The following is a 72,089-nucleotide window of genomic DNA, read 5'->3' on the forward strand; positions in this document are numbered from 1 at the left end:
AACACAACACATATAATCTAATCCAATCCAATCATAATCCAGTGCCATTGTATCCTAAAATTTAATCTAATCCAATCATATCCTGTCCCCCAAACGGAACCCAAATTCCTTTGCCGTTATGATTAAAATTTCTTTTTTTTTTTTATATCCTTTCCCCAAGTTCTATTAACATAAGTAGATCACCAAAAAAAAAAGGCAGCCTCTTCCCAAGGAAAAATCGTACAAGTCAATTCCCCCACTTGTCAAAGCCCAAGTTGGCCCTAACTTTCTCTTCTTCACCCACACTTTCCGATTGGAAGTACTCCAATCTAGTAAAAGGACCTTTTAGAGGCAAAAAGACTTTTCCAAGCACCATCAATAAAAGCCTTCCTTGGCTCATCCTTTCCACTCTCGGGTCTCGGCCACCCCTTTATCATCCAACTCCGAATTATGCTTGCAAAGAAGGGAAGGAAAGTCAACACTAGTCAAACTCTTCTCTTCACTCAAACTCGAGCTCTCACCTGGTTCAAATACCCCCATTGAAGACAAGGAACAAGAGAAATTAAGAAAAAGGAGGGAAGCTAACGACTAGCCAAAAAAAACTCTCTCTCCTGGTGACGTCGCACCAAGAGTGATACACGTGGCAGGTGAATATTGACGTGGAGGTGAGATGGACAAGTGTAAGGAAGGGATGAGGTGATTTGGCATGGAGATAAGAAAAGGATAAGGCAATCTCAAATGACCAACAGGAAAGAAGTGACGTGGCAATGTCTTTATATATCTTGCAAATAAATTATTACAAAAATCCATTTTAAGTGAATTCAAGTGCTATTAAAGATCTCTTAATCATTCCATGAGGCATGCACTAGCTAATTCTTAATATTAAATAAGTCCATAACCATAAATGTACAGTACAACTACCTAGCAAATGCATTTGAGAGAAATTAAAAAAGCAAAAGTATCATGAATAAGACTTGTTTTTTCATAATTTTGTCGGTTTGAGGATGTGGATCAGGATTAATCAATTATCAAAACTTAGGTACGAGACGTGGACATTAACCAAACATAATTAATAATATTTATATCAAGTAATAATTCTCAACTCAACATGCTTAGTAATATTAATGGGATTTTTGTTTCATTGTTCAAACAAGCAATCACTCTTTCTCCATTAATCCCAAAAAACTATGAAGAAATACTGTTTCAATTCCAAATGGTTTTTGTTACATTTCCTCCGCCTGTGTCATCTTTTATGGATAATCACCTCAGCCTCATCTGGTTTTGAATCTGATGAATTGGCGTTACTTGATTTCAAGAAACAAATAACTCAAGATCCCCTTCAAATAATGAGATCCTGGAATGCCTCTATGCATTTCTGCAATTGGACCGGTGTTACATGCAGTCCAACTAATGGGAGGGTCACAATCTTGAACTTGGAATCGCAAAACTTGGTTGGCTCCCTCCCACCTTCTATAGGAAACCTTACATCTCTCACTGCTTTTAACCTTGGAAACAACAGCTTCCATGGCGAAGTTCCTCCTGAAATAGGCCGTTTACAGCACCTGCAGTATCTCAACATCACTGACAATTACTTTGGTGGGAGTATTCCAATGAATTTGTCCCTCTGTACAAAACTTAGAGTAATTGATGCTGCTGACAACCAGTTTATTGGGCAGATTCCGGACCAGATTGATTCATTGTTGAAACTGGTGACGCTACTCCTTCCAGTTAACAATCTTACAGGAAGAATTCCTGCTTCAATTGGGAATCTTTCTTCTCTTGCCATTCTATCACTTTCAAGGAACAATTTACAGGGCGGGATACCCAAGGAAGTAGGACAGCTATCAGGCATCCGATTTTTTCAACTTTCTCAAAATAATCTATCTGGTACAATCCCTTCCTCGATTTATAATCTCTCTTATATATACTATTTCTGTGTGACTCAAAACCAGCTGCATGGGCAACTACCCTCAGATGTTGGCCTTAATCTCCCTAAACTTGAAACATTTTATGCTGCTGTCAACTATTTTACTGGAAGTATTCCTGAATCATTGCCCAATGCTTCTAACCTTCAGGAGGTTGATTTTTCTCAAAATAGTGTCACTGGGACCATTCCTGAAAAGTTTGGCAGTTTGCGAGGTCTAATTTTGCTTAATGTTGAAGAGAATAGACTTGGAAATGGAGATATTGGTGATCTGAATTTTCTAACTTCCTTGGCTAATTGTACGAGCCTTATAGCTTTATCCCTATTAGGCAACCGTTTTGGGGGACAATTGCCTAACTCCATTGGCAACCTTTCAAGTCAGTTGCAAACGCTTTCACTGTCAAGGAATCTGATTCTTGGAGAGATCCCAGTTGAAATCGGAAACCTTGTTAACTTAAACCGTCTAGGATTGAGAGAAAATTATTTAAGTGGTGTTGTTCCTAATGTTATTGGGAGGCTCAATAATCTAGAAGTATTGACTTTGAATGCAAACAATTTTTCTGGTTCAATCCCACTATCCCTGGGTAATTTAACTAAATTAATTGCCCTTCTTATGGATAACAATAATTTGCAGGGAAGTATACCTCCGAGTCTTGGAAACTGCCAAAAGCTGCTAGTACTGAATTTATCTAGTAATATGCTAAATGGCACCATACCCAAACAAGTTATCGGTCTTTCCTCTGTTTCAATTTATTTTGGCTTGTCTAATAATTTTTTGACTGGTTCACTACCACTTGAAGTGGGTAACCTGAAAAATCTTGCAGAATTGGATATATCCAATAACAGATTATCAGGTGAAATTCCTCGTAGCCTTGAGAGTTGCACTAGTTTGGAACGTCTATACATGGGAAGTAACATGTTGAAAGGGACTATTCCTCAATCTTTGGAAAGTTTAAGAGGTTTAGAAGAATTAGATCTTTCTTGCAACAACTTATCTGGACAAATTCCTAAATTTTTTAGCCAACTTTCATCTCTCAAGTATCTCAATCTTTCATATAATAAACTTGAAGGTGAAGTACCCAAGGAAGGGATATTTGCAACTGCAAGTGCCAATATTTCACTTATTGGAAATGACAAGCTTTGTGGTGGTGTTCCAGAACTACTTTTACGTGTATGCTCGACAAAAGTTTCTGCAAAGCATATTAATCCAAAAGTAGTAATCTCAATAATTATTGGTGTCACGATTGCACTTCTCTTAGTGATTTCTTTTGTTTTATGTTACAAAATGAAATCTTCACGAACAAGTTCCACCACATCTTCGATTGATAACCAGTTACGTCTATCTTATTCTGATATATTAAAATCAACAAATAACTTTTCTGATGAAAATTTGATTGGTGCGGGTAGTTTTGGTTCTGTCTACAAAGGTAGTCTTTCTGGTGATCAAAATGTTGTTGCAGTTAAGGTGCTAAAAGTTCAACAAGAAGGAGCTTTAAAGAGTTTCATTGATGAATGCAATGCTTTGAAAAGCATACGACATCGGAACATCCTCAAGATCAGAACTGTTTGCTCCAGTGTTGATTTTGAAGGTAATGACTTTAAATGTCTTGTTTCTAAGTTCATGTCTAATGGAAGTCTAGACAAGTGGCTGCATCCGATTCCTGACAAGCAACTTGTTGGAATCAAGAAATTGACCCTTACGCAGAGATTGAATGTAGCAATAGATGTTGCTTCTGCTTTTGATTATCTCCACAGCCATTGTGAGACTCCAATTGTCCATTGTGACCTAAAGCCAAGCAATGTGCTACTTGACGAAGATATGGTAGCCCATGTTGGTGACTTTGGATTGGCGAAGTTCATTTTTGAATCATCAGATAATGCCTTGCAAAATCAAATAATATCAGACAGTCTACAAGGTTCTATCGGCTATATCCCTCCAGGTATTCAAAGTCATACTTAATTTTTAGTTCCTGATTACCATTTCTCTAACCAAGTCACCAATTTAGATTTTTTAATACTTTTATTATATGGCTATCTAAACAAATTATTTTGGTCGGTATCTGACATATATTCTTTATCTTAAAACTACAAATTTACTAAAGTATAGGAAGTATACATCATGTATACATGGCGCAAAGAAGGTTCAGGTCGAGCCCCCCCGGACTTTAATTTACTAAAGTATAGGAAGCATATTGGATTGAAGAAGTTGCATTTTCTTAAGACTCTTTTTGACCTTTCATTTTATTAAATTGCAAGTATAATACCAGATAGTTACTTTACCAGCAATTTCATTAAACTTTCTTCGTTTCTTACAATTCTATTAGATTTTAAAACTTCTATAGTGATTTAGTTCTATTTTTTCGTTTAAGATAAAAGGGTTCTAATCTCTTGAATTTATGCTTTTTTCTGTTATATTATTAATATAAGAGTAAACAATGTAAATTTGTTTTTGTTCGAAATTTTGTTTTTTAATTTTTAATTTTTTTGATATAGTTCAAGAGTATGGTATGTTTCGAGCTGACTTCGAGGTTGTTTGCACTTTTCAAGTTGATATCTTAATGACCAATTTTACAAATTGCAGAATATATTGATGGTCATGTTACCAAGCTCGGAGACATACAGTTATGGGATATTGTTGTTGGAGATGTTTACAGGTAAAAGACCAACAAATGATATGTTTAAAGATGACCTGAACATTCATCGGTTTGTTTCAATGGCTTTTCCAAACCAGATAATGGATATTGTTGACCCATCGTTACTGTTTGAAGAAGAAACTGAAGATAATGGAATAGAAGAATCCTTGAGAAGAAACTTTGAATTTCAATTGAATAACAAAAGGAAAATGGAAGATTTCTTGGTTCCAGTGATGAGAATTGGGCTCATGTGTTCAAAAACATATCCTAGAGAGCGGATGGCAATGAATGATGTGGTCAACGATCTAAAAGCCATTAGAGACTCTTTCCTCAAGTCTAATGATAGAAACAAACAAAGGAGGAGGTAAACTGATTACAATTCTCTCTTCATCAAAACGTTGGTGCACTTTTTAAATATCTTTAAGACATGTATGTGGAAATTAAGTGTGTGTCTATATATATATATATATATATATATATTCAACAATGCCCTCCAAAGTCCAAACGTTAATTACTCCTAATTCAAAGTGGGATTTTTGAGCTAACAACTAATATGATGAGATTCCCATTTTGGTAGGCCCGGCTATCCGACTTGCCTTAAAATCTTGCATTACTTTGCTAATTCATGTTTACCGTTATACATTTAATTATCTTTCCATTAAAGATCTCCGGAATAGCCTCAAGGGATTGGTCTTGTAGTTAAGGAAGTGTCCTCCCTTCCTTGACTTCCAAGGTTCAAATTTTGGGACCACCTATTTCAATATATAATTGTATCTTACTCGGTTTATTGGGTTTGTAAGATATTCAATAAATCTTAAGAATTAGTTGAAGTATGCATAAACTGATTCGGATATCCTGTTATCCAAAAAAAAAAAAAAAAAATCACTGTAATAATACATATTACAACTATTACAAAAGTCACTTGTATTCTGTGTTTCTCATATTTTATCTGTTTACTATGTATAGTTTAGGCGTTTTAGATAGTTTTTGCAACCCAAGCGAGGCTATAACTATAAGTAACAAATTTGAGTCCCCTGAGTTTTGGTCAACCGTCAAGGACATATTTTTTTAACTAACAAAAACGTCCTTCTACATAACAGAAGTTTTTGTAAAACTAATGAGCAAAGGGCATATTTGACTTTTTCGGTGATTCAAACTTTTAAAAATATAAAAAATCAGCAAATATGAGATTAAATTTATTTTTATTTTAAATATAAAAATTTAATAATGTTATACAAAAATATTACTGAATCTTTTCTTTGAAACTCTTCCTCACCAATAAACCAAATTCCTCCCACCCGCCGGCTAAACATCCCATTTCACCCATTGTCTTCTCTGCGAAACCATCTCCTTCACCCACTGCCATGCTGCCCACCCATTCGTGACAAACCAGCAGCAGTCTCTGTCATACCCTGTATTTTTTGAGAGTTTATTAAATTTTATTTTTGGGAGTAAAGTGCAANATTTGAACATTCATCGGTTTGTTTCAATGGCTTTTCCAAACCAGATAATGGATATTGTTGACCCATCGTTACTGTTTGAAGAAGAAACTAAAGATAATGGAATAGAAGAATCCTTGAGAAGAAACTTTGAATTTCAATTGAATAACAAAAGGAAAATGGAAGATTTCTTGGTTCTAGTGATGAGAATTGGGCTCATGTGTTCAAAAACATATCCTAGAGAGCGGATGGCAATGAATGATGTGGTCAACGATCTAAAAGCCATTAGAGACTCCTTCCTCAAGTCTAATGATAGAAACAAACGAAGGAGGAGGTAAACTGATTACAATTCTCTCTTCATCAAAACGTTGGTGCACTTTTTAAATATCTTTAAGACATGTATGTGGAAATTAAGTGTGTGTCTATATATATATATATATATATATATATTCAACAATGCCCTCCAAAGTCCAAACGTTAATTACTCCTAATTCAAAGTGGGATTTTTGAGCTAACAACTAATATGATGAGATTCCCATTTTGGTAGGCCCGGCTATCCGACTTGCCTTAAAATCTTGCATTACTTTGCTAATTCATGTTTACCGTTATACATTTAATTATCTTTCCATTAAAGATCTCCGGAATAGCCTCAAGGGATTGGTCTTGTAGTTAAGGAAGTGTCCTCCCTTCCTTGACTTCCAAGGTTCAAATTTTGGGACCACCTATTTCAATATATAATTGTATCTTACTCGGTTTATTGGGTTTGTAAGATATTCAATAAATCTTAAGAATTAGTTGAAGTATGCATAAACTGATTCGGATATCCTGTTATCCAAAAAAAAAAAAAAAAAATCACTGTAATAATACATATTACAACTATTACAAAAGTCACTTGTATTCTGTGTTTCTCATATTTTATCTGTTTACTATGTATAGTTTAGGCGTTTTAGATAGTTTTTGCAACCCAAGCGAGGCTATAACTATAAGTAACAAATTTGAGTCCCCTGAGTTTTGGTCAACCGTCAAGGACATATTTTTTTAACTAACAAAAACGTCCTTCTACATAACAGAAGTTTTTGTAAAACTAATGAGCAAAGGGCATATTTGACTTTTTCGGTGATTCAAACTTTTAAAAATATAAAAAATCAGCAAATATGAGATTAAATTTATTTTTATTTTAAATATAAAAATTTAATAATGTTATACAAAAATATTACTGAATCTTTTCTTTGAAACTCTTCCTCACCAATAAACCAAATTCCTCCCACCCGCCGGCTAAACATCCCATTTCACCCATTGTCTTCTCTGCGAAACCATCTCCTTCACCCACTGCCATGCTGCCCACCCATTCGTGACAAACCAGCAGCAGTCTCTGTCATACCCTGTATTTTTTGAGAGTTTATTAAATTTTATTTTTGGGAGTAAAGTGCAAGAATTTGAAACTTTTGAGGGAGTCAGTATGTCCGAAAACAATTGAGGACTACAATAGAGTTTGACAAGATATTTGATAAACAGTGATCGATCAAATAAAAGAAAAAGGAGGAAGAAGAAGAAGAAAAGAGAGGAGAGAAAGAAGAGAAGAGAGAGAAAGAGAGAAAAAGGAAGAAAAGAAAGAGAGAAAGGAAAGAAGGGAGATAAAGATGAACTCGAGAAGAGAGAGGGGGAAGAGCCGAGAGGATGCGATGGTGGTGGCTGGAAAAGAGTTCGCCGGCGAGCAAATTCCGGCGACCGGAAAGAGTAAAGGAAGAATGATCAAATGAAAGGTGAGTAAAGTTTAATATTTCCTGGTTTTGGTGATTTTGTGATTAATTGATTTAAAGAGCACTCTCCGCGTTGTGTTGTCCATGAATTGGTATGAATGTATGATGGTACACTGAAATTTGAAGATTTGTTGCAATGATTTTAGATGGGTGGAACATAGAGGTGGTTCCTAAACAGAAATTTGTTAAAAGCATGATGTTGATTTTAAAAGTTCACTTTTGAGGTCTGACCACCTGGATTTCCGAAATAGTTATCTAAACTTTAGGTTTCGATTGAAGTTCAAATCTGGATATGTTGCTTTAGACTTCTTGAGGATTGTTTAAAAATATATTTCACTAAAAAATTCGGAGTATTGAAATTTTTATTGATTTTTGAAGTTTGCTCTGCCAATTTTAAAATTTACGTTTTCTGCTTAACATGTATTTTTAGGAGATGAATTGGTGCACCTATACTTATCCAAATTTGATGATTTTAAATTCTGGTGACTCCATTGAGTGTCTAGTTTAATTCTGGAAGGTTTCATAAGGTTTCGATTAAAGGTTAAATTGATATGAATTTTCAAAGTCAGCAGCATCAATCCTGGAAACAGTTTGGCAGTTTTGAAAGGGTTGAAAGAAAATCATGTTTTAAGTAGTTTTTGACTCTGGAATGGCCTGAAAAATTTACTGGCACAACATGTGTGTCTAGAATGCCCCATTAACATTATAGATTGAATTGATGAGTGGAGTTTTTATGAAAAATCTGAGAGTGGCTAGTGGTTCTGTTATGAGACAGTTTTGTTAAAGAGGAAGTTAAGTTTATCATTTGATGTGTGAGGTGTCCAATATATTTAATACTGAGGGGTTGCAATAGGGGAACTTGTGTATGGAGAATTTATTGAATTTTGTATACAGGGAGGCAAGCAGGGGCACCATTAGAGGATTCTGATCCTTCTTCGGATCAAGGTTTTAGCTTCAAAAAGGTGAGTGGAATGGTAATTTACATTAAAATTCATGTTGGATTTGGGTTGATTAATTTGTATCGTGTATGTGTGCTTATATTAGTTATATTTTTGGCTTATGAAAAGAATTAGATATATTTTAGCATAATTGTTTGATATGCATAATGATGATTTGAAGATTGTAAGATTGTTAATTTTGGCTGAAGAGATGGTGTGTGGGTAACATGCATGTGAGAAATTATGTATATCTTTAATGTTTATGCCAAGAATGAAATTATGGATGGAATGAAATTATGGATGGATGTCATGTTGGAATGGGATGGTTGGTATAGTATAGAAAAATCCAGCCAATCTTGGTAGGGCTGGTTTGATTGAGTTTTGATTGGAGGAGATAATGAGTGGAGATGAAGTTGTGTGAGATGGGTTAATTGTTGATAGTAGAGAAAGGGCATTTTATCAAATTGGGGGGATTTTGAATTATTGTTGGTTTAATTTTATGTGAATTGTATGGTTGTAAATTGGGACAGTTGTTTTGTTAAAGTGAAAGTGGTTGATTGATGTTGGTAAAGATGTATGATTATGTGGTGTATGGGAGTAAATTTGGAATTGGTGGGAGAAAGGAAGTTTTGAAGGCCAAATAGAACTCTGCAGCGACAGAGATTTTTCTTTGCTGTGGCGAAATCAAACTTGAAAGCATCTCGCTGTGGCGGAGAAATAATACAAAATTTGATATTTTTATGTAAATATGCAACACATATTATGAAATAATTTGTAGCTCTTCCATTTGAACAATTTCATGTAATACTTTGTCACAAATTAATTTCGGTGTTCAAATGTCAAATCCTGAAATGTGATAATCTATTGAGATGTCAAATATTGAAATAACGTTGGGTGCGTTTGGATGGATATTTTTATCCATATTTTTAGACAGATTTTGGGGATAGTGTTTGGTTCATTATTTAGAGAATAGACTCTTGAAAAATATATTCCGACACTTTTCTGACAGCTTTATAACCGTTTGAATTTTTTTTGCAGTCTTCCTTTTTCACGCGTTCTCTTTTTTTCTTTCACGCTTCTTCACCTGTTTTTTTTTTTTTTTGCAGTCCTTTTTTACGGGTTCGTCATTTCTTTTTTCACGCTTCTTCACTTCACCTGTTCACCATTTCAGTTTACATTACGCACGGTTTCACTTTTCTTCTTCACTGCTTCTTCACTTCACCATTTCAGTTTACATTAGCGGCTTCTTCACTATTTCTTCACTTCAGCATTTCAGTTTGCATTAGCAGCTTCTTCACTTCACCATTTCAGTTTGCATTACCAGGTTCTTCACTGCTTCTTCATTTCACCATTTCAGTTTGCATAACAAGCTTCTTCACTGCTTCACCACCGTCAGNAAAAAAATTGCAACTAAATTTATTAGTCACTAAAGCAACCGGTTCTGTGACTAACAAAATAGTCGCAAAAAAATAACTTTAGATGCCAAATGTTGGAACATGTGGGCCCTAAAATGTTAATCCTCTTTGCTCGACTAATGTCAATTTAGTTGGTAAATGTAGCCTTTTTGCAACTAATTCTGGTTAGTTGCTAAAAAATTGGTTGCAAAATGTCATTTTTCTTGTAGTGTTCTTTTTTTTTCTTTTTTTTTGCAGGTTTATAAATCTGTTGTAAAGAGACCCGTTGGCTTTTGCAAATACAGTTAGCTTCTATGAAGACACCCAACGCAATTATACTTATTTCTATTTTAATTTTGCCATTGTTAGTACTTTTTTTCCTTTTAACACAAGCGTCAAAAAATTGTGCATTTTCATATGTTCTGTATGTAATGGATAAATTTTGGGCATAAAAAATTATTGGATAATTAGAAATATTTTTTCCAGATTTCACTAACTGATATATTTGTTCTGTAGATTCGACATTGTTCTTTAATCATAACAACAAATTACACTCATATGCACAGATGTCTGTATAACTTGTCTTGACGTCGTAGGGTTGATTACTACTTGAAGCAGAGGCGAAAGTTTCGATGTTTTTTCAGAATTAGAGTTTGTCATACACCCAGTTGGTCGACATTGTCTGTATCTACCCCTGCATTGACGTCATCAAGCAGTATCGGATCGAACGAGGTATAAGTTTATCTATGTTTACTTGATTACCACCACATATTAGTATTTTTTTTTTTAATGTAATTGGTGATTCGTATCGTGTCCCAATGTTTGTTGTCCCTTACCGTACTGTCCTTAGATGAGTGATTCTGTGGTCTGGTCTGTTGAGATGACCCACAAATTTCTAGTCCTGTTATCTAAGCGAGCCAAAACTTCGCACGGTATTGCAATAAAAAGAGCTGATTACCAAGAAATGTTGGACGACATATCATCACTGGCTGGCAAGAGACTCAACGTCATACAATTAACCTCTAAGTTCCTTCGCCTGCGAAAAGTTTATCAAACACGGCAGAAATTTCTGCAACACACGGGGTTCGGGTGGGATCACGAGTCACAAAGTCCAACGTGTCCCGTTGAGGTTTGGCAAGAATATGTCAAGGTAAATTTTCATATTTTTTAACTAATATTATTCAACGACATTGTAAATGTACGCATTTTTTTTGGACTGCTAAATATTAATATATTATTCTTTTAACTTACCAGCAAAACCCATTGGCGTAACAATTTTACCACAAGGGACTTCCTCACAAGGAGTTTTATAAAATAATATTTAAGAAGCAAACTGCCATTGGAAGATATGTGTACACATCTACGTCCCAACCGGTAGAGACCTCTAGTTATTCCAATCACGGCGCGGTTCCCATGGATGATAACAACTTTGAACCTGATCCTGATCGGACGACAGGGGAAAAACGGCCAAACACATCTGGCCATGGAAGAGCGAGAAATGAGAGGAACAGAAGCGGCTCAGGACAATCACTTGCGGATGCCATTTTTAGATTGACGGACGAGCTTGCGGAGAAGTGGACTATGGGATCGAAGGCTAGCAATCGTAGTGTAGATGAGAGGGGAGAAGAGAACATCAGTGCTCCATTTGATCTTTTTTCCATGAGCAATTGTATTGACATCATGACAGCCATGCAAGTACTAACACAGTTTTACTTGTCGGTTGTCACGTACTTATATGAAAATCCAGGGTGGCGGGAGATATTCGTGAAACTCCCACTAGAGGAAAAAGGCTAACTGGATTTATAACAACTTTCCTAATAAGTAGATGACACTATATTTCATAAGTATTTGGCAACAATTTTATATGCGTCAGTGGGTAGTTGTCATTACAATTACAATTTATAACGCTACTGTATGAACTTATTTATGTGATATTACATGTGTAAACACTGTTTTCGATTGTCATTACAATTAAATATTGACTGTTATATTTTGCTAAGTAGTACAACAACTGTTAATTGTTGATAAATGTTTTGCAAATGTCTAGGTTTAAATGGCGTCGTCTAGCCGTACAGGAGGAAGATGACGTGGTACAGATGAGAGGGACGAAAAAGAAATACTGACATATATAGTCATTGCACTCTGCGGTGTTGCCGCGTTAGAAGCAAGTGGGCGTGAACTACGACATACATCCGTATTAACTGGTCATCTGTACATGTTGAAAGTACTCAACGGTCATCCTGACAGAATCTATGACAAGTGTTGCATGGACAAAGACTGTTTTACATTGTTATGTGAAATTTTGTCTGATCAAGGCAAATTGCAACCAACTAGGAAGACGAGTTTGGAAGAACAAGTTATGATATTTCTAACAATCGTTGGAAAAAACGAGACAATCAGAACGATGATGGAGGATTTCCAACATTCGGGTGAGATGATCTCTAGACATGTTACCGCAGTTTGCGACGCTATATGTGAGTTGAAGACAGAGTTTATCAGACCACCTGACTTCAATGATGTTCCATAGGAAATATCAGCCAACAGAAAATATTACTCTTTCTTTAAGATACTGGTTCATTATGTTTGCTATTAGTAGATAGTTAAGTTCATTGTATTATTAATTTTTATAGTAGGTTAATATAAGTAAAATTCAATTTTCATGATAAGAATGTATTGGAGCCATGGATGGCACACATGTATATGCTTCGGTTCCACGTGAATTTGCCGATAGGTATCGAAATCACAAAGGAACGATGTCACAGAATGTAATGGTTGTATGTGATTTTAAGATGATGTTCACTTATGTCGTTACTGGATGAGAATGATCTATGCATGATTCAAGAGTTTTAAATTCAATTATTGATGATCCTAATTCTGGATTCCCACATCCTCCACCAAGTATAAGTATTTTCTTGACGTATTATAACGTATTACCTCCACTGTTGAGGCCCTGTAATTCAAATAAAATGTATGATATTATTACAGGGAAATACTATTTGGTTGATGCAGGTTATCCAAATAGAGATGGGTTCCTCGCCCCTCATAAGCAAGTGGCTTACTATATTTCTAATCACCGCCGTAACCAAAGGGGGCCACAAGAGTTGTTTAACTATAGATATGTTTCACTCCGCAATGTTGTCGAGAGAACCTTTGGTGTTTTGAAAAGATGGTTTCGTATTCTAAATGGAATGAACAATTACCCGTTGGACAAACAAGGGAAGATTGTTATGGTATGTTGTGTACTTCATAATTTTATCAGAATGTACAATATGGACGACCGTATCTTCGAACAAACCAATAATAGTACGGGTAATGAGCAATTATATTGTGATCGTCAAAACGGGGCAGAATATGGCCGAAATGGAGAAGGACCAAGTCAACCGCGACAACGTATTACAGACTAGGGGTGGGATAAAAAATCTGAAAACCGAACCGAACTGAAAATTAGGTTTTTTTTTTAAACCGGTTCGGTTTTCGGTTTGGGGATTTCAAAAAATCGGATAACCGGTTCGGTTTTCGATTTGAAAACAAATTCAAACCGGTTAACCGAAAACCGGTTTAACCCTAAATAAAAAAGCAAAAAAATTTTATCCTCACCCTCACGCAGACGCAGTCACGCACTTAGCCAGACAACCACTCACGCTTTCGTCTTTCTCTCGTTCTCTGCGTCCATTCTCCAAAGTTCAAATCTGAAAATTTCAAAACTTCCAAAGACCAAATTCCAGACTCAAGTTCGTCAGTTTCCCACCGTGACTCCATCCACAGACCACAGTCCACTCCATCCACAGTTCGTCAGTTTCCCACCATGAGCTACTGAGCAGAGCAGCTGAATCAATCCATTGTCCAGTCGCCGTGAGCTACTTCATCCACACCGTGAGCTTCGTTCGTCGTTCACCAGCACCCAACACTCCAGCAGACTCCACCGTGAGGCTTCAGTAAACCCATCGTGAGCTACTCCATCCACACCGTGAGCTACGTTCGTTTGAATGTGGGTATGCTTTGAAGCTGTTTAAATGTGGATTTCATTTAATGCCTTTAAATTTTGGTTGTCTGTTCTGGTGATTGAGTTATTCTGATTTGAGTTTGTTTGGACTGTTTGAATGCGGATTTTATTTGATAGGCATGAAATCATTTTTTTTTTTTCCTTTTGTGTTGAAATTGGTGTTGGTGGTGGTTGAAATTATCAGTGATCTTTCATGTTTTGAATTATTGCTTTTGATTTAGTGGGTTCTGGTGATTGGTATGTAGTGAGTTTCTCTTTTTGGTAGTAAAAATGGAAATTAATTTTGGTTGAATTTAAGTTTGTATGAATGCATTTTTGTTTTTAGTTCAATTTCTTAGAATTAGTTATAAGTTAAAAGTTAAATTTTTAGTGTAACAAGTTGTTAAACTAGTCATGTTTTTAGTGTCAAATTTGAAACCAGAAAACAGGAAAGTGATCATGAGAACACTGGAAATTGCCTTTTAAGTATTCATCAAATTAGAGAATTTGTTTGTGATTAATGAAACTTATTGATGGACTAGATTTTGAATTGATGTAGTCCTGACATTGGAGAAAGTGCAGCACAGATGTTTGATGTTATGCTGCAATAAAAGATGATTGAGATATATGCATACACAGTTTTAATTATCGTCAAGTGATAATGAATATCTCAGCTTGACCACTCTGAAATTTAGGAGGGAAAGGATGTGAAGAAATTTTGATTAATAGGAAGTTTTTGTAGACTTGTAGTTTAACATTGGATGCATTGGATGCATCAAGTTGTGTAATGTTAAGTGTAGAGTAGCTTTATTAATGATGATTGATTAGTGAATGAAAAAGTTGNAAAAAAAAAAAGAAAAAAAAAAGGGAAAATGCTAAGAGTCTTTAGACCAACAGTTGAATAATTTTTATTAAATTTTAATCATCATAATTAATAACTTTTATTCGATAATTAATGCATAATTGATGTCTCAACTGTTGCGGATCCAGATACATGGTAGGTGAGTTCCTAGAGGTATTGTCTGCTTTGAAACCTTGGATTCGCACGGTGTTATCCTGAAAAGGCGTATCTGGGTGGTCAGGGTTCATCCAATTAACAAGCTGCGTCCAGCAAAGTCAATATTATTAAAATACTGTCTCATCTCTCTCATTACAATGAATGTAATTAGTCATATGATTTGCTATCACAATTATATAAGAGAACAATAAGTTATATACTATGTTTAAAAAGTAAAATCTAATATTACAGGGATCTATTTTCTTAAGTTTAAACCTAATTAGGGATTAATTACTTAGAGAAATCCTTTAGCGAGACCCCCCGCCCATTGACTGGGGAGCAAAACCCACGAATGCATGAATGTTGATAAAGTGGTCAAGAACTTCAACAGAAATTTTATAAATTCTTAAATATTGATTGAACCTTTTATCTGATATACATGAATGTTGATATTCATATGTACAATTTATACATATATTGAAGATTAAAACACTGTTATATTTATTTTAAATAAGTCTCTCGTCGTTTTTCTGAAGTTAATAAGAGACTGATTTTCATGATTAAATCAATATTGTCCCATATTTTTATGCCTTGGTCTCCAATATGAAAAAAGATCATGCATTAATTAATTAGGGAATTTAGTAATGTAATCTGAGAGTTGGGCCTCATTGGGCTTTACTTGGGCTTGCGAAAGTGCCCAATGAAATTAATGGAACGTTTATTTAATTATATTTAACAAATTTAATTTAGAGTGATATTATTGACCCCCCACATTTTATCTTTTAAAGTTTAAACCCCATTTCCAGGTCGATCCCTTTAAATATTTTAGCATATGCAAATGCCTCATAAACACTATCTACTTTCGAAAATACTCTTTTATTTATATTTTCAATATTTTTTATGCTTCTTGTTTTGAATATAATATTAAAGATGAAATTCATTCACATGTGTTTCTTGTATGTTGAAAGAAGGAGAAGAAGAAAGAAAAGAGTGGGAATGTATGTTGAAACACACGGAAAATTTAATTAATAAAGTTGAATTGCATCAGCCAAACAGACGAAGAAAGATATGGAAATGATAAACAAGCAAGAAAATTGTGTTCTAGAATCAAACTACAGAACATTTAAAAGAAAGAAAAAAAAACCCACAAATCATAATGTATTGATATACACTTGAATCACTCTAAACCATGCTTACAATCCACTATGTAGTCATCTTGAGAAGTTCTAGTTATATCTTATGCAGCTTCAACACCTCAGGAGCTTCCTCTTTATAACAGTCCACAAACTTGTCCCAGAACAACTTCTCTGGAGTCTCAAACAATTTAGGCAAGTAAAGGTTTTCCTTTACCAAACCTTTTGACAACAGAAACTGAAAGACAGGTGCCCCTTGGAACAATTCGCTTTTCCAGGCTCAATGTAATAAATCCTGGGCGTTTGACAATAACCGAAGGATCTGAACCCATTTTACTGACAAAAAAATCCATTACTGCCATAATCTTATACTCAGATGCCATCATAAACCATGGATTCCTCCCAAATGCTTCAAAAATCTCTTCCTCAGACAAACTCCATTTCTTATAGAAAATTGCAATTTGGATTTTACAATGTAAGGATTCTACAAATAATGCAGCCATATTTCTACACAATGATCATTTTGCCTTCTCTGAAGAATTCAACTTCTCTTGGTACAGCTTCAATAATTGGGGAGCTTCATCATAAGAATTCACAGAATTCTGCAGGAACGTGTTTTCAGGGCACTCAAACATATAAGTCAAACTATTTATCTTCTTATTGATCAAACCTTTCGATGACAGAAACTGAATTACTGCAGCCCTAGGTAAAAGCCTCTTCTCCAAGCTCATTGTAATAAGTAATGGGTGTTCCGAGATAATGGAAGAATCCCAACCCATCTTGTTCACGAAAAAGTCCATTGCCGCCATAATCTTATCCACTGATGCAATCATACACCATGGATACTTTGAAAATGCCGCTAAAACCTCTTTGTCAGACCAACCCCATTTCTTATAAACATCGAGTTTCTTTTCCCAGTGCGACTTGCTCATTATTCTTTTCGCTACAATGGCTAGAACAAACTGTATCTTCAAAGGACTGATACCCATTTCCTTGACTTCCTTCACAATTTCTTTAAATTGATCCGATTTTGCTAAGAATGAGTGAGGCCAATGACACAAAAACGTGGAAATCTTGGCCTCAGGCACACCATAATATCGCAAAATGTCAATCTTAGGTCCTATATAAGTTTCAAGAATGCATGGAGAGTTTTTAATAACAGTAATAGCCTTTTCACTAGATTGAAGCAAGTTACTAAGGTAATGAAAGGAAGGGATTATTTGGTTTTTTAAGCTCCTTTGAATGACATTAGGTCGACGACATAAAAGTTTTGCAAGATCACGACTTGAAACGCCTTTGGAGAGAAAAAACTCAAGTTTTGGCAAAAGGGTTTTCTCAGGATTGCACAAAAGCAGTTTTGGGCTTTTTCTGATGAGGTCTGAGATTTGGGTTTCTGAGAAGCCACTGCTCTTGAAAATGTTTACCACTAAGTCCGGTTTTTCTGGAGTATCAAATTGAGCTATTTTGGATGCCTTTAGAGCAGATTCAGAAGACAACCCACATGAATTAATAAGGTATGAGACGGTAAAAGAATGTTCATTTGAGTTGGTTGAGATGTATTTCACAAAAATTGGACACGAAAAATCTTGAAATTTATTAGGGTTTAATAAAGCTAAGTTAGCGTATCTTCCATGAACATGAAGTAAATTTCTAAAGAGAAAATTAAACATCATAGTTGCAAAAGTGATTGAATAAACTCACCTATGCTTGAGATTGAGAGTTGAGAAAATTTCTTTAAAACCTTGCCATTGAACTTCAAATCTTCAACAGGTGAAAGTAAGATAAGTTAAGAACTGCAGGCGGACTTGACATATTTTTCGGCGGTCCCAATGATGCGCCACCGTATTGTTCAAATTAGGTAATGGTATTATTTTGGCAATGGACTTAAGATAATATTACACCCCCTGTAACTTTTAAATAACCTTTGTCACCCATAACTGCAAGAAATACCAAGTACACCCCCTACCCTTAGAATTTTCCGTTAAATATTAGACTTCAATCACCAATCAATATGTTGATTTCTAATCGTTATTAATTTTTAATTAAACGTATTTTGTTATTATAAAAGTAATATTATACTTACAAAGACTTTATTCAAAGTTATCTACACAAAGTTATATGACACCACTTATGTATTATTATATCATTCTCTATTATTTAATGTACATTTATAAATTGGTTTTTCATATTAATTCTTTCAATTATAATGTGAAAGGTTAATTATATTATTTAATGGTTAAAATTCATTAATTTAATTATTATACTTTTTCTTACCTCAAAAGACACAATTTTTTTTTCTAATAAATTAATTTAAAGATGCCAAGGTAACTAAGAGATTTTAATGAATAAAGCTGCTCACGAGCCAGCTCGACTCGGCTTGACTCTAGCTTGTTAACAGCTTGACTCGATTCGTGAGAGGAAACGAGTTGAGTTCAACCCTACCTCGGCTAGGCTCGACTCGTTATGCTCGCGAGCCAAATCAGGCTTGAACTCGTAGGGGCATTTTAGGGGTTTTTTAAAGTATGGGCGATTAAACTGAAATTTTCAAAGCAAAATGTTTGCAAAAGTGAAAAGATCCCCCCGATTTTAAAAGCCCTAAAAATGTGACTCCAACATTGTTTGCCATAAAACCTAAATTAGTAAAGAATTTCAACCAAGTTTTCAATCGCCTCTAGTGTCTTTCCTCGTCGCCGTTAAAGTTGGTGGAGAGAGCAGGAGAAACAAGGAGAAAGAATGAAAGAAATGAAGAATAAATAAGAGAATAAAACTCATTAAGCAAAGTAAGAATGACAATTTCCCACCCAAAGTTAGGAACTTAGGCGTAAGTGTTTTTTCCCGCCCGCAAGATTTAAAAAACAATTTCCTATTTTCCCATCCATCATTAAAATTCAGTTTATTTTTATTTTTTATTATAAAAGAAAAAAATTCCCTAACTCTCTTTTATCTTTCTTCTCCCACCTCACCGCCTCAAAGCGTCCATGTCTCCTCCCTTCAGCCTCCCCACCTCTACTACCCCCCACCACAATCGGTTCCTAACCTCACCCAATCTAAACCTGATCTCTCTCCCCCAGCCCTCACAACCCAGTCCCCCGCCTAATCACAGCATCGCGGCGGATTTGTTGCTTTAGATCCACCGCAACCTAGGGTGTCCGCCACGATCTGGGCTAGATCGTGGTGGATCGGGTGAGATCACAAAGCAGTCGCATTCTTCTGCCACGGTCTGGCCGATTCCGGTTTGTAGTTATTTTTTTTTTCTTCTCTCCCTCCTTAAATGGCGACCAAGCAGTAGGTGATTTTTCCTTTTTGGTTGTTAGATAAATAAGAAATTGGTGACAATCGATCACATTTGGTTTTATTTAGGTGTACTGATAGTTATGAAAAGGAGGGTGCCCGGATCTCATCGGAAATGTCACGGCCTCCACAAAATCAACCACCAGCACCTCCGCTACCGCATAAAACGCCACATCCTCACCAATTTCTTATTTCCTAACACCCAAATTTCATCGGTCGTCACCAATTTCTTATTCTCCTATGGTCAGCCAAGGTAAGACAAAGAACGATGCTTTAAGATCTTTACGTTTCTTGTTTTTCTAAATTTTTTATTTGATTGTTTGTTGTTTGGAATGGAATGGGTCTATTATTTCTTTGATTGGAAGTGTCGAATGAGCTTTTATGCCGTTTTATGGTGGTGGGATTGCTTTTCGTTTGAGTTGCTGGAGCCTGGACTCAAAATTTTCATTTGTTTTCTAGTTTATTCACATTGTTTTTAAATAATTATATTATTTTAAAAGATTTAATTTATAAAAAAAAGTTAAAAGAAACTAAATTGTTTTATGAAATAAAGAAATTAAGTTTGAAACGCAGTGCTATTTTTGAAATAGAAGTTAGTAATTCTACTTATGTCATTTTTAATGCTCTATATAATATCAAATACTGCGTGTTAATTTCAGAAGCTGTTTTAACTTTCACAGCAGAATCATCCGTGAGGTCTCCAATATTTCATGGCAAAAAGTATTTGTGCTTACAATTGTTATTATCAATAGCCATTAATTTTCCATTGTAATATTGTTTTACTTTTGAATAATGCTTACTTCTGAATTAATTTTGTGTAGGGACCGATTCAACCGGGCACTTTTGAACGTGGGTATTACCTCATGGGATACATGAAAGATATAGTTGAGAATGGGTTGACATTACTAAAAAACAATGTAAGTTTTCTTTTTTTCTTTGCATTTTTGAATTATAATAATATATAGTTGATATAGTTTGTTGATAAGACTTATTGTGTTTACTTCTATAGTTCATGGGAAAAGAAAGATACACACGAGCCGAGATGGATGAAATTAGAGGAGAATGGGCAATGTATGTATCAAAATTTTTTTACACTTTCTTGGACCTGGTCTGACCGGTTTGTACTAGAGTTTTAAGTTTTTACCAACCTTTCTCATCGGTCGTCACCAATTTCTTATTCTCCTATGGTCAGCCAAGGTAAGACAAAGAACAATGCTTTAAGATCTTTACGTTTCTTGTTTTTCTAAATTTTTTTATTTGATTGTTTGTTGTTTGGAATGCAATGGGTCTATTATTTCTTTGATCGGAGTCGAATGATCTTTTATGCCGTTTTATGGTGGTGGGATTGCTTTTCGTTTGAGTTGCTGGAGCCTGGACTCGAAATTTTCATTTGTTTTCTAGTTTATTTACATTGTTTTTAAATAATTATATCATTTTAAAAGATTTAATTTATAAAGAAAAAGTTAAAAGAAACTGAATTTTTTTATGAAATAAAGAAATTAAGTTTGAAACGCAATGCTATTTTTGAAATAAAAGTTTAATAACAAACTTAAAGAGGTGGAGGACTTTATAAAAAAAATACATTGTTTGTGTAATTTCCTGTTTAACTGTTAGTGAGAGTGAATAATAAAAGTTAAGAGTGTGGAATTGATTGGAAAAAGAGAAACAGGAAAATGGCAAGAAAATTTTTAGAGGCTTTGTTATCCTTGAACTTGAAGTGAATAGACTAAAACATGACTGATGTAGGTGTTAACAGCCTTTAGTATTAGGGAAGTGAGACACAAAATTTTCTAGGCCTTCTTCTCTTAATTATTAAGCAGATTTAAATTATTTCATTTATATTAATATAGTTTTTTATAATTATCATTAATTGTCTTTGATTTTGTGTTTCAGGATTGCGTAGGAGGGTAAGTTCACCCCTTTGGTTTTTAGAAGCTTCGTGTTGTCCTTGTTTCAATGATGTGATGATGAGGACGGCGACAATAATGATTATACTATATAGTATTTTTCTTGATATTAATTTTACGTTAATCCTTGTTTAAAAAATCAAAGAAGCACAAAAAGGTCAAATAATGATTCACAGGCCTTGTTTTACTACAGACATGTATCACTTCGCAATGTTGTTGAGAGAATTTTTGGTGTTCTAAAGAAAAGACTTCGGATTTTTCATGGAATGAATAATTATCTGTTGGAGAAACAAGCTCGGATTGTTATGGCATGTTATGTACTTCATAATTTTATCAGAAGGTAAAATATGCAAGATGAAATCTTCAAACAGTATACTGCGGAAGTATATTTGCATGACCAAAACAAGGCAGCTAATGAAGGAAATGGGGAGGGATTGAGTCAATTGCAGCAACGTATTATTGATGACATGGCGCATGTGCGAGATAACATAACAACTGAAATGTGGGAACAACATATGACCAATGTCGTAGTTGTTAATAGAGTATAGTTGTATAAACGATATGTAAGGGTTGACAATCAGTAATTTCGTCAGAGATGCATTAATGTAGTGTTTTTAAATGATGTATTAGTACTTGAAATTAATAGTTCCAAATTTGTTTTTAAGTTAGTGATTACGAAATTACCAATTAAATATTTAATAATATTAAAACGTTAATTGATAAGTGTTTACGGTATAATAATAAAAATTAATTTAACAAAAAGCAACAAAGAATTTTATTAAAAATTCCTTTATAACAAAATATACCAAACAATTTTTTTACAATTTATTCAACTCTATATATTATCTTAAATACTTTATCAAACGTTCAAATCATATTCTCGTAATAATAACCTAACTAAATATTTTACCAAACACTTTTTCAAATCATATTCTCAAAATAACCACCTAACTTAACTTTATAATAATATTTCAAAAATATTATTCAAAATAACTAAACAAACGCAAATTTTTTATGAAATAAAGAAATTAAGTTTGAAACGCAAATGCTATTTTTTAAATGAAAGTTTAATAACAAGCTTAAAGAGGTGGAGGACTTTATAAAAAAATACATTGTTTGTGTAATTTCCTATTTAACAGTTAGTGAGAGTGAATAACAAAAGTTAAGAGTGAGGAATTGATTGGAGAAAGAGAAATAGGAAAATGGTAAGAAAATTTGTAGAGGCTCTATTATCCTTAGTGTTTTAAAACCTGGCCCAGCCCGGTCGGTTGCACCGGTTGAACCAGGACCTAGAAGCTTCAACGGGTTGGGTTTATATTTTCCTATTCAGCCAAAAACCCTAGGATTTGGGAGGATGATCGGTAAACAATTGATGGCCGAAATGTTGGAGCTTTTGAAGAGAAAGTTCTAGTGAATGTAATGGTGGTGATGGAGTTGATTTCCGGTGAGTAAATCGACTGGAAATCAAACAAAACTGGCAGCGGTAACAATGAGATTTTACTGGCGAGGCTAATGGGGGTGGGGTGAGATGGGTTTTGGTCAGGAGGAAGAAGTGCTAATGGGGGTGGAAATTGTGTGAGTTGGTCTCGTGTCAAACTAAAACCGTAACGGCAACGTTTTTATTATAAAGTTTTCATTAGTTTTAATTTCACGCTTTTATTATTTGCATTTAGTTTGTTTAGTTTAATTAATCAAAATTGCCAATTTTATTTCCTCTACTCAAATATACATTAGGTTGTTAGTTTTACTCTCTGTGGATTCGACCCTGCTTACCGCTAACTACAATTTTTAGGTTTAATTTTGTGGTTGTGACGACCAGTTCGACAGTAATAAGTAACAAAAAGAGAAGAATCTGCTCTGAATTTTTAAAAAAAATTGCATTTTTTTTATTGGCTCACGAGCCAACTCAAACTTAGCTCATTAAGCTGGGTCGTGAGCCAGGCTCAAAATCTTCTCCTCTCTTCACGAATCGAGTCTAGTCTAGCCAAGCCAGGCCAGGAAATAAGCGGCTAGGCTCGACTTGGCTTGACTCGAATTTTACTCCCTTTTCACGAGCTTGTTAAGCCAAAAACTCGACTTTGCTCAACTCGAAAACAACCTAGAGTGTAATTATGTCATCTTAAATCAAGATACCCCAAGGAGGCGTTTGGTTCAAGGAATGTTAGATTACTGGGAATGTTGGATTATTGGAAAGTTAGATTATCATGAAGATTACTGAGAATCTTTAAGAAAATATGTTTTGTTAATTTGTGGGTATATTATATTAATATATTTTGTTGGGAGAAATAAATTGGTATGTATGTTATTTAAATTACTGAATTGTCCTCTAATTAAATATTATTATTATATTATTTTTTAATATTGATTATTATTTGGATTATTATAGCCCCCTTGCATTTAAAAACTTAGCAAAAACAACCCCATAATAAAAGTTTGGAAAATCAACAAAGCACCCCCACTAACCTAGCCCCCACCAACCCAGCAACTGTAGGCCGTTGGCAATGACTGCAGGCCGCCAATAGTCGGCAACCTAACTGTGCACGGAAGGTAGGAAATGCCCTTCGTGTGCTGCATGGCCATTTCCGGCCAAACGTGATAGATTTGGCCGTTGACGACCAGATCGATGGTGGATCTGGCTGTCAACGACTAGATCTAGCATGATCTGGCCATTTTCGGACAAATATGTGGTCGAAAATGGCCATAGTGGCGCACAGCGGCCATTTTTGGCCTTCCTTAAGCTGTTCCGGCAGCGGCCACGACTGGTCACGACGGTGGTTGCCGGCAGCAGGTGGGTGGGGATGGTGGCTTGGGTGGGCTGTAATTTGTTTTGAATTCAAGGGTAATTTTGTCCAAAAAGTTAATTAATTGGAGTGAAATAGTAAAAGCTATATTCATGTAAATAAATTTAAAAATAAGGGCATTATTGTTCTAAAATTTTATTAATAAGAGATAAAGTTGTAATAAAAAAAAAAAAATTATCGTGATAATGTTAGAATACATAAGAAAATGGAGGTAATAAGATTACCAACAATATTACCAACAGTAACTACTATTGGTATTTGAAAATTACTGAAATTTTATATTACTTGACAATCAAACATTATCATCAAGTAATATAAGATAACATAACTCCAGTAATCTCACATTACCCCCAACCAAACGCCTCTTAAGTTTTAAAAAGTATTAAAGCACCTCCTTAAACCTACATGCCAAAAATAAGAAAATAAAACTCATTAAACAAAGGAAGAATGACAATTTCCCACCTGAAGTTAGGCGCAATGGGGCGTTTGGTTCAAGGAATGTTAGATTACTGAGAATGTTAGATTACTGGAAAGATAGATTACTTTGAAGATTACTGGGAATCTTTAAGAAAATGTGTTAACCTGGTATATTATATTAATATGTTTGGTTATGGGGAATAAATTGATGGGTATGTTATTTAAATTACTAAATTGTCTCCTTTTTAAATATAAATATAATATTATTTTTATTATTAATGTTTGAATAAAATCTTTTAACCCCCAATATTTCATATTTAGCTAAAACACTCCGCTTATATAAAACTTTAATTTATGACTAAATCACCCCCACCTACCGCCACCGCAAACCACCTTCGAAAGTCCCTGTGAGTAGCTTACCATGACCAAGAGGCTCCGATATGGTCGTTTCTGGCCATATTGATGGCCGAAAACGACTATATCAGGCCAGATCTAGCTTGATATGGTCGTTTTCGGCCATGAATATGGCCGGAAACGGCCATATCGAAGCCTCCTGGTGCCTCCCTTTGAATCTCGTTCTTTTTTAGGGACTCCAATGAGTTTTCGACGGCAGTCCGTGGTGGTTAGCCCGCTGTCGGCTGTAATGGCTGGGTGGCAGTGGTGGTAGTGGTTGGGTGACAGTTGTGGTCTGTAAATTGTTTTAAATATAAGGGAATTATTGTCCAAAACTTTAATTAAACAAAGGTAAAATTGAAATAGGATATTAATGTAAATTTCTTTTAAAATAGGGCATTATTGTCCAAAACTTTTATTAATAAGGGATAAAATTGTAATATTAGAATACTTAAGAAAATAGAGATAATCAGATTACCTCCAATATTACTAATAGTAATCACTATTGGTATTTAAAGATTATCGATATCTTATATTACTCGATAAGTAAATATAGTAATCAAGTAATATAAAATCATTTAACCCCAATAATTGCAAATACCTCCTAGCCAAACGCCCACTAAGTGTTTTTCCCGCCCGCAAGATTTAAAAAAACAATTTCCTAATTTCCCATCCATCATTAAAATTCAGTTTTTTTTTTTTTTATTATAAAAGAAAAAAATTCCCTAACCCCCTTTTATCTTTCTTCTCCTACCTCACCGCTCCAGAGGCGTCCATGTCTCCTCCCTTCAACCTCCCCACCTCTCCTACCCCCCACCACAATCGGTTCCTAACCTCACCCAATCTAAACCTAATCTCTCTCCCCCAGCCCTCACAACCCAGTCCCCCACCTAATCACAGCATCGCGGCGGATTTGTTGCTTTAGATCCACCGCGACCTAGGGTGTCCGCCACGATCTGGGCTTGATCGTGGTGGATCGGGTGAGATCACAAAGCAGTCGCATTCTTCTGCCACGATCTGGCCGATTCCGCTTTGTAGTTAATTTTTTTCTTCCCTCCCTCCTTAAATGGCGACCAAGCAGTAGGTGATTTTTCTTTTTTGGTTATTAGGTAAATAAGAAATTGGTGACGATCGATCACATTTGGTTTTATTTATTTGTTTTTCTTAAAACCCAATATTCCTTGTCATCGATCTCACCAGTTTTTTATTCTCCTAACACCCAAATGTCATGGAAAGTTTCTTATGACGACGGTAAAGATGTTGTTGAAGCAAACGCCATTTGTTTTTCACTATCAGTATACCTATATAATTTTGTGTTTCATTTGAGTATTTCTTTTAATTAATTTTTTATTGATATGGTTTGTGTTTTACATGAGTATTTCTTTTAATGGGTTAATTTATGTACAACTCTCAACTGATTTTGTAGTATGTTTGTTGCTAAGTGTGTCTACAATCTAGGGAACTTTATGAGATGGAATCCTGTGCGAATAGGAGAAGGAAGTCCTCTTATAAGGATGAATCATGGTAATTCTTTCCAGCAACTGTTTTAATTGTTTTAGTTGGGCTTGGCCTAAGCTTCTCAAAACTATATGTTATTTGTCTTAGTTTTGCTACCTTTCACTTTTTATTTCAATAATGCTTCTTGGTTGCCTTACCATGAATTATTCTCTGAAGTATCAGAATGGTGGATAACATGTCAGCTTATTCTTCTGTCATTTGTTTTATTTTGGGAGTAATGTCTTAATTTTGTTTTAATTTTGTATGTAACTCAATATTCTTATTTGGTGTTAAAGTTCTGTTTCTTGATTGATCTGTTCTCGCAGCATGCTTAGATTTACAGTGGACTCCTGAAGGTGATTTGCATCAAATAAACAAGAGCAAAAGCCCGCAGTTTCAGTCAACTGAGTAACTATCACTAAAGCTTAACTTAAAGAGAAAAGATACTTGCCACTGTCCCCGACGAGAAGGAGCTTGATCAGGTAATCATAATTGGCGTGAGCTCTAGCTGGCGCAGATTTACTTTGAATAGCTCGAACCATAATCAAACAGTGCCTCCAACCATTAGAATGTGCAATATGAATTGCAAGAAAAACTGCCATTAACTCTGCATAATAGGCAGAGTGAGTGCCTAAACTAACCACGAAACCTCCAAGAAAATCACACGAATGGACTCTTCCCCACAAGCAGATGAACCAGGATTCCTTCTTGATAATCCTTCCGTGTTGACCTTAATCCACGATGGAAAAGGAGGGTGCCCAGATCCTCATTTCTTTCATTAGAAAAATGATCCACTATTAAATCTACAACTAAACCAAGCTCCTGTTATAATTTGTTCTCGTCATTTAGAAGTTACATCAGAATTCAGGGAAAGACTTCATCAATGCTCCTGTTATGTTATTTCTATTACTCTGAAGTAAGCAAGATCAAGTCACAATGTGTAATATCAACAGCTTCGAAAATTCTCCTCTTTCCTCACCTTTCCCACTCCACCTCTTCTCTATCTCCACTTCACCCTCATCACTGCCAAACAACTTCATCCACTACACCAGAAACAAAGTGCAAAACTAAAGTGACAGTCTTTTCATAAATGGCAGTGGCGAATGCTTTTGGAGCTACAACTCTGAGCTTGAAAACCTCTTCTTCTCATTTACCCGTCTCTTCATTTCCCAAATTAAAACCAGAGACTGCATTTTAACAAAATACACCATCCATACATACGAATTTTCATACATAAAATGTATGTGTTATATTTACCTATACAACTGATAATAAAATCTTAAAATACGACATACCAAAATATGGTTAAATAATAAAAAAATATATAAAACTTTACTTATGTTTTCAAGTAAAGTTCAGATCATTAGAAAATTCTGATCAAATAATACATTTGACCATCGAACTTGAATCCAAACTGGTTTACAAACAAATTTGATCAATTTTCAAACCCATGTATTTGCTCAAAACACGTTTATATAAAATAGTCTCCATATATAAGTGTTCATATGAAAACAAAGTAGTTGGAATTAATTTTCCAAGAAGCTGAGGGGTGCTTTGCCGTGTTCTTATAAAGGATTTGACATGAGAAAGTGCACCAGAAATTAACGAGAGCTTTGATTGAAATTGTTTTTATAGTTTAAAAATCATCTGTTGAAAGAAAAATAGGCCCACGGAGAAGGTTGGTGGTGAGGGGGAAAGCTGCTGACGCCAGAAAATGCGGGTGACGACGTTTGCTAACATGCGCCCCCTCCTGCTAAAATGGGTGGTTGTTTTGGTGAAAAGAAGGTTGGAGAGAATGGTGGGGATGTTTAAGAGGCTGGTGGTGAGGTGTTTGTTGTCGTGGCATTCTTCGCAAATTCAAATTGATATTTTTGCTGTTTAGGTACTTTTAGCTTAAAGATTTTGTTGAAGCAAATACTACTTCTATGAGTATACTTACAGCATTATTTGCATTGCAACAGATATTTAAGTCAATTCTGTATTATATTTCACATCCATTCAATACTCATCTGATTGTTGTAATTCTTTAGCTTTAAGTTGGGGGCATTTTATTTTGATTTTGGAGGAGCATGCTGTAAGATTTTAGTTGCTTCAATTTTCAGTTGATATCGTCTCTGTCAGCCTGCTTTGTGTAATTACGATTTTATTGAAACTTAGTTGAGTTGCAAATTTGATAGAACTTCTTTCACGAGATTTTACTTTTATAACTTTTTCTGCTTGCCCATTTGAATACTTAAAACCATTTTCCTATTTGCTTCATCACTGCTTGTTTTGTTTTATCTAGTGATATTTATATTTAGTTTCTTTGTGATTGTTATATCTCTGATTTATCTAGTATATTGGTATTACTTTTACTCTCGTTCAAAGGTGGTCTGATTATTCGTCTGATTATCTTGTTGTGGACATGCATGGCTCTAAAGATCTTCGTACATTTATTCAGGCAATTAACACAATTTTTGGTTATAGGTGACCTATAAGATCAGATTTTGTGAAGTTTAAAGTTTCAGGCAATTAAGACAATTTGTGGTTATGGGTGCCCTGTAAGATCAGATATTGTCAAGCCTAAATTTGATTAATAGCATTTTCTCTTTCTTCTTATTTGTTCATTTTTATTACTAATGTATGATATTCTACTTTGTTTGCTTGTTTGAAGGTTGGTTTGATTGGTTCTGAGGAAATTCTTCGAGCGACTGTAGATGGGTTATATTGATCATTGTTAATTTAGTTTTGAGTCTGTTAATCAAAATTTGTCTCCAGGAGGTGGTATAGACGGTCGCAACAACCAATCCAAGCTGTCAGATGATGCCAATGCTGGGCACAAGCAACTCAGTTTGATCTGCTTCATGAGGACGAGGACTCGTGCATTTGGATGTGGGTTCTTAGTTTTGCAATCTTTGCCTTGATCTGGCCCAGATGATCATTCCATAACAATTACAAAATCGAAAAACAAAACTTAACAATCACACAAAGGGAATCGCTATGATTAAATCCCAGTAATGTTATCCGACCAACATCACATTTGTAACACAGAACTTTTCTCTAATAAACAATACATCGGTGCCAAAGACATGAAATAACACCATTGCATGTTACTAATTTCGGTAACGTTATGCAAGTGATTGATTTACCTATGGCTTTATTTATTTGGATGCAAATCATCTCGGCTTTGATTTCTTTAATCTTTTTAATGATAACTATTTTGTTATTTCTTTAATTTAGCTAATACTCATAGTTAAATAAATAAAAATCAATAAATAAGCAAATTATTAGAAGCTAAGCAAGTGTTCATAAAGATAACATAAGCAGATTGGAGGATGTTAAAGGTACATGGAGAGAGACTGAAGTATGTTCATAAAGATAATTTATCCTAGTGTAATTTTTTTTATTTAAAATGATCATTTTTATTAGAGTGAATGACAATTCCTCACCCAAGGTTTACTGTAACTACATCTTTCCACCTATAAACTTTGAAAAATGCATTTTCCCACCAAGTATGGCACTATCAATCTCATTTTCATCAATGGAATTTGTAGAATAAAGTTACAAAATTCCCTTTATAATTTAACTGAAAAGGTATAGAATAATAAATTCAGTTTTTTTTTTTAAATTAAAAATCAGTTTAGTAAATAAAAGAAATTAAGTTTTTTAAACCCTAGACTCTAAAAGAATCCCAAGTCCCAACCAATCTCCTTCCCAATTCCGCCGCCTCCAAACGCCTCCACCCCAATTTTCTTTCTGTGCCCTAACCTTGGCCATCGACGCCCCAAAATCCTCCACTATAATGACAACTACGTGCGTTTCATTCTCTTCAATCTTATCGTTGCTTGCTTTTTATGAAGTCCCACCGCGAGCTAGTGCTTGCTATTTCACAAATGCTCCATGGATCTCATCGGAAATGTCACGGCCTCCACAAAATCAACCACCACCACCTCCGCTACCGCATAAAACGCCACATCTAAAACCTCCACAACAACAACAGCAGCAATCACTTCTAAAACCCAATATGCCTTGTCATCCATCCTCACCAATTTCTTATTTCCTAACACCCAACTGTCATCGGTCGTCACCAATTTCTTATTCTCCTATGGCCAGCGTTGTCTTTCTCCCAAGGTAAGACAAAGAACGATGCTTTAAGATCTTTGGCTTCAAGATCTTTACGTTTCTACTTTCTTGTTTTACTAAAATTTTTTATTTGATTGTTTGTTGTTTGGAATGGAATGGGTCTATTATTTCTTTGATTGGAACTGTCTGAATGAGTTTTTATGGCGTTTTATGGTGGTGGGATTGCTTTGTTTGGGCTGCCTTTTGTGTTGCTGGAGCCTGGACTCAAAATTTTCATCTGTTTTCTAGTTTATTCACATTGTTTTTTAAATAATTAAAAGATTTAATTTCTAAAAGAAAGTTAAATTTTTTATGAAATAAAGAAATTAAGTTTGAAGCGCAATGCTATTTTTGAAATAAAAGTTTAATAACAAACTTAAAGAGGTGGAGGACTTTATAAAAAAAATACATTGTTTGTGTGATTTCCTGTTTAACTGTTAGTGAGAGTGAATAATAAAAGTTAAAGAGCGAGGAATTGATTGGAGAAAGAGAAACAGGAAAATGGGAAGAGAATTTGTGGAGGCTCTGTTATCCTTGAACTTGAAGTGAATAGACTAAAACATGACTGATGCAGGTGTTAACAGCCTTTAGTATTTGGGAAGTGAGACAAAATTTTCTAGGCCTTCTTCTCTTAATTATTAATCAGATTTAAATTATTTCATTTATATTAATATAGTTTTTTATAATTATCATTAATTGTCTTTGATTTTGTGTTTCAAGTTTGGGTAGAAGGGTAAGTTCACCCCTTTGGTTTTTAAAAGCTTCATTTTGTTCTTGTTTTTAATGATGTGATGATGAGGAGGACGACGACAATAATGATTATACTATATAATATTTTTCTTGATATTAATTTTACGTTAATCCTTGTTTAAAAAATCAAAGGAGGACAAAAATGTCAAATAATGACAATTTTATTTAGTTAGAGAATGGTATTCGAATTGTAAAATGTTAATGCTAATGGTCATCTTGATAGAATATTTGCGAAGTGCATGGGAAGCTGCACGTTTGGAGGATGTTATGTCGACTGGTATTGGTTTCTTCATCTTCAGATTTAGGGACGAGGATGCGGTGCATTCAATCCTAGAGAGAGGGATGTGGATGTTTGGGGGCAAGTCGATTATTTTCCAACAATGGCATGCTCAGTTTTCTTTTGATAAAAGCTGCATTTCCGAGGTTCTGGTATGGGCTCGTTTGTATGGGCTGTCTTATTCGTTATTGTCTCACAAAGGACTTTGCATGGTTTCTTCTATGTTGGGTCGGCCGTTGTTGAGTGATAAGACAACTTCTGAATGGACCCGTTTAGATTATGCTTGGGTATGTGTTGAGATAGATGCAGCCAAGCCTCTCAAGCGCCAATTTGAATTTCAATGCCGGTTATCTACTGAACCCATTCAGCTTACAGTGCAATATGAGTGGACTCCTAAGAGATGCCCCAAGTGTTGTATTTTTGGTCATGTTTGTCACCAACCAGAGGTACTTATTGCACATATGGCTTAGGGTAAGAGTAAGACAGTTATTAGCTTCCAAAAGGCACCGGGGAGTGGTATTGCAGTGCGATCTGAGGACCGTGATCCTTTGAGACAGTTAGCTACTACTAATCCCATTAGGGATAGGGAACGAGGGAGAGATGTTTCAGCACCAGTTGGGGTTTCATGTAAAACCCCATTCCTGATTTTAGTTAGATCATGAATTGTATTTAAGTTAATTAATTCTTTTTTTTTATTTATTTTTTGGTATTGTGGTAAGATAGGGGTATTTCTGTCAGTTTTTAAAGCTATGTTAAGGGGGTGAAATCGAAGAAATAAATCCTGATGGGTTTGCATGTATCAAGAGGGAAAAATTTGGACATTTTTGCTAGGGAAAGCTTATGTGGCTGGGTTAAACTGAAATTTAGAGGAATTGGGGGGCAGAAATAAATTTTAGAAAAATGTTTGTTTAAAAGGAGAAGGGAACTGGGCAGTTCGCCCAAAGGAAGAAGAAGAAAACGAGAGGAGAAGAAAGAAAGAAGAGAGGAGAGAAAGGAGAAAGAAAAGAAAAGAAAAGAAAAAAAAAAGGGAGAGAAGAGAAGAAAGAGTGGTTTGGCCGAGAGATAGAGTGAGAGAAGAAGAGAAGAACAAAGAGAAAGGGAGAGTTTATTAGTTTTAAGTCTGTGAACAGTGGATCATCAAATCGTGATCTGGAGCTCATTCGCCGTCCGATCGTGCTGATTTTCGGATATGTTGTTCATGAAACACAGCTCTACATTCTGAACGGTGGAGATCGAAATCTAAGCACTGTAATAGGCAGCCAATTATAGGATAGAAGAGTGAGTGGTTTAACCAAAAAGTGTTTTTAAAAAAAAAACTTAATTCCGGTTTGCATGTCAAGTTATCTATTTCTATTATAATGTTTTGGGTGCAAAATCTTGAGTTAAGTGTTTTATTTGCTAAAACTTATCTTGCATGTTTCGGCTGAGCAAAGTTTTGGGTGATAATGAATTAGATCTTGTTCCAAACTAATAAGCTTTCATGCTGCATGTTAATTAAATATATGTATATGTCTGTCTCATGAAATTTGATGTTGATGGCTGCTTGATTTGGGGTGTGGTGGCACTATAGAGAGAGTTGGGTTTCGGCTTATGTTGAAGGGTGGAGAAAATCATATTATGCAGAGTTTGGTAACGGGAAATGTTGGTGTTGGCTTATTAAATTGTTGAATGGAATATATATATTTATTTAGAATGAGACTTTATCATATAATTAACTCTTTTCTTTTTTTTATATATACACATATAGGTGTATAAAGGTGCATTTGGTGTTCTGTTGAAACATGTTTTACAGTTTACATTTTCAGCCCTATATGTGATTTTTGAATATTATGTCGTATATGCATGATTTATAAGCGCATAGGTAATGTGTTATTGACTTATATGTTACTGAGATTATGCATGAGATTGTTATGGTGCTAAAACCACCCTACGAAGTACCCATCCCCCAGAGATACAGATTTTTGGCTCTGCCCGAGCGATGCAGGATTCCGCTGGGTATGACAGTTTCAGATTTTGGCTCTGCGCATGCGTATGACAGATTTTATTGGCTCTGCCTGGGCGTTGAGTGGTCCGCCAGGTATGACAGTTTTTGAGGCTCTGCCCGCGCGATGATAGACCTTGCCGGGTATGACAGGTACGTCCCTCGCTCTGCCTGCGTGTGGGACGCCCACCAGGTACGACAGATTTCCCCCAGGGTACTAGTTGTGGTGAGAGTTTTAATAATAAATGTTGAGGTTTTATACAGAATCCGATACAGTTAAAGGAAGTAAGTCAGAGTACAGTTTACTGAGTGCAGGATGATTAGAAATAAATTATATATTGTATGCGAGAACGGGGTGGTTGTTCTATTGCATATTCATAAAGTTACATTGTTGCCATGATTTGCTTGAAAATTGTTGTATGTTAGCATTATTCTTTTTTTTTAAGAACTTTTATAAACCTCCCCCTTTTTCCCCACTCACTGAGTATTTTTAGCTCACCCCTTTTTAAATGTTTTTCCCCCCACCAGGACCTTCCGGAGATCGTGCCGAGCAGTGAGCCTCCGCTCAGGGTTGTGCCACGCGTTGACATCTTTTATGTGGGTCTTATATTTATGTCGCATTGTAAATCTGGACTTTCGTTTCAAGAACTCATGTTTTCCATGATGTATTTCCTTTTGTTTCATATTTTGGAATGTGTAGTATAAGTGGAAAACCTGATACCAAAAGTTTCCCTAACTATTTTCTTTTGTAAAACGAAAGATGATGCATGTCTTTTTGAGATGTTTGGAGATGGAAATACTATGATGTTATTCAGGAAAAGTATGTCTTTAAACAGGTTTCGCAGTTTTTCTACATGGCACGTCTCGGGTATCCGAGTCTTGTGGGAGCGTCCGGATCCTACAGGATGAGGAAATTCGGGACGGGTTGTGTCATTTCAGTTCCAGATGGGGCTACTACCATACATTCTAGTGAAGCTACAGTTTGGGATGTTTCTTTGGCTTTGATCCCGTATTGGCAGACTATTCGTGCCAGTAAAGGTAAATTCTCTAACTCTAATTCTGGGTCGGATCCTGACACGCCTTTTCTTATTGAAGAAGAGATGGACTGCATTATAGGTTTCACAAACTGCACGAAAAACACTCAGGCTTCCTTTACGAGTTTTGGGAGCAGGCAATCTACTTCCTCCAATAGGTTTGCCTCGCTTGTTCTACATAATGATGATCTCTAGATGTCAGATGTCACCTTATCTGGATCAGTTTCCTTGCCACCCCTGAAAAAGGGAAAGGCCAGGGAAAGCGGGGGCCTAGGCCCAACTGATTGTTCAGTTTGTTTCTATCCCAATTCCAATGATAGGGAGTTGGAATATTGGAGGTTTTAACGACTTCTCGAAACAATGCGCAGTGAGGAATTGGATTTCTTATTCTTTTTTGGGTTTGATTGGCTTGTTGGAGACTAAGGTTAGTAGTCTCATCTACAGTCGATGGTCTCGATAGTTTGTTCTTCATAGCAGTTTTTGTCAATGCGACAGATTGTATTGCCTGTCGAGTTCTGGTTTGTTGGGATCCTTTTCTTTACTCTGTGAATAGCCTTTATTTCTCTCTTCAAGAGGTCACTTGCAGGGTTATTTTTCAGAGGGGTTCTCATTTGGGATTACTTTTGTGTATGGTTCTAATGATCCTGGGAATCGCCGCAACCTGTGGGATTTCCTTAGGGATCAGGCGGCGGAGTTTGATTCGGAGTGGTTACCGTGGCTTGTGTTGGGTAATTTTAATGTTATTTTGGGAGCCTATGATAGAGTGGGTGGTGATCTTGCATGGTATGATTATATGGATGATTTCGGCTACTGTATTCATGATGTTGAGTTGATTGCGGTTCCTTTTACTAGGCTTCGGTATACTTGGCATAACAGTCAGCAAGGCGATGAGATTATTCTACGGAAGCTCGATTAGGTCTTTGCATCGCTTTCTTGGTTCATTGATCGATCGACCACAATTTCAGAGTTTTGACTTCGGGATGTCTTAGATCATAGCTTTATGGTTGTCCGGTTTGGCTCTCGTCGTGGCAAGGTACCATCCCCTTTTAAGTTTTTGAATTTTTGGGCTGATCATGTGGATTTTATGGATTTTGTTCAGACAGTTTGGGACGAGCCTATTGTAGGCAATCCTATGTTCCGTCTTACGTAGAAATTGGGGTTATTGAAACAGAAGCTCAAATCTTTACATGTTAGGGATTCTATCCATATCTTTAGCAGGGTGATTGAGGCTCATGCTCAGTGGGCAACATCCCAAGCAAATTTGTTCCAGGACCCCCTTTCTGCTGAGTGTATCTCTCAAGAGAGTAACTTTGCCAACCGGTATTTCAGTCTTTATCGAGATGAAGAGGCTTTTTTTAAGCAGCGATTTCGTGTTTAGTGGTTGAACTTAGGGGATTAGAATACTAAGTTCTTTCATAAGTCATTAATCCACATGCAGGGTCGGAACCGCATCCATGGTCTGATTGATGCGAATGGTTTTCATATTACTGACAGTTAGGGTTTAGGGTGCCTGGCAGTGGGTTTTTTTCTTGTTTTAATGATGTGATGATATGTGATGAGGAGGAGGAGGACGACAATAATGATTATACTATATAGTATTTTCTGTGATATTAATTTTACGTTAATCCTTGTTTAAAAAAATCAAAAGGAGGACAAAAATGTCAAATAATGACAATTTTATTTAGTTAGAGAATGGTGTATTTTGGGTTTAGGGTTTTGGGTTTCCTTTATGGGGTATTGTTGCTTTAGTGTGGGCTGATTTGTAAAGGACTATACATCTTGGTTTTGTTTGGTTCTTTTTTTTTGATGATCGGGGGTGTCCGAGCCAACTTATTTGCTTGGTTCTTTTGCTTTCCCTCGATCCTCTATTGTGTCTCAAGGGTCGGGGTGTTGGGGAGGTTTCCTCCCTTTAGGTGTCATAAAATTACGATTTATCGATTTTTTTTTTTAATTATATAACATTGTTTATGTTTATTTGCTTAAAATGCTTAATTGAATATTGACTTGGTGTACGCTTGTTCCATCTATCCTTAAGGCAAACGTTGCAAAATAAGGGCAGTTGCTTGGTTTGGACGTGGGAACAAAGTACATTGGAGTAGCAATTTCAAACTGAGGGCAGTTGCTTGGTTTGGACGTAGGAACAAAGTATGTTGGAGTGGCTTACAGTATGAGTCTGCATAATTTAGTGTCGTAATTTAATTTTTGTTTATGTGGGTGTTAATATGTAGAAATTAGTTAGTAAAAGTTATATTATGTATTGAATTATTATGTTAGGCTTTCCGATGAGGTGAATCTTATGTTTATAGTGTTTATAATGATTTGGCTGTAAATTGTATTATGATAGATAACTTATAATCTTTATTTAGGTGGATCTCATTCTATAATTTGAAAGGTTTTATCATTGGTTGTCTTTACCATACACTGTCGAACGTGACTAATTTGAGTTTTCATCACACGGGCTGTTGTTATAATCTTTCTTTTAGTCTCTAATCTCCTTAAATTATTTTTATTTGGTTAGTCATTGAGTTTAGATCTCATTCAAATTATTTTTATTTGGTTAGGTTATGTGAGAAGAAGTGAAAGATTTTATTAAAGAGCTCTTTAGAACAGAAAAACTTAAGTTTTATTCAACACAGGTGACTTTACTATGATACAACTTTTTTCATATCGGTATAACTCCTTAGAGGGTATGACTTTAATTGTTAGATGGTATCCAAATTGCAAAATGTTAATGCTAAGTAGAAGTCGATTATTATTAAAAAAGATAATTTTTTTTTTTTAGATATAACAGTTGTCAAAAAAACAATTATAAATTAAGTTACATAAGACAGTTAAAGTCTAAGTTTAGCCATTCTTTTTGCATGTGTCTATTTGTGATACTGTCTTCGATTTTAATAATTAACATGATTGAATCTTGAATTCATATTATTCGTAGGAGGCAGCAAAGATCTTAAAGCATCGTACTTTGTCTTACCTTGAGAGAAAGACAACGTTAGACATAGTTGCTCAAATGATATTGGAGGCGTAACTTTTGCTTATGTTGCTATCTGTCTTTCATATCCTCAGGCATTTCGCACTTGTTTGGAAGACAAGCAATCACAACCGTCCGATCACGAGCTATTTGTGTTTGGTGCGATGGAACCGAAATTAACCGTTCTTGAAAATATTTTTTTGAATATTTTTTAGGCGTTTAATAGAGAGAATTTAGAGAGATATTTGGGAAAGTTGCTTCCATTGGACAAAGATAAACCCTAAACTTTCGGTATTTTGCTTTGGGATCCAAGAACTCTACATTATGAAAGAGAGAATGCAGTTTATAAGATCACGTAGATAATGCAGTTTATAAGATCACCATAAGATCTTCAAAACCTATGATGAACGTGAAGCTACAAAGCTGGGTTTGTTTCCTTAGTCCTGCCTTACTCTATTCAAAATACATGTTTGTTTCACTATTCTCAAAATTCAATCTTATTTTATTCAACTTAAAATATTTAGATTTTTTTAACTCCATAGGTTTGTTAATTTAATTAAATAACACCCCTAACTAGTTAGTCATGTGTCATTCCGACGACCTTCGGCCACCCTTCAACAGTGGCGGCTGACTTCTGACATTTAATGGGTGGGTGGGGTTTTTTGTTAATTTTCAAATTTTTATCGTAGGAGATGTTTAACTAAATTAACAAATATAAGAGATTAAAAATAATCTTATCAAATACATTTTCAAATTTAAATCTTATTTTCGTGATAATAACCCAATTTAATTTTTTTCAAAAATACTGTTTAAAATAATAAAACAAACACATTGATAGATTCTTAATATAAAAATATGCACAAGTTTTTTGTATGTATTCTGGTTATTCGAGGGGCACCATTGCATTGTTTTATTGATGCTATAACATAGACAAATAATCTAGCATTTTAATATTTACAGCAGGATGGTTCCTTTTCACTAGTTTTAAAATTAGGGGTGTTTAGTGTAACGTCCCACTTGAGGTACGTAGTTCAATTGTATTGTATTGCTTGAATGTTTATTGATTTGTTTTCATTTGAGCTTGCATGTTGTTATTTTCCATTGGTTGGCCTTTAGTTGGATTGATGAGTTGATTTGGTTAAGTGTTTGCCCTGATTTTGGTTGAGACTTGGTGAATTTTTTAAATTCAGTCTTTGCCGCGGCGATGTTGGCTTGAGAGTTGTGAGTCATTTCTGTAAGTTTTCACCGGGGTGACAGAAAGTTCTTTGCCACGGCGACGGGTCAGTTGAAAAATTTAATAAGATTTTAGAGAATTCTTCCTTTGGGGCACAATGACCATTCTACCCCTAATTAGCAGGAAAAGTGGAGAGTAAAATGTAAGGAAATTGCATGGAGAATAGTTTAAAAGGGGGTGTATTTGCGAAGAATTAAAAGGGCAAAGGTGGAATTCCTAAGAAAGAATAAGGGTAAAATGGGAAAGAGTGGAGAAAATATGAGATATTAAAGGTTAAGTCTTAGAAACCCTTTCATTCTTCTTCTTCCACCGCCATACTCATTCACCATTTTCTCTCTACTTTCCATCCAATCCTTCAAGGATTTTAAAGGGCTTTAGAATAGTTTTTAGGTAGAGAGGTGATTTAAGGCATCCTAAGATAAGGACCTTTATTCTAGATGTGAAATTTAGCTATAAAGGTATTAAGGTCTTATTGTGTTATTGTTTAAAAGTGTAGAGAAAAGACATCTACCAAAGGAAAAGAGAAGTGCTAGTGAAATCACACCATCACAAGGTAAGTAAATCCCAACCCAAGTTGAGATTTAAGAAATCCTTGAGTAGAGATTTCTTTATGCATGTATAAATGATGCTTGTTGAGAAATTAGAGTAGAGATATATGTTTGTTTGTTAAGGAATTGAGTTGAGTTGAGTATTTATGTTGTGGTGTTGGATATGCTCTCTTTATAGGAAGTGTTAATGTGTGATGAGATGAATTTGGAGGAGATTGAGTAAATATTTGGAAGTGTTCTTCTATAATAGGAGTTATGTCCATAGAAGGGAATTTCTTCCCATTTTAGATGGTTACAAAGAGAAAGAGAATTGTAGTTAGAGAAGAGTTTTTGTATGCACACGAGTTGTTTGATGAAATGCCTAAGAGAAGTATGAAAATGATTTATGAACCTTAATTCTTACAGCATTGCATATTGGCATTTCCTAAGTGCATTAATGAGTATGAACCATCTATATGCATTAATTGTGCATTAAGAAGTAGCTTGAGAAAGAGTAGAGAATTTCTACACTATGAGTATTAGCTTGAGAAAGAATAGAGACCTTTGTGCTTAAACTACTCTAAGAGCTAAAGAAGAGAATAGAGTAGGTTGTGCGATGGGGAACCTGTGAGTGATGAGTAAAGTCACGAGAGTGGGTGCTTTGTGATTCCCAACCGTGCCTCCGGTCAGATGAGGTCGTGACTGTCACGAAGAGTGGAACATGAGGTTCCAACCGTGCCTCTGGTAAGAAGGGGACGTGACATTCGAGAGATAGAGAGAAAAAATGTACACTCACATGGCCAAAGGTTCCGAATCCATGCATAATCGAATCCAATCGGTACAGAAATGAGTAGAAGTCACGTAGAGCGGGAGAGTTCTAGGCCATGCTTCCGGTAAGATGAGGCCGTGACATTCCCATGAGTAGAATGGGAAAACAGAGAAATAGAAAGAACAGAAAGAGAAAATGAGTAGAGTCACGAAGAGTGGGTTGAGTCCCCAGCCGTGCCTTCGGTAAGATGAGGCCGTGACATACACCAGAGAGTATATAGAAAAGAGTATGAGAAACAGAAACAAAAAGAGAACATAAATGAGAAGAGAAGAGAGTAAGGAAAGAATTAAGAGAAAGAGTTACGGGGATAGACGAGTAGAAGATTTACTTACTGAACATTATTTTGCTCACCCCGTTGTTTTCTATGCTTTTGCAGGTTCTAGATGAGGATGCAATCACGGCGGGCGAGGAGGAGTAGTTACACTGTCCACCACACTTTTGTGAACTTTTGTAAAGGATACTGACTTTTGTAAAAGAATATGTATATTAAATAAAAAAAAATTTGGGCCCAACTATTTTTATTAATGTACTCGTATTTTATTATACGTATTTTAGTAGTATCAAGCAGTTATTACATTTAGTTTTGAGTACCCTGTATTTTTTTAAGGAACTGGAACTGATGGTTCCTTGAAATTTGGAACTAGAACCGGAACCTGTAACAACGGTTCCGATTTTGGGTACCTTGCCCCAAAAATTGTTAAAATAGCAAAAAAAAAATCCTTAAAAACTTACAAATACCCCCCCCCCCAACTCTTTAATTTTATTTCATATTAATCTCGGTTTCCAGTTCTTGTTCCTAACTGTAGGAACCAGAATTGGAACCGCACAATGACTGTTCCAAAAATTTGGAATCGAAACCTATCCGTTGACATCCGATTCTAGGTAGGAACCAAAACCAAACCCGGGGTACCTGTTGATTCCAGTTCCAATCAGTTCTTTTGAGCACCCCTAATTAAAATCATGGAATATACTTTTATACCTTATGAGCTAATTGCATGAGTAATATTGGAAGAGAATGTTCTTGCTTGATGCCTTCATCCATCTTGCCTTGATATGGACTTGCTCAATGCTTTACATCAAAATCTTGTCAATTCCAGGGTTCACATGATTTTTGAAAAATGATTTAACCTCACCAGTATTTCCATTGCTGCAAAACTGCATAAGAAAATAACCGAGTCAACTTACAGTTCAACAGGGCAGTAATAATATCGAATCCAATCCATTCCTGACCCATTACTAAACATATGTGATTATATTAATTTTAGGATGTAAAAAGACTTCCACATTATTGTAGATGATTCAGATTAATTTTCCAAATCCCCATAACACCCACAACCGATTATTTTAAAATCCCCGATGTGATTTCAATAAGATTCATAAGGTTAAATCAACCAAGGAGCTAGCTGTATACCTACAACCATCTCCATGTTGGCTTTCTAAGCTTAATCCTCCAAGTACAGAATTATCGTCTTGATCTTGAACCCGAAAGAATTTTGAGATGAACTTAGTAAACATGATGCTAACAAGGAAATTCAAAGCTATCCCGAAGCCTACCTAAAGAAGAGAGAGACGTCATCAGACACCAAAAAGTTCAAAACCTTTGCAACCATATCCGGGTCAGGAGAACATGCTATAGCCTCTGTGTCATGGCAAATATATAACATCAAATCCACACAAAAGTCCAAATCACAGATAAGAGATGAATGCAAGACCATCGTTAATTAAATTTTTATAAAGTCTTACGTAAAATCAATTCCTTCTCTTGTACTGCATCAGGCTTTTTGTAAAACTTGAGTAGGGACTTGAAGCCACGCCTATTCGTGGTGGTAGCATTTCTCATTACAGCAATGTAAGTAGCCTGCAGAGCAAAAGAACTTGCTGCATGTCATATTTTAACATGTTCAAAGGAACGAGACAAAAACATAGATGTTTAGACTTTATTTTACCTTTCTCTTGTATTGGACTTCCCTGAAACATAACCATGTTGTTCTTACTAAATTTACCCATTCCATCTGGTTGTACGGACCAGATGGGAATATTGCCATCTGAGTTTACCTTCTCTCTACCGTGCTCAATGTGTGTGCTCGGATCGTATGCCGGCATTTCTTCCACTGTGCAGCCACCTCTATCCTATCAAGTACAAGAAGAGAGAAAAGAAGAAAAGGTGAAAAGAAAAAAACAAAAACCAGGAACTTAGCACCGAAATAATCCATTCTGTTGATGCGTGATTTTGACACCAACTAATCAACACGTGCGTAATGTTGATTGGTCAAGAGACACACGTGATTATGGATGAAATGTAGAGTAAATGCAACAATGAGAGCTTTTTAAAGTGGTTCGGATGCTAAGGCAGCAAATCTTACGTCCACTGATAGTTTATATTAGAATCGAGGGTTAGGTCGCAACAGCGGACTGACTTACAAAAAATTGGAGAAGTAAATACAAAAGTATAATGATAAGAGAGAGAGAAAGCTCGTTCAGAGTGCAAGAAGGCCGAATCCCTTTAATGAAAAGATCCTTCCTTTTTATCGTGAGATGAGTGCAGATAACCATCATTAAATCCGTGGGTTGGTGTAAATGTCAGGACTAAATCCGGCTTTACATCACATTGCCCACCTTCCAAGCTGATTTTACGCGATTTGGAGTAGGAAAATGGACATGTGGGAGCTCCACGGTGCCTTGCATGCCTGACGTGTGCTTACCGTTCTGACGGGAGCAGGTCACCCCCATCACGTGATTTCCCACGTCAACCCTTGATTTCCCAGGCATAACACATTCAATAAGAGGAGGATATTTGACACACAACAGATAGAACTATAGGCTCACTGAAATCAGGTTGTTGGCCTCATGGTTTTGTATAAACTCTCACAACTCCCATTTCATCCCACATCCTTGCAAGCAGTCTGTCTAAGTTAAACCGTACAAGGAACATAAACAATCGTTATTGTTCCCCAAACCCACTCACATCAAAAAATAAATTTATACGCGATATCACATTAATGACACTCGATATCACAATAATGTGTTTGCGGGCCAAAAAATTGCATTTAGGACATATCAAATATAATAGAAGAAGAATGTATCAGACAATTACTCTGATAAATCCGATATTGTTGTTAACTGGCCAAAGGAGCGAGAAGAACTGAAAATCGCTGGTCATAAGGCTTTTACATGTCATTAGATTCTAGTGGTGCATCAAGTTGCATATATAATAATATAATCTTTCATTCCTCATTTACATTAAACAAATATATTGAGCGCAGAACATACCTTCAGATTGCAGCTAATGACAACAGAATTGGCTGCTAGGCTAAATTATCCACATCATCAATACCAATAACATCGATCTTATTGTAGACATATCTACATTTCGTGTATTTACGGTTTCCTTCAATGGCATCTATAACATCATCCACTGTGGTATCCTCTCGAAATAGCATCTACAATAAATCCATAACCAAATAAGTACCCTTTTCTTTGAGATAGCAGGTAGACAGCATAAGAGATTAAATCTAACCCATATCAGAGAGTATACATAAATTAGCATGTCAAAGAGAAATTATATTGGGAGAATCTACAACAGCAATCCATAGAGCCTAAGAAGCATAGGTTGTAGATGAAAAGAGAAATGATCGAAAAATGTGTGTAGAAGAAAACGCAAATCATAACTCAAAGCTTGGTGCTATGTTGTTACTCTCATTTTGAAGAAGAACAAGTCATTCATCCAAGAATCTTTTAAAGGTTAAAGCGGCCTCTGGACTTCCATTATGCCATGTTCACTTTACTTTTTCCCAAGAAGAAAGTGAAATAAAATAAAATAAAATATATTGACATATAAGAAAAGCATTGATACGAGGGTGGGGTGAGATGGGGTTTGGTTAGAAGGCTGAGGGGAGAGTTTTTGTGGTGATTGGATGTGTTGTTGACCCTGAAAACAAGCCCTATTTGGTCTGGATTGTCAAAGCTGGCAGTGTTATTAGGGGTATTTTTGCATAATTTCAAACTTATAAGAACATTTGTAATTTTCAAGGGTGTTTTTACTGGATTTTAAACTTTTTTACATGCTGACATCACTGGTTTGACTTGCCGGTGAAACCGGTCAACCTAGGACCTGGCCACTTTGCCGGGTTTCACCTCGGACTAGGTTTTAAAACCTTGGGTTCTATTTCCAAGAATGTAAGAATAATAATTGAGAAATTTGAATGCATCAAACTAACTCATAAATTTTGGAGAAATGCAAAAGAAGCAAAAAAAAAAAAAAAAAAAAAAAAAAAAAAAAGGAACAGAACAAATTAAAAAGAAAAATAATAAAGCAAAGATTTAGTACTTACATGATCTTAACCAAACTCTTTCAATTGCATAAATTTTGTTTCCATTTAAAAAAAAATAGATTTAGGGTTTATAATTGAAAGTGGAATTAAAACTTTTACATACTTATAATTTTTACTGTCTTATTTAGTAATTTTATTAAGGAATAAAACTGTGATTAAAAATTAATAATAATTGAGCCGATAACATCACTCATTAATTAATAGAAATAATCAAGTTCTAATAGTGTGAAAATACTTGGAGCAATACATTATATAGTATTAAGGTATAACAAAAATAAAATACATTGTTTTGTGCAGGTCGGCTATAGAGACCCATGATCATTTGTTTTTTAGCTGTAACTTCTCTAGTTATGTCTGGCGGGAGGTCATTACTAGGACATTCTCTACATAGCCTACTCTCTCTTGGCTCCCTTTGCTCTAGTAGGCTAGCTTGCATCTTAGACGTAAAACTGGACTTCAGACACCTTCTTTCCTGGTTAGTCCTTTCATCTACAGTTTATTTTCTATGGCTTGAACGGAATAATCGTGTGTTTCGTCAGCACTGTAGCTCTCAAAGAGATACGGTCTTAGCTATTTGTGATTTAGTCCAGGCCAAGATATTGGGTTTAGCACCCAAGTATGAGATCTCGGCCTAGCTTCGTGCTATTTGGCATCTTCTCGATTAGCTTTGTAGGGAGCCTGCGTGCTCTTTATGCCGGTTTGTGGCTTTCTGGTTTATGGCATCTTCCTGATTTGTTTTGTGGGGAGCCTGCGTGCTCTTTTATGCCAATCTGTGGCTCTGTGGTTTTCTTCCATGTGTTTTCCTGACTGAGTTTTATTAGTCTTTCTCTTGGGGTATGCCCCTCGTTTTTGTACATTTTTTATCTCCTTTATAAAATTCATACCATTCCAAAAAATAAAACACACTTCAATTTAGAACAAAAGTAGGATCACCTCTATAATATCAAAACAAATTTTCAATAAGAAGGATGATACTAAAATCACTCGTGTGTTTATTCAACAAAATTTCGATTAAAATGTATTTATTTGTCTATATATTTCATCTAATTACCATCAATATTGTCAATAATTTTTAAATTGATGCATATCACACCGACATAAGATATAATTTACTCCAAATTATAGTGTTACAAACACTTGGATACATGATAATGGAAAACAAGATATGGATTCAAGACGATGAATCCATATCAAAATACAATTATAAATGGAGGCTGTTTTATTCATATATATCAAGTACTCTCATAATTTATTCATGGAGATCCTTTGCTTGAGTGAGCTAGGGTTGATCAGGAGAATCAGGGCAAAAGCAAGGGCAACATCCACCTGGTGGAGCAGGCTCACAGCACACACAAGCTGGGCAAATTGGGCCGTCTTGTAGTAATACCCGATCCAAACCTGCAAATCAAGGAGTTAGCATATCAAAATGAAACCCTAACATCTTTACATCATCACTTAACCGAAAAACTTAAATAAGTTTGCAGGTAAAGATTAACAAATAACGTAGCTTCAAATATCTATTTTAGTATTAAGCTTTCTAACACCAGCAAATTTTACAGAGTTACTCCAACGTGAAGTCATTGCGTCGGTAGAAGAGGCTGATTTTCTTGTAGTGCGTGTAAATATGTATGAGTTACGTGGTTACCTTGAACTCGAGCTGCTTCGCATGGCAGCTGAAGGGGAGAGAGCACCATGGCGAAGATGAGGAGGGTCACCAGCAAAGATTTTGCGTTGTTGATTGCCATGATTAATCTGAGCTTAATTTCAAGAGAAAATGTAAGTAATTATATGCTTCGGCTATATTACAAATGAAGCAAATTTATAGATTTCAAGAGTTCTTGCTGAAGACAATATTGGTACGTATGTAATGCCGAAGTTTTTGAATCAACAGATTGGTTTCCCACTAATTATTTAACTAGATTGCTGTTATATTCTTAGTTGAAGTTGAAGTTGAATCTTTCAAGCTGCGAGATTAATTAATTTTTCATTGACTTTTTCATTACAAAAATGCGTGTTCGTGATATTTGAAATTTAATTTAGTACTGTGTATGGTTTATTTTGGACCAAATTAGAAGATTTTGTATAACGTATATAAACAAACATTTGTACTTTTTTTTTTTTTGTTAAACCAATGATACCTTGACTAATTCTGGAGGGAGACTAACGCAACAACTTGCCGTCATGGTCCCCTACTTAAGTTGCAGATGCTCAGATTGAGAATCGAACTTGAGACTGCGTACAAACATTTATTGTACCATCATATACAATTCAATGTACAAAATTACTTCTTATTTTTTTCACACAAAGCTGTTTTTATCAATTTGATATGTCACATTGATAACATGGAGATTAAATTAAATTAACCATAGCCAAATCAAGAACTGTTTTATAATTCAAAATAAAAGTTTGACTATGTGATAACTTGCAACCTTATATTTTGCCTCTCATAATTCTATCAAGTTCCCCATGAAGAAATGTTTTTGCTCAACTAAGTTTTGATGTTGACTAACTTGAGTTTATTAAACCATACTGTTTGTCAAGATCTGAATGGTTCAATTCATTCATGCTGAATCAAAATTTTCAAGCGTTGAAGCTGTTTATACATCATAGACTTTCACCATGACATTATGCTTATCCTTCATATCAAGAATTTAAGATATATCAAGGCTAATATTACAATGTATACGTTTATATTTAGTAATTTGGTTAAAACGACCTGTCAGTTACATCCTCCTGCGAAAATGACTTGTCGTATGTATTTTCTTACAACACAAGATTATTTCAATATATATAGCGAGGTGTTAGTGCTAGCTAAGCTGGGTGGGAGATAAGACAGAGAGGCTCAGAGTTCACATGGTATAGTACTATAGCCAAACAATTAGGGCAATGAAGAAACGTGGTAAGGTTAAGCCAAAATAGTAGGGCTAGGCATGGCTAGAGCCTAGAGAAGCCGTATAGAATAACCATACGGCATAGGGTTTCCTAAAAGAACTGGTAGCATAAGAAATAGATTTTGGGAATGATCCGGTGTTCTAAAAACCAGATCAGATCGGTTGGGTGATCCAGTCGGACGTAAAACCAGTAGCCTATCTAGTTTGATTCAGGTTATAAGGGGTTTTGTTAGATTTTAAACCTCCAGGGGCTACTTTATAATTTTCTAGAGTTGTTTTATAGTATTTCAAAGCCTTAGGGACTAATTGAATTTTTTGGGCACTTTTTAAAATATATTATATTTTTTAGGGACTAATTTACAATTTTTATGAGCATTTTTGCAATATACTAAAATTGAAGGAACAAATTTACAAATTTTTTTAAAAAATTTGTGGTTGTTGACGTTAACGGTCCGACCAACCGGTCAAACAGTGAACCGGATCGAGGTTGGTCCAGTTTTCAGAATATTGGAATAATCTACCAATACGAGGTAAGATATAAGCCCCAACCACATTAGTGACAAGATACAAAATGATCGTTTCATAAATATCAACTTGAAAATCAATATGTCACAGTGATAACAATGAAGATTAAATTGTACAGTAAAGAATATTGACCAATATTTCTCTTGTATATTAATGGCAGATCAGGCTTTTCTTCAAGATAACAATTTGACTTTGTGGGTTGTGGTAGCTTGCAAGCTTATGCTTTGAATTTTTGAAATCAATATCTTGACTGAATTTTGATGGTGACCAACTTGAATTTATGAAAGCCTGATGACAATTTGTATTTCACCAAACTCCTGTAGTTTAATTTAATTCAACTCTGTAACCTGGGTTTGGATACAAGACTAGAAATTTGAACAAATGGAATATATGGCTTTTATTATTGAAAACAAACAGATAACATAAAACATCTCACTCAAACTACAACATTTCACTGTTATTTTTCTTACAAGATCTTCAAACTAGTTTATCTAATTAACAATGGTGACATCTCAAAATTCCATTCCTGTACTCATCTTCTAGTTCTAACTCTTCCGGCAATCACCCGGGATAGAGATTGACCCATCAAGCTCCGGAGCCTCCAGGATTTTCACCATTTTAGCTTCTTAGGGAAGTACTGCAACAATATCAATACACCAACTTCATGTTAAGAACAGATAATCCAATAAAATGTGACACGAAAACATGACTTTGAGCTAGCTCACCTTTTCGATGAGGGAGAGATAGTACGGCTTGACCTTTTCGATATCTATCCGGACTTTGCTCTTGCTGTAAAGGTCATATTTGCTGCACATGATTGAATAAGAATATGGATAAGATAAGAAAATATAGTTAACATTGACTTAAGTGATTGAATTTTAATAGAAGTTATGGATAAGCTTACTTGAATATTTGCAGCCACTTCAGATTCTCAACATCTTCCTGATTCAATAAGTGCTTATATGCTTCTGATCTGTGCAGTACTGCAAATTTGATGAAAAACAGACGCATTAATGTCACTTAATCACTTATATCTAAACAGAAAACATGTATATAAGGCAACGGCGTAAATGAAATGTCTCCAGTAATTACCATAGAATGAGTGGTATCTGATGATGAAAAGCGCTGCTGAAGGCAGAGTAGTGTTAAGGCAGAGTAATCACTTAGTTTGATGAATGTAAATTTGATTAAGGCTCGAAAATATTACCAAGTACATGTAGTCGTCTTGCCCCCACGACATCATTACGTTGTTTAATCCGCACCCTTCATTGTAGACTCCAAATTCAGTATTGTAAGCAGAATTGTTGTAGTCTGGATTTTCTTTGAAATACAGTAATAACAACCGCGAATATGAAAAAAAATGCGTGAAAAAGATCGGATCAAGCCCAATAAATATTCATTATTATGGACAAAGGAAAATTAAAAAAAAGTGACAAAAAAAAAAAAATTACCACAGATTTGCATCTTCCATGGCTCTTGCTTCATTTACATTCCTAGGTTCATCACCAATCACATTCAAAGCATGTAATCCACTCAATGCACTTAGAGAGAAACGAACTGGTGCCTTTCTAACTCTTGTAGATCTCCTCAAAGTTGATGGCACCACAACTTCATCATCAGAATCATCCTCAAAACCATCCACAGAACCCCCATCAGCCACACTATCAAGTTTATCTTCATGGTCAGATTCTATAGACTTTGAATTTTCAGTCTCTGCAGCAACATTTGGAGTCATCTCCTCCTCTTGCTCTACTGTAGTCACATCAAACTGAATTTTCTTTGACTGCTCAAGATCTTCAGGAGTTCCCACACGTTGATTTACCTCTCTAAAGATTACATCTCTGCTGTATATAATGCTTCTACTCACAGGATTCCACAACTTGTATCCCTTGATGCCGTCCTTGAACCCCACAAACTTGCACTTCTCGGATTTACTGTCAAGCTTGCTTCTCTTCTCCTTTGGCACATGCACATACGCATCACAACCAAAAACTCGAATAAAAGACAGATTGGGTTTCTTACCATACAAAGCTTCATATGGTGTCATGTCTTTAACAGAAGAAGTGGGGGACCGATTCTTCAAATAACAAGCCATCGCTGTAGCTTCTGCCCAAAATTCAGACCCCAATCTGTCGTATTCAGCATGCATCTAGCCTTCTCTAACAGTGACCGATTGAGACGTTCAGCCACTCCATTTTGTTGAGGCGTGTAAGGTGTAGTTTTCTGCCTTGCAATCCGTGTGTTGCACAAAATTGCTCAAACTTACTAGAGCAAAACTCACCGCATTATCAGTTCGCAAAGCTTTAATCTTCCTGTCAAACTGATTCTCAACTAAGGCTTTAAATTCCCGAAATTTCTTAAAAGCCTCAGACTTGCTGCGCATAAAATAAATCCAACAGTATCTAGAAAAATCATCAATGAAAGATACATATACCTGGATTTACCAACAGATTCCACTGGAGTGGGCCCAAAAACGTCACTATGAATTAACTCTCCAGTATTTTTGTTGCTCTCGTGCCTGTCGATTGAAAACTAACTCGATTCTGCTTGCCTTGTAAACATTCCTCACAAAACCCAAAACTCATAGAACGTTAGGAATACCTTCAGCCATATTCTGAGTCACCAAAGTAACAAAGCTGACTCTCCAATGTGCCCCATTCGCTGATGCCACAATGTTGCAAATCAGTTCTTTTTCAGCCTCCTTTTCTGAAACATAACCACCCAAAGAGATTTCTACAATTGATGCTTGCAGCCTGTATAATGTACCATGTTGAACTCCTCGTGCAATAACCATAGATCCCGAGTCACTTACAGGATGTTCTGTCACAATTGATACTATACTGCGTCAGCCATTGTTCCAACAGAGACAGATTTCTACTTCACTAGGATGTGCATCACTTCAGGGAGCATCCTCACTGAACCATCATGCACCTCAGCCTGATTTTCCCGCGACCAATAATCTTCACAGCAGTATCTCTCCTAATAGAACGTTTCTTCCATTTATGTCTCATACTCACAAAACCATTCCCTGTGGGGTGTCATATGGAATGACGACCAGTATCAACATACCAAACTGATTGGTCGATCCGCATACATGCAGCAGCCACATACATATCACCATTTGATTCCCGTTTGTACGAAGTTTCAGCTTCCTTCCCCTTCACCGGTTTGTTTCTGCAGTCTTTCTTAAAATGCCCAAATTCCTGACATCTCCAGCATTTAATCTTACTTTTATCCTTGCTCTTAGATCTACCTTGCGACTTTCCCCTGTCACCAGACTTATTTGAATTCCTATCAAGGTTTCGTCCCCTAGCAGTTAAAGCATCCCTAGACGAACCCTCTGAACCTCTTCGTCGCATATCCTCTGCCAACAATGTAGAACATATAGATTCCCACGACATCTGTGTCAATCCTCCACCACCAATTGCAACAATCAGATTGTCCCACGTATCAGGCAGCGAGCATAACAATGTTACCACTTTCTCAGATTCGGTGAGTTGTACATCCACAGCTAGCAATTGATTCACCAGAGTATTAAACTCATCCAGATGTGCAGCAAGAGAATCCCCATCATGCATACGGAGATTGTAGAGCTTCTTGCGACAGAACAACACGTTCACCAAAGACTTACTCAGATACATATTTTCTAGCTTCTACCATAAACCCTTAGCCGTATCCTGATCCATCACATTCGTTAGAACAGAGTCCTCAAGACAGATGCGAATCAAACCTCTGGCTTTCCGATCCATCTTGTCCCATTCAGCAAGTGCGGCACGATCAGTCCCTGATAATTCTCCTCCAGCAGGTTTAGACCCAAGCGTACTTGACAATCTAGTTTCAGACGTTTCACTCGTTGTAACAACGGCAGTCCCGACTGTCGGCCTATCATTCACAATTGCACCCCACAGGTCCCTATCAACGAGTAGATCCTCCATCCGCAGTTTCCAGAGCTCGAAGCGTTTGCCGTCGAACTTCTCAATCTCAACCTTTGATCCCGCCATCTCTAAATCACGATCTAACAGAACCTAGCTCTGATACCAATTGAACGAAATAGAGAAGCAATAGGAACAAAATAATAATAGTTAAACAAAACAAACAGTAAACAAAGAAAGTAATACGCACGATTTACCCTGGTTCACCCAATATGGGCTACGTTTAGCTGAGTCAATATTATTGCAATATGCCTCACCTCTCTCGTTTACAATGAATGAATTGTTCTCACACACATAACAAGAGAAAAGTATGTTTATATACTAGGTTTAAGAGATTAAACCTAGTTTTACATGGATTCCTATTCCTAAGCCCAACCCAAAAGGGAATTAATAACTTAAAGGAAATCCTACAGCGGTTATACATGGAAAAGCCCAAAACCGGTCAGCGGGACCCCCGAGTGCGTCTCCGTTACCCATTAATGCTGAAGTAGTCGACAACTCCAATAGTATATAGCTATTGTGTGTGGTTTTTTCGACCAAGCTCGGGCCAACTCGAGGATATAGCTCAATCCAGAATGAGCTTGACAACTACGATTGATCGACCAAATATAAGCTCATTGAGCTATAGCTCAACCCAACATAAGCTAGTTGCAAACAATTCAAGGAATCATTCAATCAATCCCTATATTACTTTAGATCCCAGATATTGCTGGAATGACTGGATCAACAATGATCACTGCGCAATCACAGTGCCTAATCACGAGGATATTGGAATTATGATTCAAATTAGTTTCTAATCCCTTGAATTTTGTTGCTTCCTTTGTACAAATCTTGTATATAAACCCCCTCAGACAATGAGGAGGGGGTCAGGAATTTCAGATAAGAATTGCATTGTAAGCTCTCACAACAAATACAAAAACACAGTGGACGTAGGCTGTTAACCTGGCCGAACCACTTTAAAAATCTTTTTGTCTTTAGTTCATTTCATTCATATTCATCGTTGATTATCACTAATCACGCACACATCAGTTTTGATCTCGGTAAGGTCGATCGAATCTCGTTGGTTGGTACAAAATTCTGTACCAACATTTTGGCGCTAGAAGGAGGGTCTGATTCACAACAGCTCTCTACGTTTTTCCCTCAAGTCTCAACAACAAATCCCAGCTTCTTATTCTAGAATCACGTCATCAAATGTGAAAATCTAAGCAGGATAAAGTCTGAATCTGGCTAAGTGGTAAACACAATAATTGTAGCCTTTGGAGTTAGCTTTCTGAAGGTCCAACAATCATCTAAATATGAGGTCTACAGCTCAAGTTATCGTCAAAATACTAAAGCCTATTCCAAATCAGAGTTCTCAGATCACGCAGCCAAATCGTTCAGATTATGTGCTTAGATCACTCTAATCTTCAGCTTCAGATTGCATTCTCAAATCTCTCAGATTAGAAAGAGCTCGCTAGCTCCCAAGCTCCCAAGTTCTTCAAGCTTTCTGATCGAGCCATGCTCTTAGATCAAGCTCTCCATTCTTTTTGATCGAGCTATGCTCTCATATCAAGCTCTCCAAGCTTTCTGATCGAGCAATGCTCTCAGATCAAACTCTTCATGCTTTTTGATCGAGCTATTCTCTTAATCAAGCTCTCCAAGTTTTTTTATCGAGCAATGCTCTCAGATCAAGCTCTCCATGCTTTCTGATTGAGCAAGGCTCCCAAATCAAGCTCCCCATGCTTTTTGATCGAGCAATGCTCTTATATCAAACTCTCCACGATTTCTGATCGAGCCATGCTCTTAGATCAAGCCCTCCATGCTTTCTAATCAAGCCATGCTCTCAGATTAAGCTCTTCATGTTTTCTGATTGAGCCACACTCTCAGATCAAGCTCTCTATGCTTTCTGATCGAATAATGCTCTCAGATCAAGCTCTCCATGCTTTCTGATCATGCAATGCTCTCAGATCAAGCTCTTCATGCTTTCTGATCAAGCTATGCTCTCGGATCAAGCTCTCCATGCTTTTTGATTTGGCCATACTCTCAGATCAAGCTCTCCATGCTTTCGGATTGAGCTATGCTCTCAGATCAAGATCTCCATACTTTTTGATCAAGCTATGTTCTCAGATCAACTCTCCGTGATTTCTAATTGAGCTCCTCGCATTATCAGATTGAGCTCCTTATGCTCTTTGATTGAGCTCCCTATGCTCTCAGATCAAGCTCTTTATGCTCTTTGATTAATCTTATGAGCTCACTCATTCACATGAGATCACGTATTCAAGATCTCTTAGATCGCGGCAAGCATAATTCAAGTTCTTCACTTCAAGACTACAGCCTATAGTGCGACAACCATCCAAATCAAAGACATGAGTTTTGAAGCACGATTACGCATTCCAAAAACTGGGGGCCTATTGTTGTGCGGTCAATCCGGAGAGGATAACTCCCTATTAGGAGAGAAGATATTTAGATTGGCTCAATTTGGAAGGAATATATTTAGATTAACTTAGATTCCAACTAAGGTAGCCAAAGATCATGCAACTTCCTAATCCTACGTATTTGAATCTTATCTCAACTCTATCATGTAAATGGGTGCTATATAAACCCATCATAACTTGTTTTCAAGGGGGTTGGGCAAATGTTCTTAGCAAATTTTCCTAGGAATTATACTGACCTTTGTAAGCTTTCAAAAACAATAAGATAACAATGGACGTTGGCTCAAGTTCTAACTTGCCGAACCACTTTAAAAATCTCTTTGCCATTTACTTTTTTGCATTTATTATTCATCCACTGTTGGTTATCCATAATCACGAGCACATTCATCTGGTTTCAACAGGGACAATCAGAATTCTCTGGTTGGTGTTAGAAGGAGGGCCCTGCCAAAATTTCAAAGATTCTGGCAAATGTTCACCGCGATTCACCTATTCTAGGGACACCAGATCGAAAACTACCACTAAAAATCACAAGAACGTGGAAACCACCCACCAGGAGGTGCAATAGGAGAACGTTGGACGTCGACCACCTATGCCGCCAACTCAACACACTACGAACAACCAAGGGGCAAGGATGTCAACCCTCGAGAATGGCTAGCTGATGGAGATGATTAAGACAATGGTTGCACAGGTGGTGCAACAGAACGTGGTTGAGCTGAGGAATTAATAACCAGATGCCTAGAACCATAACAAGCCACATTTCGCTAATGCAATCCTAACAAGTATGAATTCTGCAGGTGGACAGTCTATTTTATCACTGCCAAGGGGCGATCACCACCTCCAACCTTGCAGGTAGCACTCCACGCATGAACGTGAGTCTTGCAGGCAAATAAACCACAGGAGGTGGCTAAGGAAATAGCCATTGAGGGAAAGCGAAGGCGACGACACTACCGAAAAGCTCGGTGGTATCCCCAACGTCAACATGCCAGTTTTAACCCACACCTAAGGCAAGATCGATCTTCACAGGCTCGCGAAACAAGTCATGTGCGTCAATCTGGCAATGACTGACGTTCCAGTGATCACTGACATCACGAGCAACGCACTAACGAGTATGATAACACATATCAACCTAACCATCATGATTCGACCTCGTGCATAATGCACACGCCAGAGGAGCTTCGCAAGCAGCAAACTTGCAGACTCATTTGCTGGAGGTAATGCTTAACAGAGCCAGCCAGGGAAACCAAAATGAAAACTTAGATCGCATGCAGAGGATGCTTGACGATCTAAGAGCTCGCCAGAACAACTTGGCGGGGGAAGTAATAAGTTCCTCCCTTATAGAGGAAGTTCATCAAACCTCGCTCCCACAAGGGTTTAAGGCGTCAGAAAGCAAGTTCGACGGGAGAGGGGACCCTAAAGACCACCTCGATAACTTTTATGGCTTGATGGAGCTACACCAGGTCAGTGTCTTAGCGAAATGTCAGTGCTTCGTAGTCACATTAGTCAGAGATGCCAAGAGATGGTACAAAAGGCTCAAGGTGAACTCCATCAACTCTTAGCAACAATTCTCCTTATTGTACTTACAACAATTTTAGGCAAGGAGACAGTTCGCGATGCCGCTTAGCTCTTTGAGCAACATTCGCCAAGAGCAAGACGAATCACTGACCTCGTATTTAACGAGGTTCCAAAATGAGCAGGCAAAAGTTTTTGATGCACCCAAAGAATCCATTCGAACTTTGCTGATCATAGGGATCAGACCTAACACAAAGCTGTGGAAAGAGCTCCAGAGTGAAGATCATGTGAGCCTGGCCAAATTCTACCAGATGGCCGCAAAATACCAGCGAGTAGAGAGCTCCCTGGCAACGTTAGCCAAAAGCTCAACGCGGGGGGTCCTAGACAGGAGACAAGATCGCCCCTTAGATAAGTGTGGTGGTTAAGATCGCAACAATGGGAATCACTATAAGTCCTAAAAGAAACAGAGGATAGACAACCGTGGTGACATATAACCTTTCCCATGGTATGCAGAATACACCCTCCTCACTCAAGACATTGCCCATATTTACGAAGTGTCTCAAGAGGTGAAGAGACTGCCTACTCTAGAAAGGATAAAGGGGGGCTCTAGGCAGAAGGGACCACAAAAATATTGTCGGTACCACAAGGATGTTGGGCACAACATGAATGATTTTCAAGCCCTAAAAGACGCCATCGAAGACCTGATAAGAAGAGGCCACCTAAAAGAATTTATTAAGGCAGAATCGGCTCGCAAAAACCCTAGCGAGCAAAGTAACCAGGCCTTAAGATAAGTTCAGGTTCTAGCTCAATAGGCTAAACCAAATCCCAACAAAGTCTTCGTGAATATGATCTACGGAGGGCCCGATATAGTTGGGAGCTCGAGACGGGCTCGGTCCAAATAGGTTAGCGAGGTAGTAGGGTTCATAGTTGACAAGTGCAAAACATCCCCACGTCATAATCATGGCATGATTGTAATCGCGGCTAGGATTGGCAATGTAAAAGTGTTAAGGGTTATGGTAAAAAATGGGAACGCGACAAACATCATATTCTTGGGAGCCTTTCAAGGAATGGAATTCACAGAAAGGAACCTACGAGCGTGCCCCTCGCCGTTCTATGGGTTCACTAGGGACAGTGTAGTTCCCAAAGGTACTATTGACCTTTCCGTAACTCTCGGGGCAGAACCAAAGGTCAGAATAGTGATTGCCGAATTCTTAGTGGTGGACTACCCGACCACATACAAAGTCATCCTTGGAAGGCTAATCCTGTATAATTTAAGCGCAGTCACATCAGTGCGTTGCCAAGCGATGAGATTTTTGACTCCCTAAGGAGTCATGCCGATCAAGAGCTGCACTAAGGAATCTCGAGAATGCTATAATCGGGCTATAAATGGTGCACAGAAATGGCCACACCCAAAGATAATGATCATCACAGAATCCCAGCCGAACCCTGGGCTACTAGAGGACACTATAGATCCTCGCATCCACAAAGAAGAGCTCGCAGTGAGACCGACCGAAGAGCTGCTAGAAATAAGTGTTAGCGAGGAAGATCCAACTTGCATGCTGAAAATCGACAGCAGCTTGACTAGAGAAATGACCGATAATCTGGTCGGGTTCTTAAAGAGGAACCTTGATGTATTCATGTGGGTGCACGCGGATATGGTTAGGATCAGTCCCGAGGTGATGTGCCACGAGTTGAACCTTGACCTACAGGCTTGGCCCATAAGGTAGAAAAGAAGAGCCATGGATGTAGAGCGCTTTCAAGCGCTTAAGGATGAAGTCGACAAACTCTTGGAAATCTACTTCATTACGGAAGTCAAGTACCTTGACTAGCTCGCCGATCCAGTCCTAGTCAAGAAGTCGAATGGCAAGTGGCAGACTTGCGTCGACTTCACGGATCTGAACAAAGCCTATTTGAAAGATAGTTTTCTGTTACCATGGATCGACCAGTTAGTAGACACGACAGTGGGAAATGCACTATTAAGCTTTCTGGATACATACTCGGGATATAATTAGATCCTGATGCACCAGCTTGATGAAGAACATATTTCTTTTATTATTGACGTGAAATTTATTATTACAAGGTTATGCCGTTTGGCCTCAAGAACGTTGGGGCGACCTACTATCGCTTGGTGAAAAAAAATGTTCGTTAACCAAATCGGCCGATCCATGGAAGTATACATTGATGACATGCTCGTTAAATCAAAGGTCACCAAAAGTCACATTGAGCACCTTGGGGAAATGTTCGACATCCTTAGAAAGTATCAAATGAAGCTTAATCCTCTCAAATGTGCTTTCGGGGTGAGTTCCAAAAATTCCTAGGCTTCCTCATGAACCAACGGGGTATAGAAGCTAACCTAGAGAAGATTCAGACCCTGCTTGACATGAAAAGCCTGACTGACATAAAACAGGTATAGAGCCTGACTGGACGTGTGGCCGCACTCAATAGGTTCATTTCTCGAGCCACGGACAGGTGTTTACCATTCTTTGAGACCATGAAGGGGAAGAAAGGTTTCAAATAGACAGAGGAGTGCGAAAGAGCCTTCCAAGAGCTAAAGAAACCCATCAGACAACCTCCCCTACTGTCAAAGCCTATCCAAGGTGAGCTGCTACTATTATACTTATTGGTATCAAAGTCCGCTATCAGCACGACATTGGTATGCGAAGAGGGATGAATACAATGGCCAGTGTACTATGTGAGTAAGAGACTGCTCGATGCGGAGACGAGGTAATAGGAGATGGACAAGCTCGCCTATCCCTTGTTATCGACGAGGTACCAAGAGATGGAAAAGCTCACCTATGCCCTTGTTGTGGACGAGGTACTAGGAGATGGAAAAGCTCGCCTATGCCCTTGTTGTCGCCGCCAGGAAGCTGCGACTCTATTTTTAGGCACACTCCATCCATGTGCTGATGAACTACCCCTTGAAGAAGATAATGCAGAAGCTCGAGGCATCGGGTAGACTGATCTAGTGATGATAGAGATGAGTCAGCATGACATTAAGTATATCTCGAGGACATCGATCAAAAGCCAGGTCGTGACAGATTTTATATCTGAGTTCTCCTATCAACTAGAGGTCGAGTCAAGCCCGCTAGAGGCAGGTACCTTGAGAGAGATTGAGCAACGGAAACCAAAAGGTGACTACTTATGGCTATGGGCTCTGTATATAGATGGCTCCTCGAATGAAAAGGGAGCAGGAGCGGGCCTCTTGCTCGAAAGTCCAAAAGGAGACCCAATCAGAGTTGTAATAAGATTCAGGTTAAACGCCTCCAATAACGAAGTTGAATATGAGGCATTGCTCACAGGTATCCATCTCGCCAGGAAAATGGGGGCAAAGTCTATCAAGATCTATAGTGACTCACAGCTCGTGGTCCTTCAAATTACTAGGGAATACCAGGCAAAGGAAGATAGGATGGCATCCTACCTCTAGCAAGTAGAGACCGAGCTCGGACAGTTTAGATCCTTTACTATTCACCAGATCCTAAGGGAGAAAAACTTGCAAGAAGATGCATTGGCTCGCCTGGCCTCTGCAATGAACAATGAGAAGGCTGACTTGATCCTAGTTAAATTCCTCTCGAAACCAAGCATCTCCACTCTGCGAGAACCAGTATTAACCACAAGTCAAAGGTACAGTTGGATGGATGCAATCACCACCTACTTGAAGGATGACACACTACTAGAGGACAGAACCAAAGCTAGAACACTCCGCACAAAGGCAACTCAGTACACGCTCATCAACGATAGACTATACAAATGTGGTTCAATGTACCGTTGTTGCGATGTATTAACCACGAGGATGCAAATTATGTTATGAGAGAAATACATGAGGGAATTTGCAGAAACCACGTAGGGGGTAGATCTCTACTTACAAGGTTCTCCGACAGGGATATTACTGGCCAATGATTTATGATGATGCAGTAGACTATGCCCGCAGATGTGACAAATGCCACAGATTTACAGATATTCCACGAGCTCCACCGCAAGAATTGACCACTTTGACAAGCCCATGGGCATTCGCGATTTGGGGCATCGACCTTATCGGTCCCTTACCTTAGGGAAAAAGAGGTGTTAAATTTGCGGTAGTTGTCGTGGATTATTTCACCAAGTGGGCGAAAGCCGAACCACTGGCAACAATAATGTCGAGTAGGTTGAAGGATTTTGTCTGTAAGAACATAAATATTGGTCAATTTGGGATTCCCTACACAATAATAACTGACAATGGGAAGCAGTTCGACATCGCAGATTTCAAGACCTTCTATGAGCGACTCGACATCAAGAAGAGTTTTGTTGCTGTCTATCGGCCTCAGCCAATGGACAAGTAGAGGTCGTGAATAAAGTAATCAAGCACACCATAAAGAAGAAGCTCGACGAGGTGGATTGATGAGCTACTAGAAGCTTTATGGTCCTACAGAATGACTGCCAGGAGCTCGATAGGCGAAACCCCATTTTCTTTATCTTATGGATGTGAGGCGATGGTCCCAGTTGAAGTAGGAATCAATTTGTTCCAAAGAAAAGTCTTTAACGAAGAAGCAAACGAAGACCACCTTTGCCTGATGCTAGACTTGATTGAAGAACATCAGGGCAAACTCAGCTAAGGCTCACCTTGTATCAACAGCAAGCCAAGCGACACTTCAATACCAAGGTAAAAAACAACGATTTTGAAGTGAGTGATCTGGTCCTCAGAAAGGTCATCTAGGGTACTCAAAACCCGAACTTGAGGGCACTTGGGCCCAAATGGGAGGGTCCCTTCAAGATATTCGAAAAGCTCACATTAGGATCCTTTCACCTAGAATGCCTCAATGGCGAAGCGGTAATGCGAGCTTGGAAGGCTAAGCACTTGCGAAGGTATTACTAATAAGCAGCTCGGGTTTCACTTGTTCTTATGTTCTACATTCACGTTTGTTGTAAGGCCATTCATGGCCAAAATACTTGATCAATAAATGAGGTATTATTTATTATTTTCTATGATTCTTTGTTAACATCTTAAGATCATTAGCATTTTACTAAATAGTGACCTAAGTGATGATATTCTTAAAAAAAAAAAAAAAAAAAAAACTTGGAGTCAAGAGTCCAGGAAAGGCAGCTTATCCTGAACAAGTCACACCAAAATCCAATTCGTTGAGGGTGAAACATCCCCAAATTGACAAAGTTAAACTTGAAATTAATTTTTTTAAGGAAAAACACGTTGAAGGAAATCGACCGTAAGCCGGCGCCCAAAAAACTTGAAAAGGGCAATAAAGTCCAAAATTGAAGTTGAATAGATTTCCTCGTACAAATATGAAAAAGCTTATTAAGAAGCGAGCTACACGTAACTATAAGCAAATACATATTTTAGTGTTACAAGTCCTACTAGGGAAACAAATCAACTCTGTAGAAGTATAATATATTGCTCGACATGGAAACGATAAAATTTTCTTTCATTGATTGAGTTTAATTACAGAGGCAATAACCAAAAAAAAAAAAAAAAAGGAAAAGAGAAAATGACTCTTCAGGTGGGTAGGGGAGCAAGAGCTTCATCTTCGACCTATCCAGGAAGGTCGTCGGCGAGAGGAAGAGATGGGTCATCAACAAGAGGAACAATGACTTCCTCTCCAAGGTCGGGAACCTTAGTTGATGGAATTATGGTCAGGGGAGTTGGATCCTCGACCTGGAGTTGGGGCTCGACCTCCTTCTCGCTTCTTCGACCTCTTTTTGGTCCTCGCCCTCTTCCTTGGACTCGTCCAAGTAAACATAGGTCTCCCCCTAAGCGTCAACCCTCATTCTTTCAACTTCTTTTTGATAAGCTCAGGGAAGGAAAGAGAAGTCGATTGAAGGATGGGCTTCCCACAATTTATGGACGAGGAAGACAGATGTTTCCCAAGCCCAAGTAGTAATGGCCTTATTCAGCTCGTCAATCTGAAACCTGAGCTGTCTAGCCTCAGCTTTGGCCTCTTGGCGACCAGCCACCTCCTAGCCAAGGTCGAGCAAAGACTATTTGGACTTGGCCTCCCAGCTCACAACAGTCTTCTCAGCTGAGGACAGCTCAAAGTTCAGTTTGTTGTTGGCACCTCGTTGTTGTGCTAAAGTCTCCGAGACCTTTGCTGCCTTAGCTTCGGCCTTAGCCTGAGCACTCTCGCTTACTTTTAGCTTGTCAAGGAATTCTCTTTCCTTGACCTGGAAGGTCGTGACTTCCCCCTTGAGTCGCTCGAGCTTAGCACGTCTTACCACCTTTTCCTTCTCTGCAAGCTCGACCCTAGCCAGAGCATCCTCCTTCACCACCTCCACAGCCTGCCATTTTTGGTGGTTTGCCTCTAAAGTATCGTTGAATTCCTTGTACAGAAGTCTGCTTACCATGACAACTTGGAAAAAAGAAGTGAGGAGTCAACAAGAAGCAAGAATAACATGTAAAAGAAAAAGGGGCACGAACTACTGGTACCTTCGCCGTGTAGTTACAAGTTAAAGCCAACTTCTGGGAGGGAGATGAGTCCTTGATGGTCGCAAATATTCGTGGGGTGATGCAATCCCCGGTCACCATGGCCTCAACACCAATATGGTTGGGGAGTTGGTCGATCAGCTTGTCGATCGCAGCTTGGGCTGCTTCATCTGTTTTCTTATTCTTTAACTAGAGTGAGCCAAGTTTACTCCCCCCAGCAGCACCTGCCTCGCCAGTAGGAGCAAATTTCTTCTTGGCCAAGGTTTTGGCCGCTGGCTTGTGTGGTGACCTTTTTGCCCAAGCCATCATGCCACTCGGGTGCTTTATTTCCCGAGCCTCTAGTTGGCTTGGACGTCTTCTTTGCTAGCCCCTTTTGGGTCTTTGTAACATTTTTCCCGCCAACTGCCTTAGTGGCAGTCGTGGGCTTTTTCACGCTTGGGCCTCCCTCAAGCTTGCCACTGGGCTGGTTCGTCCCCAAAGCAGCCAGAGTCTTCGTGGCAGCCACAGAGGCAGTTGTCTTTTTTTTTTTTTTTTTTTTTTTTTTTTCAGCCCACATTTCTACAAGGAAAAAGGTGAACGAATTAGTAATCTATTTGCATGGGAAAGCAAATGCGAGCAAGTAACAACTTAACCTTTCTCCAAAAGTGCTAGAAAACTATCTTCGTCCCAACAAAAGTCATATGCTTTCAGGTGAGGAAGCGTGAGAAGCTCGTTAACGTTGCACTGATTGTCTAGAAGATTGCTAAGACTCTGCAGCCTCTGTAAGCTCGCAGTTGGAAGATAATTTTGCTTGACGTTAATTACAAAAACAAAAGAGGACGATCAGTTTGAACGTGTAGCTTGAGAACAATCCTCGTACGCACACGGGAAGATCGAGCCTTACTCACTTCCGCAGCGAAGATACTGGTCTTTTGGGCTTCGTAGAAAAAGAACTGTGAATCCAAATGTGGAACTTTCTTTGGGACGCCGATCAACCTGTTGAAACGTACTCTCCTTGCCTTGGAAAGGTAGTACATCTGGTCTTGCCCTTTTTTGAGCCTGTACAACTGAATGAGCTCTTCGACAAACGACTCGCCCAAGTTAGCGATCATGCACGCGATGTACATCGTGATAATGATCATGTAAGAATTGGTCGTCAATTGAAGAGGAACAATGTTGAATTGCCTCAACACGTTATCAATGAAGTAGTGCGGGGGAATGGATACCCCGCACCTAAGGAGAGTCTTAGAGGTTGCTACCCATCCATGTGGGGGGTACTTCCGAGAATATCCCCTTCGAACCATCAAGTTAAGCTGCGACGCGTAGACCACTCCTATGCGTTCAAGATCCCCGAGGGTGATCGAGGATTGTGGTTCTCTTCATAGCCTATGGGTTGGAGACAGTGGTGAGTGAGCCAACTGAATCGAAGCACTATCGGACAAGCCCGCAACATCGTGGTCTGAGCTTTGAGCGATGAATTCTTTAGAGACCTCAAGAGACACATCCCTAGGGGCTACCGAGCCTATCAGCAAATTGAACATTTGGTCTATGGTACGACTACTGGAGGAAGACATTGCTGTAGCTCGCTTCTGAGTACCTGAAAAAAGAAGCGAACATATGTCTGAGCTCGAACAAATCGACGACCATTCCATGCTCACTTCTATTTCAAGCACCTGAGATAGCTCGCACAATACAACGAAGGTACACGACCTACCTGGGATACCGACGACCACCGTGTTAAACCTCTCTAAAACTTGAGATCGTTGGAGACGTAACCAAAAACCATACTAAAACCTTAAAACATCCAGTGTGGCCACTACAATAGCCACCCTTTGACGCAAAAATTAAAAAAAAAACAGAAGAAAATAGGGGAAAGAGCCTTACCAGAATAAGGAAAGTGTTGGGAACTTGTGAGAAAGACCACTGCGATGACGTAAGAACAACAACAAAGGAGAACCAAAGTCAGAATGACTTTTGGAGTGACTATTCTGAGGTTTTTCACCACCTTTTATAGTAGTTTGCATGGGAGATGAAGGGGCGGGGTTTAATTGTGGCCGTCGACTTACAATTGATCTTAACCCTTTGTTCATCGAGCAATCTCAGCTCGTAGACATGGTCGTGTGTCGACCATCCTCAAGGAACGACAAATCGTTAGATTGCTATAATGATAACCGTTGCTGCATGTCACCTCGACTTCGCACGTGAATAGCTGTAGTTGCCCACGCACGTGAATAGTTGTAGTTGCCCACGCACGACAAAATGTAACTAACAAAGGCTATCACATTTAATGCGGCACGACCATGCGAAAATTACCTGTATGCCCTGACTGTTCATATTCTGAGTTTTGACAGGTACCATGAGGAATAAAGATCCAAGTGTGAGGTACGTCGGCCAAGCACAAGGTCGATCATAGGGGCTCGGTTGAACACGCAGCCACGCCTACCTGTGGTGGTAGCATTTCTCATTACAGCAATGTAAGCAGCCTGCAAAGCAAAAGAACTTTCTGCATGTCATATTTTAACATGTTCAAAGGGACGAGACAAAAACATAGATGTTTAGACTTTATTTTACCTTTCTCTTGTATTGGACTTCCTTGAAACATAACCATGTTGTTATTACTAAATTTACCCATTCCATCCAGTTGTATGCACCAGATGGGAATATTGCCATCTGGGTTTACCTTCTCTCTGCTGTGCTCAATGTGTGTGCTCGTAATGTTATTATTTGGGCAATGGACTTAAGACAATTAATTTACACCCCTTGTAACTTTTAAAATAACTTTTGTCACCCATAATTGCAAGAAATGCCAAGTAAACCCCTACCTTTAGAGTTTTCCGTTAAATATTAGACTTCAATCACCAATCAATATGTTTGATTTCTAATCGTTATTAATTTTTAATTAAATGTATTTTATTATTATAAGAGTAATATTATACTTACAAAGACTTTATTTAAAGTTATCTACACAAAGTGATATGACACTACTTATGTATTATTATATCATTCACTATTATTTAATGTACATTTATAAATTGGTTTTTCATATTAATTCTTTCAATTATAATATGAGGGGTTAATTATATTATTTAATGGTTAAAATTCATTACTTTAATTATTATACTTTTTTCTTACCTCAAAAGACACAATTTTTTTTTTCTTCTAAAAAATTAATTTAAACATACCAGGGTAACTAGGAATGTTTATCGAATAGAGTCACTCACGGGTCAGCTCGGCTCGGCTGTATTCAAGCCAGCTTGACTCGATTCGTGAGAGGAAACAAGCTGAGTTCGAGCTTGCCTCAGCTCGACTTGTTACACTTGCAAGCCGAATCAGACTTGAACTCGTATGGGTGTTTTAGGGGTTTTTAAAGTATGGGGGATTAAATTGAAAATTTTAAATTAAAATGTTTACAAAAATGACAAAGATCCCCCGATTTTAACCCTAAAAACGCAACTCCAACACTGTTTGTCGTAAAACCTGAATCAGTAAAGAATTTAAACCGCCTCCAATGTCTTTCCTCGTCGCTGTTAGAGTTGGTTGAGAAAGCAGGGGAAACAAGGAGAAAGAAAGACAGAATAAGAGAAGGAGCCATTAGAGAGAGAGAAAAGAAGAGAAAACAAAGAGTAATAAATAAATTAAAAAAAAAAAGAATTTGCTATGAATTTAAAAAAAAAATGGATTTGTTTATTGGCTCACGAGTCGACTTGAACTTTGGCTTGTTAAGCTGGCTCGCAAGCTAGGCTTGAAATCCTCTCTTCCTTTCACGAGCCGAGCCGAGCCAAAAAAAAAAGTAGCTCGGCTTGACTTGACTTAAACTTGAATTCTACTCTCCTTTCACAACTTGAGCTTGTTAATCAAGATATCCTAAGTTTTAAAAAGTATTCAAGCACCTCCTTAAACCTACACGCCAAAAATAAGATAATAAAACTCATTAAACAAAGAAAGAATGACAATTCTCTTCCCCCCACCCACCACAACCGGCAAAGTTAGGCGTAAGATTTTCCCGCCCGCAAGATTTAAAAAAACAATTTCCTATTTTCCCATCCATCATTAAAATTCAGTTTACTTTTATTTTTTATTATACAAGAAAAAAATTCCCTAACCCTCTTTTATCTTTCCTCTCCCACCTCACTGCCCCAAAAGCGTCCATAACTCCATGTCTCCTCCCTTCAGCCTCCCCACCTCTCCTACACCCCACCACAATCGGTTCCTAACCTCACCCCATCTAAACCCAATCTGTCTCCTCCAGCTCTTACAACCTAGTCCCCCACCTAATCACAGCATCGCGGCGGATTTGTTGCTTTAGATCCACCGCGACCTAGGGTGTCCGCCACGATCTGAGCTAGATCGTGGTGGATCGGGTGAGATCACAAAGCAATCGCATTCTTCTGTCACGATCTGGCCGATTCCGGTTTGTAGTTAATTTTTTTCTTCACTCCCTTCTCAAATGGCGACCAAGCAGTAGGTGATTTTTTTTTCTTTTTTGGTTGTTAGGTAAATAAGAAATTGGTGACGATCGATCACATTTGTTTTTTTTTTTTCCCCTTAAAACTCAATATTCTTTGTCATCGATCTCACCAGTTTTTTATTCTCCTAACACCCAAATGTCATGGAAGGCCTCGTATGACGACGGTAAAGATGTTGTTGAAGCAAATACTACTTTTTTTTTTTTTTTTTGTCACTGTCAGTATACTTTGTGTTTTACTTGAGTGTTTTTTTTTTAATTAATTTTGTATCGATATAGTTTGTGTTTTACCTGAGTATTTCTTTTAATTAATTTTGTATAGATATAGTTTGTGTTTTACATGAGTATTTTTTTTAATGAGTTAATTTATGTACAACTGTCAACTGATTGTGTAGTATGTTTGTTGCTAAGTGTGTCTACAATCTATGGAACTTTATGAGATGGAATCCTTTGCGAATAGGAGAAGGATGTTCTCCTATAATACTGCCTCATTCTTCGCAAATTCAAATTGATATTTTTGCTGTTTAGGTACTTTTAGCTTAAAGATTTTGTTGAAGCAAATACTACTTCTATGAGTATACTTATAGCATTTTTTTTGCATTGCAACAGATATTCATGTCAATTCTGTATTATATTTCACATCCATTCAATACTATTTAATACTCATCTGATTGTTGTAATTCTTTAGCTTTAAGTTGGGGGCATTTTATTTTGATTTTGGAGGAGCATGCTGTAAGATTTTAGTTGCTTCAATTTTTAGTTGATATCATATTTGTCAGCCTGCTTTGTGTAATTAAGATTTTGGTTTAAACTTAGTTGAGCTGCAAATTTGATGGAACTTCTTTCACGAGATTTTACCTTTATAACTTTTTCTGCTTGCCCATTTTAATACTTAAAACCATTTTCCTATTTGCTTCATCACTGCTTGTTTTGTTCTATCGAGTGATATTTATATTTAGTTTCTTTGTGATTGTTATAGCTCTGATTTATCTAGTACATTGGTATTACTTTTACAGGTTCCTTTTACTCTCGTTCAAAGGTATTATTCATCTGATTATCTTGTTGATGACATGCATGGCTCTAAAGATCAGATTTTGTGAAGTTTAAAGTTTCTTGTACATTTCTTGAGGAAATTTAGACAATTTGTGGTTTTGGGAGCCCTGTAAGATCAGATATTGTCAAGCCTAAATTTGATTAATAGCATTTTCTCTTTCTTCTCATTTGTTCATTTTTATTACTAATGTATAATATTCTACTTTGTTTGCTTGTTGAAGGTTGGTTTGATTGGTTCTGAGGAAATTCTTCGAGCGACTGTAGATGGGTTATATTGATCATTGTTAATTTAGTTTTGAGTCAAGTAATCAAAATTTGTCTCCAGGAGGTGGTATAGACGGTCGCAACAATACATGTTACTAATTTCAACCAACATCACATTTGTAACATAAAACTTTTCTATAATAAACAATACATCGGTTCCAAAGACGTGAAATAACACCATTGCATGTTACTAATTTCGGTAACATTATGCAAGTGATTGATTTACTTGTGGCTTTATTTATCTTTAATCTTTTTAATGATAACTATTTCGTTATTTCTTTAATTTAGCTAATACTCATAGTTAAATAAATAAAAATCAATAAATAAGCAAATTATTAGAAGCTAAGCAAGTGTTCATAAAGATAACATAAGCAAATCGGAGAATGTTAAAGGTACATGGACAGAGACTGAAGTATGTTCATAAAGATAACTTATCCTAGGTTAGATAAGAGAATGGGAATTATTGTAGCATTTAGATAAGGTATAGAATAATAAATTCAGTTTTTTATTTTTTTATTATTAAAAATCAGTTTAGTAAATAAAAAAAATTAAGTTTTTTAAACCCTAGACCCTAAAAGAATCCCAACCAATCCTCCTTCCATCTTTCTTCCCCATTCCGCCGCCCCAAAAATCCTCTACCCCCTATTTTCTTTCTGTAACCTAACCTTGGCCATCCACCCCTCCAAAATCCTCGACTATAATGACAACTACGTGCGTTTCATTCTCTTCAATCTTATCGTTGCTCTCTTTTTATGAAGTCCCACCGCGAGGTAGCGCTTGCTATTTCACAAGTGCTCCATGGATCTCATCGGAAATGTCACGGCCTCCACAAAATCAACCACCACCACCTCCGCTACCGCATAAAACGCCACATCTAAAACCTCCACAACAACAACAGCAATCACTTCTAAAACCCAATATGCCTTGTCATCCATCCTCACCAATTTCTTATTTCCTAACACCCAACTGTCATCGGTCGTCACCAATTTCTTATTCTCCTATGGCCAGCGTTGTCTTTCTCCCAAGGTAAGACAAAGAACGATGCTTTAAGATCTTTGGCTTCAAGATCTTTACGTTTCTACTTTCTTGTTTTACTAAAATTTTTTATTTGATTGTTTGTTGTTTGGAATGGAATGGGTCTATTATTTCTTTGATTGGAACTGTCTGAATGAGTTTTTATGGCGTTTTATGGTGGTGGGATTGCTTTGTTTGGGCTGCCTTTTGTGTTGCTGGAGCCTGGACTCAAAATTTTCATCTGTTTTCTAGTTTATTCACATTGTTTTTTAAATAATTAAAAGATTTAATTTCTAAAAGAAAGTTAAATTTTTTATGAAATAAAGAAATTAAGTTTGAAGCGCAATGCTATTTTTGAAATAAAAGTTTAATAACAAACTTAAAGAGGTGGAGGACTTTATAAAAAAAATACATTGTTTGTGTGATTTCCTGTTTAACTGTTAGTGAGAGTGAATAATAAAAGTTAAAGAGCGAGGAATTGATTGGAGAAAGAGAAACAGGAAAATGGCAAGAAATTTGTAGAGGCTCTGTTATCCTTGAACTGGAAGTGAATAGACTAATACATGAGTCCAATGCTGGTATTAACAGCCTTTAGTATTAGGGAAGTGAGACACAAAATTTTCTAGGCCGCCTTCTCTTAATTATTAATCACATATAGAGGTGTTAGAGGTGGGCAAGGGACTGGTCCCTTGCGGGCCCAGGCCTGGGCCCGTTTGGGATTGGTCCCTTGGGAATGAGACTAGTCACTTATGGGCCTAGGATCGGTCTCAGGCCCATGAGAAAAACTAGGACTCGGACCAGGCCCTAGGCCTGATCGGGACAGGTCCCATGGGCCCAGGACCGGTTCCATGGGCCTTGGATAATTTTATTTTTCCCTCTGAATTTTTTTATATTTTGGGGGCAAAACAAAATTTTATAGGGGGTTTTTAGTATTTTTTAGGAGTAAAATTTACAAATTTTTATAAATTTTTTAGACCTGGAAGATTTTTTTTATTTTATAAATTTTGTAAAATTTTATTTTAACCCTCGTAATTTATAATTATTTTAAAATTAACAGGGGGTTTTATGTAATTTGGTAGGGACTACATTGAAAAAACACAAAATTTTTTGGGCCTAGGCCTGGGACCTTGGAGGAGGGCCCAGTGGAGGGCCTGGGCCCTCCTCCTTAGGCCTGGTCCCGTTTTGGGACCAAGCCTCCTAGGTCCAGTCCTCTCAAGGATTGGTCCTAGGACCGGGTTTTAGAGTTGAGCTTTTGGGGTTCGTTCCCAAATGCCCAGCTCTAATCACATATAAATTATTTCATTTATATTAATATAATTTTTTATAATTATCATTAATTGTCTTTGATTTTGTGTTTCAAGTTTGGGTAGTAGGGTAAGTTCAGCCTTTGGTTTTTAGAAGCTTTGTTTTGTTCTTGTTTTTAATGATGTGATGATATGTGATGATGAGGAGGATGGCGACAATAATGATTATATTGTAATAGTATTTTTCTTGATATTAATTTAATGTCAATCCTTGTTTAAAAAAACAAAGGAGGATAAAAATGTCAAATAATGACAATTTTATTTAGTTAGAGAACTGTATTTGAATGGTAAAATGTTAATGCTAATGGCCATCTTGACAGAATATTTGCGAAGTGCATGGGAAGCTGCGCGTTTGAAGGATGTTATGTCCACTGGTACTGGTTTCTTCATCTTCAGATTTTGGGACAAGGATGCGGTGCATTCAATCCTAGAAAGAGGGTCGTGGATGTTTGGGGGTAAGTCTATTGTTTTCCAACAATGGCATGCTCAGTTTTCCTTTGATAAAAGTCACATTTTCGAGTTTCCGGTATGAGCTCGTTTGTATGGACTGTTTTATCTGTTATGGTCTCACAAAGGACTTTGCATGGTTTCTTCTATGTTGGGTCGGCCGTTGTCGAGTGATAAGACAACTTCTGAATGGACTCGTTTAGATTATGTTTGGGTATGCATTGAGATAGATGCAGCCAAACCTCTCAAGCCCCAATTTGAATTTCAATGCCGGTTATCTATTGAACCCATACAGCTTACAATGTAATATGAGTGGACTCTTAAGAGATGCCCCAAGTGTTGTCTTTTTGGCCATGTTTGTCACCAACCAGAGGTACCTATTGCACCTATGGCTCAGGGTAAGAGTAAGACAATTATTAGCTTCCAAAAGGCACCGGGGAGTGGTATTGCAGTGCGATCTGAGGACCGTGAGCCTTTGAGACAGTTAGCTACTACTGATCCCATTAAGGATAGGGAGTGAGAGAGGGATGTTTCAACACCAGTTTGTGTTTCAGTTTCGGGATGGGCTACTACCATACATTCTAGTGAAGCTACAGTTACAGATGTTTCTTTCGCTTTGATCCCGTATTAGCAAACTATTTGTGCCAGTAGAGGTAAATTCTCTAACTCTAATTCTGGGTCGGATCTTGACACGCCTTTTCTTATTGAAGACGAGATGGACTGCATTATGGGTTTCACAAATTGCACGGAAAACACTCGGGCTTCCTTTACGAGTTTTGGGAGTAGGCAATCTACTTTTGCCAACAGGTTTTCCTCGCTTGTTCTACATAATGATGATCTCTAGACGTCAGATGCCACTTTATTTGGATCAGTTTCCCTGCCACCCTTGGAAAAGGGGAAAGGTCGGGGAAAGCGGGGCTTAGACCCAAGTGATTGTTTAGCTTGTTTCTAACCCAATTCTAATGATAGGGAGTTGGAATATTAGAAGCCTTAACGACTTCTCGAAACAACGCGCAGTGAGGAATTATATTTCTTATTCTTCTTTGGGTTTGATTGGCTTGTTGGAGACTAAGGTTAGCAGTTTCATCTACAGTCGGTGGTCTCGATAGTTTGTTCTTTATGGCAGTGTTTGTCAAATGCGACAGATTCTATTGCCTGTTGAGTTCTGGTATGTTGGGATCCTTCTCTTTACTCTGTGAATAGCCTTCATTTCTCTCTTCAAGAGGTCACTTGCAGGGTTATGTTTTAGAGGGGTTCTCCTTCGGGATTACTTTTGTGTATGGTTCTAATGACCCTGGGAAATCGCCGCAACCTATGGGATTTCCTTAGGGATCAGGCGGCGGAGTTTGATTCGGAAGGGTTACTATGG

At 37.3% G+C, this 72,089-nt stretch overlaps 3 protein-coding genes and 2 long non-coding RNA genes across 13 annotated transcripts in view; 4 read left to right on the top strand and 1 right to left on the bottom strand.

Annotated features, from left to right (window-relative positions):
* Positions 1–1,113: 1,113 nt before the first annotated feature.
* Positions 1,114–12,064, top strand: LOC116119037 (LRR receptor-like serine/threonine-protein kinase EFR). Of its 6 annotated transcripts, none has more exons than XR_004126323.1 (6): positions 1,114–1,866; positions 8,630–8,697; positions 10,326–10,431; positions 10,584–10,799; positions 10,918–11,217; positions 11,322–12,064. XR_004126323.1 is itself a non-coding variant. In XM_031405021.1 (3 exons), exons 1-3 carry the CDS (start codon positions 1,167–1,169, stop codon positions 10,374–10,376), a joined length of 819 nt encoding a protein of 272 aa, XP_031260881.1. In that variant the 5' UTR covers positions 1,114–1,166; the 3' UTR covers positions 10,377–10,559. The 6 variants fall into 6 exon arrangements, 2 of the variants coding, with proteins under 2 accessions (XP_031260881.1, XP_031260983.1); XR_004126332.1 differs by having other exon boundaries at positions 10,634–10,799; XR_004126344.1 differs by lacking the exon at positions 1,114–1,866 and adding an exon at positions 7,233–7,738 and having other exon boundaries at positions 10,326–10,799; positions 11,322–12,056.
* A 4,633-nt stretch (positions 12,065–16,697) lies between these two features.
* On the bottom strand, positions 16,698–17,852 carry LOC116121303. Its single transcript, XM_031407291.1, has one exon. It carries the CDS (start codon positions 17,850–17,852, stop codon positions 16,698–16,700), a length of 1,155 nt encoding a protein of 384 aa, XP_031263151.1.
* Positions 17,853–19,140: 1,288 nt separating this feature from the next.
* Positions 19,141–21,973, top strand: LOC116121974. 3 transcript variants are annotated; one of them, XR_004126815.1, is made up of 6 exons: positions 19,141–19,412; positions 19,540–19,723; positions 20,151–20,196; positions 20,292–20,387; positions 20,480–20,667; positions 21,364–21,973. It is a non-coding gene; the product is annotated as an uncharacterized LOC116121974 (long non-coding RNA). The 3 variants fall into 3 exon arrangements; XR_004126816.1 differs by having other exon boundaries at positions 19,141–19,397; XR_004126814.1 differs by having other exon boundaries at positions 19,141–19,723.
* Positions 21,974–25,753: 3,780 nt separating this feature from the next.
* Positions 25,754–29,537, top strand: LOC116122004. Its single transcript, XR_004126818.1, has 3 exons — positions 25,754–26,239; positions 26,431–26,512; positions 26,812–29,537. It is a non-coding gene; the product is annotated as an uncharacterized LOC116122004 (long non-coding RNA).
* A 39,026-nt stretch (positions 29,538–68,563) lies between these two features.
* LOC116121990 overlaps positions 68,564–72,089 on the top strand; it is a 5,322-nt gene continuing 1,796 nt past the window's right edge. The window contains exons 1-2 of one of the 2 annotated variants that reach the window (XM_031407899.1): positions 68,564–68,981; positions 70,594–70,728. In XM_031407899.1, the coding sequence (XP_031263759.1) occupies positions 68,656–68,981; positions 70,594–70,728 (461 nt within the window). In that variant the 5' untranslated portion in view covers positions 68,564–68,655. The other variant, XR_004126817.1, reaches the window with a different exon arrangement.

The sequence above is a fragment of the Pistacia vera genome, unplaced genomic scaffold, assembly GCF_008641045.1.
Source record: "Pistacia vera cultivar Batoury unplaced genomic scaffold, PisVer_v2 Contig102, whole genome shotgun sequence".
NCBI lineage: Eukaryota > Viridiplantae > Streptophyta > Magnoliopsida > Sapindales > Anacardiaceae > Pistacia > Pistacia vera.

Bases quoted from the DNA above. Each gene is read 5' to 3' on its own strand.
- LOC116121303 (XM_031407291.1), bottom strand. From the start codon at position 17,852: ATGATGTTTAATTTTCTCTTTAGAAATTTACTTCATGTTCATGGAAGA.
- LOC116119037 (XM_031405021.1), top strand. From the start codon at position 1,167: ATGAAGAAATACTGTTTCAATTCCAAATGGTTTTTGTTACATTTCCTC. The intron at 1,867-8,629 runs GTACAATCCCTT...TTTTGTATACAG, and splicing joins TTCTCAAAATAATCTATCTG to GGAGGCAAGCAGGGGCACCA. The intron at 8,698-10,325 runs GTGAGTGGAATG...TTTTTTTTGCAG, and splicing joins AAGGTTTTAGCTTCAAAAAG to GTTTATAAATCTGTTGTAAA.